General features: G+C 43.1%; 1 long non-coding RNA gene across 2 annotated transcripts; it reads right to left on the bottom strand.

The window, feature by feature from the left end:
* Positions 1–36645: 36645 nt before the first annotated feature.
* LOC116866654 lies at positions 36646–49668 on the bottom strand. 2 transcript variants are annotated; one of them, XR_004382445.1, is made up of 3 exons: positions 49516–49668; positions 41479–41638; positions 36646–36688 (listed from the first exon to the last, which is right to left on the bottom strand). It is a non-coding gene; the product is annotated as an uncharacterized LOC116866654 (long non-coding RNA). The 2 variants fall into 2 exon arrangements; XR_004382444.1 differs by lacking the exon at positions 49516–49668 and adding an exon at positions 42375–42648.
* Positions 49669–72089: the final 22421 nt, after the last annotated feature.

Below are 72089 nucleotides of genomic sequence, written 5' to 3'. Positions count from 1 at the left end.
TCCATGTGTTTGTAAATTTTCCAGTTTTCCTCTTGTTAGTGATTTCTAGTTTCATGTCATTGTGGTCAGAGAAAATACTTGGTATAATCTCAATCTTGAATTTGCTAAGAGTTGTTTTATGGTCTACCATATGATCTATCCTACAGAATGTTCTATGTGTGTTAAGAGGAATGTGTACTATGCTATTTTGGATAGAATGTTCTGGATATGTCTTTTAGGTTTATTTGGTCTATAGCATTGTTCAAATTCACTGTATCCTTATTGATTCTCTGCCTGAATGATTTATCTATTGTTGAGAGTAGGATATTAACTATTATCGTATTACTGTTCTTTCTCCTTTAAGCTCAGTTTTTGCTTTATATATTTAGGTGCTCCAATGTTGGGTGCATATATAGTTATAATTATTATACCTTCTTGATGTATTGAACCCTTTATTAATATATAATGAATTTATTTGTCTCTTGTTACTACTTAGGTTTAAAGTCTATTTTGTCTGCTATACGTATAATAACTCCTGGTTTTGCTGCTGTTGTTGTTACTGTTACCATTTGCTTGAAATATTTTTTTTCATCCCTTCATTCTCAGTCTATGTGTATCTTTAAAGTGAAAGTGCATCTCTTGCATGCAGCATATTTTTGGATCTTATTTTCTTGTTGTTGTTGTTTTTTTTAAATCCATTCAGTCACTCTCTATGTCTTTTAATTGGATAATTTAATCCATTTACATTTAAAGTAATTACTCATAGGTAAGGACTTACTGTTTGCCATTTTGCTCACAGTTTTCTGGTTGCTTTGTAGAGCCATTGTTCTTTTTTTCTTATTCAGCTGTCTTTTTGTTTTGTTTTGTTTTGATGTTTCTTGGTATCATATCCTTTGACTTCTTTACTGTGTTCTTTTGCATAATTACTATAGGATTTTCCATCGTAGTTATCATGAGACTTATTGCCATTTTATTGAATTTATTGTATACTTTATAAAGTATACAAGTTCTAAGAAGTTAAATTGGGATCAATTTAAAATAGTGTTGTAAGTTTAAGATATTAAGTCTCATGTTAAAGTCTCATGATAAGGTATACTTTTGTATACTTTATACTTTATACTTTTATTTCCCCTCTTCCTCGCATTTTAGGTTATCACTGATACAACTTATGTTTTTTATCATATGAAAATAGTAACAGATTATGGTAGTTATGGTTATTTATTACTTTTTTTTAAACTTTTAAACTATTATTGTAAATGAATTACATACTACTATTACCATATTGCAAAATATAACTATGGCTATGTGTTTATCAGTACTGGTGAGATTTACAGTACCTTTTTATATTTTTATGATTTTAATTAGCATTGTTTTACTCCTACTTTCTGTCCCTTTCTTTTACTCTTCTCCTTCAGGAAGTCCCATAATGCAAATATTGTTTCTTTTCTTTGTGTCCTGTAATTCTCAGAGGTTCCTTAACTCTTTTATAAAAATTTTTATTTAGCTTTTCCTCTTATAGGTAATTCCAATGTCTTATCCTCCAGGTTATTGATTCTAGGATTTCTATTTGTTTGTTTGTATGCTGAATTCAGCATATTCAGACTTCAGCCTGTTCTACCAGGAAATATAACCAGAGCATATGGAAGCTGCATAACCCATTCAACACCCCTACATACAGTGACACTTAAACAGAAAGCACAGCCAATGGGGTCCCCCATCTGCAGAGCAAAACTGGTGGCCTCACCTGACCAGGGAATTCAATGCACACTGTGGCCTGATTTAGGCCCCCAAACAATGAGCTGTATAGCTCTGGGTACTGTTCTGCTGCTCTGCCAGGGAAAGGAAGCTAATTCATAGTCCCAGCTATTACTGAATATAGTACCCAGTCCTAGCTAGTAAACCTGACTGGGATCCACATTCTGATTTTGATAGGGAACCAAGTTTCCTGGTCGAATGTGCCCATGACATGGTTAGTTCTGCAGATGAGCAAAACTACTGGTTGGGATTACTACTTGGGCACTGCAGGTGAACTCTGCCTGCCAAGATCTATGTGCTGGTTGTTACAAGACCCTTCTCTCTCTCTGTCAGAGTTAGATTTCCAGTGGTTGGGCCCTGCAGATTCCCCTGCAATTACTGTAGTGTGAGAGCAGAGGAAAAGCTCCTGCAAAGCCATACATAATACTAGGGGTGGCTGATTATTCCCCCTGCGTTCTCTTTTCCCACTGGATGAACTGAAGCCTTCTCTGAAGGTTCAGGGAAGACCTCTCCATGTGGTGTTGCACTGGTCTAGGGGACAGGCAGTTTGGTCAATTGACCCTTTTAATGCAGTGTGTCTTGGTCTCTGTGGTACAGGGAGGTGCTTCAGCCTTTCCCCCATGTTCTAGGGTTCTCTCAGTGCTGTCTTGTTCTTAAAGAGTTATTAGTTCTGCTTGTGAAAGGGAATGAAGTTAAGAACAAAATATGTTGCCATCTTGTGGCATGATTCCCTAAATTCTAAACTTTGATTGGAGATGATAAGGAACACACACACACACACACACACACACACACACACACATAAAATAATGGAATCTAAGAAATATATTGATTAGTCAGTGACTAAAATATTAATCACAAGCTTCTTTTTTTTAAGATTTTTATCTATTTACTTGACAGATTGACAGAGAGAGCACACAGGTAAGGCAGAGCAGCAAGCAGAGGGAGAGGGGGAAGCGGACCCCCCTAGTGAGCAAGTGAGCAGGGATCCTGACTCAGGTCAATCCCAGGACCCTGGGATCATGACCTGAACTGAAGGCAGATGCTTAACCAACTGAGCCACCCAGGTGCCTCTTCGTCTTCTTCTTTTTTTTTTTTTTTCTAAGTTTGTTTAAGTAATCACTATATCCAATGTGGGGCTCAAACTCACTCACAGCCCCAAGATCAAGAGTCATATGCTCTTGCAACTGAGCCAAACAGGCCCCCAGTCACAAGCTTTTTAATAAAACATCTAGAAAAAAAAGTTATAAAACCTTAATCCAGATGTTTGACTGATGGATTCTAAAGATCTGTATACCTTGTTTTAGTCAGACTTTATGTTTTTCAATAAATCTTTCAATTTTTAGTCTAACTTTTTCTTGTGATACTTCATCATTATATTTTGCTTCTTTTGATTTAAGACCTAAACTTTTTTGAAATATTGTAGTGGAAGATAATTATCAGTGGTAAGACATGGACTGTTGGTTATTCACCAAACCAGATTCTCTTCTTACTGAGCTCACACATGGTTTCCAAGGCCCTTTTGCTATTAGACATGGCCCTAAGCTTGTGTCCTGAGCCAATGGAATGTATGCAGAAGTTATGCGAAGCTTCTGGTCTTCTTCCCCTGAGAGATTCTGATGAGTAGTTCTCTATGTTCTTTCTTTCCTCTTCGGCCATATTAAGTGCAAATAAGTGCAAGGCCCTTGGAAATCATATACTGAAATGAATCAATACTGAAAATGGCAGAGTCAAGAAGGAAGGAACTTGGGTACCAAAAATTACTGCTTGAAAGAACATTTCCCAAAGGACAAGAATACCCATTATGTGATCAAGGAGTAAAACTTTTTGTGCCTTAAAAGATTTTTGGCTAGGGTGCCTGGGTGGCTCAGTGGTTAAAGCTTCTGCCTTCGGCTCGGGTCATGATCCCAGGATCCTGAAATCGAGCCCCGCATCGGGCTCTCCCCTCGGCAGGGATCCTGCTTCCTCCTCTCTCTCTGCCTACTTGTGATCTCTGTCAAATAAATAAATAAAATCTTGAAAAAAAAAAAAGATTTTTTACAAAACACAGAAAGTTCTCCAGCACTTAAAAGCCTTCTTATTTGGGACAAATATGTAGTGACAGGTCTTCACATACTACCACAAGAGCTGAAGTTAGATAGATATTCCTTGTCTCTTCTTTCTGTCAGGAAGAACATGGTATGTGGCCTTCACCTTATCAATTAGATGCTCCTGTCAAGGCTTTGGCACAGAATGATATTCTTAATTATTATTTCTTTGTTTTGAACAAGGACATGTGACACTGTCTTCACAGAATTGATTTTCCTTGTAGGTTTCATATGGATAGTTAAATTCTTTTATGGCTCTTACTTCAACTAATCAACAAGTAAACATCTCTAGGTCAAGTTTCAGAGAAATTCTGAGATGTTAGAGGTATTTCTGCAAAAGATATTTTGATATTTCTGTCAAAATTAGGAGATTTATGTTTTAGTATGTACTTAAATGAACTTCTTAATCTCTCCCTATTTTTGCTGTCTGGCAATTGGTAAACCTTATATGTTTTGTATTTATTTGTTAATACCCTATGGCTTGGGCCAGTTGTTTTTGGCATGTCCACCATGAAGAATTCCCTTTCTAATGTTTGCCCTTTTCAGAATCTATGTAGATTGAAGGATTTTAAATCACTAAAGACTTTTATTAAGTGATAATAAATATGCCTTTTTATATTTTTTTAAAGATTTTATTTATTTATTTAACAGAGATAGACACAGCAAGAGAGGAACATACAGGGGGCCTGATGCGGGACTAGATCCCAGGACCCTGGGATCATGACCAGAGCGGAAGGTAGACACTTAACCACTGAGCCACTCAGGTGCCCCACCTTTTTGTATTTTGTTACTTTTCTCCTACTTCTCATTCTGAAATAAATTATAGGTGGGGCCTTTCTAAGGAGTGGGAATGGCTTTAACTTGGGCTAGTAGAAGTTTTTAATTTTGGCAGACATCAGAAATTAGAATTTTTTAAAGATTTTATTTATTTTTTTGACAGAGAGATGCAGCGAGAGAGGGAACAGGCAGGGGGGAGTGGGAGAGGGAGAAGCAGGCTTCCCACTAAGCAGAGAGCCCAATCTAGGGCTTGATCCCAGGACTCTGGGATCATGACTTGAGCTGAAGGCAGACGCTTAATGAATGAGCCACCCAGGCACTCCAGAAATTAGAATTTTGATGGACATTTAAAATTACCAATCATATCCCAATTAGTTCACTTTAATAACATTTATTTTTCCAGGTATTATGTGAGTGTTAAGGACACAGAAATGAGTAATTTATGCTCTCTGTTCAAGAAATCATAACCTTGAAGAGGAGACATATACACAAAAAGAAATATCCAAAACAGTGTGGCGGCCTTGTATGTAGGTGAATATAAAAGGAAGAGGGTTCTTTATTAGTCTCCTAGGACTGCTGTAGCAAATTACCACAAACTGAGTGGCTTAAAAAACAGAAATTTATTCCCTCACAGTTTTGGAGACTAGAAGTCTAAAATCAAGGTATTGGCAGGGCCATATTCCCTTTGAAGTCTCTCAGATAGAATCCTTCCTTGATTCTTCCAGCTTCCGGTAGCTCCTGCTAGTACTTGTCACCCAGTGTCTTATAGATGAGTTGCTGCAGTCTCTGGTCCCTTCTTCACGTGGCCTTCTCCTCGGTGTCTGGGTCAAATTCCCTTCTGCTTGTAATGATACCAGTCATATTGGGTTCAAAGCCCACCCTAATTCAGCATGATCTCATCTTAATTTGATTATGTCTGAAAGAGCTTATTTTCAAATAAGGTCCCTTTCACAGATTCCAGGTGGGCATGAATTTTTGAGGGGACACTGTTTAATCCAGTACAAGCTTCCCATGCAAGTCAGAAAGATGATCAAAGGGTGTTTCCTAGAGGAAGAAGGAGATGAGAGCTGAGCTGCACCTCAAGGGGTAAATGGAAGTGAAAGTAGAAATAAGATGGTTTATCACCTAAACATGTGTGTTACCACATAAAGCAGATTTTTTAGAATGCCTTCTACACAGAAAATTTCATTGTGGTCCTTATTTTAATTAAGATGAGGTTCAGTCTCAAACACTTACTTTGTCTTTCTTTATAGTAATGTCTCCTTCACTGCTTTAATCCAAGCAATCCTACTTTATTCTCAGCTGTGAAATATTTAGAATCCATGTGCTAAATACATACCACATTAACACTTCCTAAGTGCAAGAATCTCTCTGTAATCCCAGCCTCCTGGCCTCATTCCAACTGTAAACACGAAACACCTGTAGGCCTCTCATTTTCCTCTGATTTGGAGTCTGAAACTATTCTCACTCATAAGGAAGTAGAAAAGATGCCTGCATTAGGATCAGACCTGAGTTCGTTCATTCATTCATTCAATCAATCATTCACTCCACAGATTTTTTTTGAGTACTGTGTGCAAACCACTGTGCTAGGTATGGAAAAGATTAAAAAGATAAATATGATATATGTCCTGTCTTCCAAAAGTCTACAGTCTAATAGGGAGAAAGAAAACATAAGTAATATACATCATTTGTGGCTCACAATAATTACTCAAGAGGTATTTGATGTAGTGAATAAAAAGATTTAAACATTGTGGGGCAGAAGGAATTATTCCTGACCTTAAACTTCTTGAGAGCTGGATTCTGGGAACTTGCCTGCTTAGATTTTTTTTTTTTTTTTAAGATTTTCTTTACTTGGGGCACCTGGTGGCTCAGTGGATTAAGCCTCTGCCTTCGGCTCAGGTCTGCCTTCGGCTTCATCTCAGGGTCCTGGGATGGAGCCCCGCATCAGGCTCTCTGCTCAGCGGGGAGCCTGCTTCCCCCTCTCTCTTTCTGCCTGCCTCTCTGTCTACTTGTGATCTCTGTCTGTCAAATAAATAAATAAAATCTTAAAAAACAAACAAACAAGATTTTCTTTATTTGACAGAAAGAGAGAGAGGGAGAACAAGCAGGGGGAGTGGAAGAGGGAGAGAAACAGGCTCCCCACCAAGCAGGGATGTTGACACAGGGTCTGATCCCAGGTCCTCAGGATCATGACCTGAGCCAAAGGCAGATGCTTAACCGACTGAGCCACCCAGGTGCCCCTGGCTTGGATCATTTAAGTGTACTTAATTCCTTAAGCCATTAAGTCATTGCCAGCTTTCAAATTTAGTACTTAACCCTACTGGGTCCCTACCACCTTGTTTTATTTCCATTCCACCTCCACCTATTTTAGGCTTAAATAGGTGTGCAACTTTCTAGAAACAACCATTTCTCAGATGTGTCTCTTAGACTGCTAATAGCTTGAGAGTCACTGCTGGGCAAACACACTGTTGACTACTTGGTGGGACAGATGATGAAGCCTTTTTCTTTCAAACTTGCTATGACTACTTCCCACCTAGTTTTTCACCACATGAAACTTGTGAGAAATCTGAAGTTATCACCTTAACTTCAAACTTCATGTTCTGAGGGGTCCTATAGGACAGATGGGATGGGAATTTGAAGAATATTTCTTCATATGCTTGGGTATTGCTGGATCGTATGATTGTTCTATTTTTAATTTCTTGAAGAGCCTCCATACTGTTTTCCATAGTGGCTACACAAATTTACATTCCTGCCAAAAGTGTATTTCCTTACCAACCCTTGTTACAATTTCTTGATAATAGTCCTTCTAGCAGGGGGGGATAATATCTTGTGGTTTAGATTTACAGTTCCCTGATAATTAAAAAGATGTTGAACACCTTTTCATGTACTTCTTGGCCATGTGTACATCTTCTTCGGAAAAACTTCTGTTCGGATTCCCTGTCCATTTTTTAATCAAATCATTTATTTTCTTGCTGTTGAGTCATATGAGTTCTTTATACATTTTGGATATTAATTGCTTATCAAACATATACATTTGCAAATATTTTCTCCCATTCAGTTGGTAGCCCTTTCATTTTGTTCATGGTTCCCTTTGTTGCGAAGAAGCTTTTAGTTTGATGTAGTCCCATCTGTTTATTTTTGCTTTTTTTGCCCTCTCCTTTGGTGTCAAGTCTTAAAAAATCATCACCAAGACCAATGTCAAGGAGTTTACTGCCGATGTGTTTTTCTAGCAGTTTTGTGGTTTCAGGTCTCACATTCATGTCTTTAATCCACTTTGAGATAATTTTTAGATATGGTTTTAGATAGTGGTCTAGTTTCATTCTTTTACATGTAGCTGTCCAGTTTTCCCAACACCTTTTATTGAAGAGACAGTCCTTTCCCCGTTGTATATTCTTGCCTCCTTTGTTATAAATTAATTGACCATAAGTGTGTGGATATATTTCTGGGCTCTCTTCTGTTCGGTTGATCTGTGTGTCTGTTTTCATGCCAATACCATACTATTTTTGTTACTATAGCTTTGTAATATAGTTTCAAATCAGAAAGTGTGATCACCTCTGGCTTTGTTCTTCTTAAGATTGCTTTGTCTGTTTGAGGTCTTTTGAGGTTCCATACAAATTTTAAGATTGTTTTTTCTATTTCTGTGAAAAGTGCCATCAAATTTTATTTTATTTTTCATTTTTTAAATTGTGTTACCATGAATGGATGTTGAATTTTGTCAAATGTTCTTTCTGCATCAATTGAGATGATCATATGCTTTTTATCCTTTGTTTTGTTAATGTAGTTGATCACATTGATTGATTTGCAAATGTTGAATCATCCTTGCATCCCTGGAATAAATTCCACTTTATTATGGTATATGATCTTTCTGATGTATTGACGAATTCAGTTTGCTAATATTATGTTGAGGATCAGTGGAGGATCTAATGGAGACACTCCTAGGTCCATTAATTTTTATATATTATTAGCTACAAAAGTCATACATGATTTTTTTATTTTGATTCAGACAATACAGAAGTAAAAAGTAATGGCTCCCTGTTCATGAACCAAAGGATACTACTATTTATTTTCTTCTTTATGATTACCCTGTAGCCCATATAAAGATACGTTAGGAAGTCCATGAGCTCAAAGCCATTTTCACTATAGTAAGACATTATTTGCCTTTTTCACAAGGCTGATTTGCACTGATGGTGCAAAATCGATGATATGTAAAAACTGCTCATGTCTTAGCATGAAACAAGACCATGGCTTCTAACTGTACCAGAGTCACTGTATTCTTCAATGCCATGCACTCACAGGAACAACCACAAAAAAGGCCTCTTTTAATCAAGAATGTTCTTGCAGGGTATCTGGGTGGCTCAGTTGATCAAGTGTCTGCCTTTGGCTCAGGTCATGATTCCAGGGTTCTGGGATTGAGTCCCACGTTGGGCTCTCTGCTCAGCAGGGAGCCTTCTTCTACCTCTCTCTCTGCTGCTCCCCCTGCCTGTATCCTCTCTCTCTCAAATAAATACATAAACCCTTAAAAAAAAAAAAGGAAAGTTCTTGAAAAATCAGTAAAAATGATTACTTTTATTAAACCTCAACACTGAGTATATGTGTTTTTAATATCCTGTGAGACAAAATGGGGCACACAGATAAAGCACTTATGCTGATACCAAAGTATGAAGTTTGTCTGGAGGAAAAGCACTTGTGATGTGGGTGTTGTGAGCCGAACTAGCTTCCCTTTTCATTAAAATGTCATTTGTACTTGAAAGAACGACTGTCGGACTATGGTTATTCAGACTGAGTTTTGGCTGATGTTTATTTTTATTTTTATATTTATTCATTTTTAAATTTTTAAATTTTTATTGTGTTATGTTAGTCACCATAAAATACATCATTAGTTTTTGATGCAGTGTTCCAAGATTCATTGTTATTGGACTGGAGGAGATTATGCTGAGCAATATTTAGTTTTAAATAAAAAGTGAGCCAGTCACTGAAAGAAATGTTGCCAATGATAAAATTTAAGCTTTAAAGTAAAACTTGAGGGGCGCCTGGGTGGTTCAGTGGGTTAAGCGTCTGCCTTCAGCTCAGGTCGTGATCTCAGGGTCCTGGGATCGAGCCCCACATTGGGCTCTCTGCTCAGCAAGGAGCCTGCTTCTCCCTCTCTCTCTGCCTGCCTCTCTGCCTACTTATGATCACTCTCTCTGTCAAATAAATAAATAAAATTTTTAAAAAATAAAAGTGCAGGGTGGGATGCTTGGGTGGCTCAGTCAGTTAAGTATCTGCCTTCAGTTCAGGTCATGATCCCAGGGTCGTGGGATTGAGCCCTATGTCGGGCTCCCTGCTCATCAGGGAATCTACTTCTCCTTCTCTCTCTGCCCTTCCCCCCACTTGTGGTATCTCTCAAATAAATAAAATAAAATAAATTAGTGCAGGGTGGACCAATGGATTTTAATGAAACAGAAACACAGCTCGTTGATATGGTTTCAGATATCACATTGTAAATAATCTTCAAAAAATTACCACTTGTCTAGTTGTGGTATAGCATCAAGGAACAGCTACAGTTATCTGAAAAGGCTATTTAAATACTCCTCCCTTTTCCAACTTCATATTTGTTTGAAGATGGATTTCTTCATATATTTCAACCAAAATAACATATAATGGTTTGATTGCAGAAGAAGATATGAGAATCCAGCTGTCTTCTATTAAATCAGACATTAAGGAAATTTGGGAATGTGTTAAAATAACACTTCTTTATTTTTTTTGAAAATATAGTTATTTTTCATATAGAATATTGTTAGCACGAAGTAAATAATATATTTTTAATTGCTCCATTTTAATTTCTAATATTGTTAATATCAGTAGATACAGCTAGCTTGAACAAAACCTCTTTGGGGAACTCAGTAATTTCTTTTTTTCTTTTTTTAAGATTTTATTTATTTATTTGACAGACAGATCACAAGTAGGCAGAGAGGCAGGCAGAGAGAGAGAGGCAGAAGCAGGCTCCCTCCTGAGCAGAGCACCCAATGCGGGACTTGATCCCAGGACCCTGGGATCACAACCTGAGTTGAAGACAGAGGCTTTAACCCACTGAGCCACCCAGGCACCCCGGAACTCAGTAATTTCTAAGACTGCAAAGGGTCCAGAACTAGACACTGATTAAGAAGAATACTTAATGAAACATGAAAATAGTGGCAATTCAATGTAAAGAGTAAAAAACAGAATATAGAAATGTCACCTTTAGGGTGACAGCTAGGTAAAAAATATATGTACACAGAAAAGAAAGAGGATGACACACAACAAAAAGAATAATAATTTAGGTAATTCAAATTTCTTTTATTTTCATGAACTGTCCAAGTTTTCCACAACAAGAAAATTTTCAAATCAGGAAGAATAAAATTTCAATTCCAACCACAAATCATTTATTTGCATTATAATAGTGACAGCTACCAAAAGAACATTATGTGTTCCTTTTATTAGTTATGTATAAGGATTTAATACATCTGACTATAGAACACTGAGGTTTTTAAAATAAAGAAACTTCACAGAATTAAAAGAGTGTATTTCTTCTTCATATTTCCCCTAGAAGGCTACTTGCTTATTCAAATGATGTTTTTTGGAAGCCTTATTGAATTATTATCTGTAAAGAGAGTCAGCCACAGAAGAAATTAATCTTACATCCTCATCAAGATATGGCATTCTCTCTCCCGCCCTCCTCTGCCGACTTAAGCTGACAGTGTGAGCGGTGGTTGATGTGGAACTACAGAGGTGATGAGAGCAACGAGGCAGGGCTGCAAGGCCACAGGCAGAGAAGCAGCACGGGAAACTCCCTCAGTCTCCAAATAAAAGCAAGTCTATCTGTGTAATGCAAGATCCTATAGCGGCTAGCATAGATTTACTTGGCTGTACTCTATAAAGGTGAATTAAAGGAAAGTGAGGAATTGATGGCATTTTTCCCTTTTTTATCCCTACCCTGTACAGAGTACAATATTAAGCACAAAACAAAGGCTCAATTAGTGGATATTAACTGGGGCATCTGTGACATTCTACATGGTTCTGGCTGGGGTCTAGATTGTTAATATCAACTTGGTATTGAACTTATTTAGACTAATGGGTAATTGAGGTGTTCTGAGTAGGCTATAACTTGCTACTTACCTACCAGGGTGACTAGTAGGGTGACAGCTACTATGTTTGCCTAGGATTTTTCTAGTTTTAGTACTAAAACCCATTCATCCCAGGAACCCCCTCAGACCCAGGCAACACAGGACCATTGATTCCTCTATTCTCCAGTGACCCAACGTTATAACTATGCAACTTCTCTTTATTTGAATTTGACCTGGCTTCTCCAGCCAAGTATAGATACCCAAGGTCAACCAAAGCTGGATGGAAGCATCTGTAGGCCTGGCCTTCTGACCTGGAGCTGTAGGGCTTTGTCCTGCAGATGAACAAGCTGGAACAAAGGGGTTAATGGCACAGAGATGGGCACCCAACTTCCAGCATGGTTATGATTTTCCCGGGAAAGCCTTAGGTCCTGGGTTACCCATCCACTCTTTTGAAAGAATGACCGCTTTTCAGGTTATCACTTCTATTTTGCCCTACCACTTACGGAAAGACAAACGAAAGAGGCTGAAGTGAACCTCCTAGGAACGAGGTTTAATGCCAGGATTTGACATGCCAGAGAACATGCATGAGAACTTGCATGTCTGAAAAAGAAACTTAGCCTTAATGCAGCAGAAATGAAGACTTATTTTTATTTTTATTTATTTTTGCATACTGAGAGGAATGGTGATGTCATCCACACGCGAGACACATGTCAATCTGTGGATTTTTTCTTACTTACCTCTCCTCATCGGATGAAAGAACGCTGCTTCTGATTTATGGATTGCCAGGGGTGCCAGGCATCATTTTAAATGTGCACAGCTGCTCTGCAGTAGTTTAACTTGGCAGATAGTATTAAACCATTGAATTGTGTCATTTGTTTGTATGTGCATACAATAGCCTCCTTGTGCAAGTTCTTCAAAAATCCTTTTGCAGGCATGGTTTGGACTGGGCATTTAAGGAGTCATGGAATGATTTATTCCCTTGGAAGGTTTTCAAAGTTTCCAGAATGAAGCATGAGATATCGTTTTATGCCATTGATAAGTTCCCGAGGGAATCACAGAGACAGCCTAAAGTGGAGAGGTTGCAGAGTGAGAGGTCTCAAGCTTACATTTGGAAACTCCAATTTCAGTGGTCATCCAGGCAATGTTGGACATGTTACTGCTGACAACAGTCCCGCTTTCATTATGACATGTCACAGGGAAGCAGCTAAAAGAGGGGGCTGATCTAATACAAGGCATCTCAGCATAAATAACTTGAAAAGCTCTGTTGACAATAGAAAATCTGACATTCATGGTAGTTAACAATGCTATCTTCAAATTCAAAGGGCCCTGAGATTTGTCACTGTTGTCCTTTGTAGTCAAGGATGACACTGTTGACACTGGGGTTATCCCTGTATGCAAGTGTGGCTGAAAATACTCGAGTGTGACAGGTGATAAGGCCTTTCTGCAGAGTGTATATGGAGAACCCTATTTTTTTTTTTTTTTTGTTTTGTGTCGGCCTCCCAAGCACATAGCTTGCCTTGTCACAGAGTCACCGTGTCTCTGCAGCAAACCAAGCTGCTCTGGTTACAGCCTCTTGATTCCGGCCTTCTGCAAATGTCTCCTTTGCTTGAACGTCTTTCCCTGGGGGTCTTGTAGTGATTATACTCCTGCCCCATTTGCTTACCAGCTCCCATGCCAAAGCTAGCCAGGCAGGCTCGTGCCAGACCTCCTTCCTAGTCTGCGGCTTGTGAGAAAATCACTTTGAGGTGGGCTGTGTTCCTCATTAGCTTTTATTGGTGATTTTATTTTGCCACTTGAAAATTGAATGTGTTCAACTGGAAAGATCACAGAGGCTGAAATAACTTGTTTCCCCTTTCTCAGTGTTGCCTGTCTTAGGCCAGAAAAAGTAGAGGAAATGCTTTTGGGGAAGCTATGCCTCTCCCATAGGTAGACTAAGTGAGCACTTATGCAGTTTGTTGCCTCAAAAAATGGTTCCACACCAGCCTATGATCCAAATATTTTTTTAAGGCTACAGATTCCGAAAAGGTCATCCCTGAAGCCGAATGACAGGTGTCCACAAGCCACTGAAAATATCTAAAACGCTACTCCTTGCTGACTGCTCATGTGACTTGGCCTTGGGCAGTGGTGGTGATTAGATGGGGTCAGGGTACAGCACAGGTGATCTCACGCTGATAGCAAGCAAGTTGACTGCTCATTCCTTTACCTCTTTGGCAAATAAAAATCTGACATGTGGGTTCAGGATAGGGGTGAGGAAGAAGAGAGAAAGGTTTTCTTTATGGCATTTGAGCCTTAAAATCTCCTATAGGAGGTATTTCAAATTGTCTTGCGGCGGGTGGGGGGGGGAATCCCAAAACTCAAAAAACTTAGTTATTTAACCTCATAGTGAATTGTCTTATCAGATCTTCTTTGAGAAGAATCTTACTTGAGAGTAGCTTTATGCATAAGAAATTTGTCATGAAGATGGTTGTTAAAAGTTATGAAAGCGGAGACCCAGCCTGGGTCATTGGGCTTCCCCAAAAGGGAAAGACTTGACCCAGAATACACATGAACAGCAAAGGGATACTGGGTGTCCAGGAAAAAACATCTCATCAGGACAGAGAAAAGGCCTGAAATTCAGAGTGGGGGAGGAACTGAAATCATACTTTGCCTACTTCACAAATTGATCTCTCTTTGGTTTGAGGTCATCCAATATAGTGCCATCATTTTTTTTTTTGAAGTTGTTTCTCCAAGAAAAGTCTCTGACAGCTTTAACTTCAGTCTTTTATGGACACCAGAAATGAGGCACAGACTCCCCAATACTCCAGTGCATGCAGTCACAGTCTCTGATCTTCCAGTTATCCTATTTTTTTCAGAGTAACTAAGAGAATGGGATTGAGAATAAGCAAGCATCTAGTACAAAGAAAGTTTTATTATTCACTTAATAGATGAAGAAACTGAAGTTCAGTTACTGGACCAGAACCATATAAGAACTAAGCCCCAGAACTGAAATTTAAGCTGAGACCTATTTACCAGAGGTGAGCAGATCCAGAAGTGAGCTCAGTTCCCAGATCTCCCCAAATTTTACTTCTCCAATTCTGTCTTATAACTGTAGGGTTCTTCACTAAAATTTTGACCAAGAATTTCATTAAGAAGACAGCAAGTTCAGGGCTCCTGGGTGGCTCAGTCGGTCATGGACTCAAGGTCCTGGGATTGAGTCCCACATTGGGTTCCTTGCTCAGCAGGGAATCTGCTTCTCCCTCTACCTCTGTCCTTTCCCACTGCTCATGCTCTCTTGCTCTGCTCTCTCTCTTCAAATAAATAAATAAAATCTTAAAAAAAATAAAGACAACAAGTTCTCATGATGTTAGAGAAACCACTAATTGAAGAATGAACTTCAACTATATACCTGATGGCCTGTTAAAATAGTAAATAGTAGCATTGCTACGATGGTGAACATTTAAAATGCCACCATCTGTCCCTTGATCACTTTGAAAGTACTGTGCAAAACCTGCTGTTCTAAGATCAATATCTAAGTTATTTTATTAACAACCTTACTTGGTTTGGTGAGTTAAAGTAATGTCCTTCACCTCCACTATGCATTTTGGACAAGAGGTCAGAAGGAAATATAATTTGAGCCTTAAACAACATGGGTTTGAATTGTGCAGGTCTGCTTACATGCAAATTTTTTTTCCAATAAATATACTGGAAAAAAAATTTTGGAAATCTGTGACAATTTGGAAAAACAGACAAATTACATAGTCTATGAATACCAAAATAATTAAGAAAAAAGTGAGACATTAATGAATAAAATATATGTAGATGCCAGTTTGTTTTATCAATTACTACCATAAAATATTTACAAATCGATTACAAAAGTTAGAATGTATCTGAATGTATGCCACAAACATAGACCTTACCTGTGCCATTTTCAGTCTAGAGAAATAAAGATGCAGTATCAAATCATTACTGCATAAAATTAACTGCTGTGCATATCGCATGTACTATCATAATAATTTTGTAGCCACCTGCTATTGTCATTGTGGTGAGCTCAAGAGTTGCAAGTATCCACTTAAAACACTGTGAGATGCTAATCATCTTCATGTGAGCAGTGCCTTTCTCCAGTAAATTGCATATTGCGGTACAAAGTGATCCCATGAGATTTTTTAGTGTTTTTCATCCTGTTTAGTGCAATACTGTAAACCTTGACTAAAACCATGAGACTCTTACAAAGTCCCACCAGCGATGCTGGGAGCACTCCCAAGAAACAGAGAAAAGTCATGACACCACAAGGAAAAGTTGAATTGCTCGCTATGTATCACAGACTGAGGTCTGCAGCTGTGGGCACCCGCCGTTGCAAGATAAATGAATCTAGTGTTAAGGACCATGGTAAAAAACGAAAAGGAAATTCATGAAGCCATCACCACAGCTATGCCAGCAGGTGTGGAAACCCTTGCACTTTTTGCAAAGTGCCTTTTTATCTCCTGTAGACAACTTTTATGTGGGTGCAGCATTGCCATAAATAAGGCGTACCTCTAGACTGGAATATGACTTAAGAAAAGTCAAGTCATTATATGACAACTTAAAGCCAAGGGAAGGTGAAAGATCTAAACCTGAAGAATTTAATGCCAGCAAAGCGTGGTTTGATAATTGTAGAAAGAAGCTTGGCTTGGGGCGACTGGGTGGCTCAGTGGGTTGAGCCTCCGCTTTCAGCTCAGGTCATGGTCTCAGGGTCCTGGGATCGAGCCCCATCAGGATCTCTGCTCAGCGGGGAGCCTGCTTCCCCATGTCTCTGCCTGCCTCTCTGCCTACTTGTGATCTCTGCCAAATAAATAAATAAAATCTTAAAAAGAAAGAAAGAAAGAAAGAAAGAAAGAAAGAAAGAAAGAAAGAAGCAAGCTTGGCTTAAAAATTGTCAAGATAACCAGAGAAGCTGCTTCTGCTGACCAAGAGGTAACAGACAAGTTCTCAGACGCTATTAAGAAAATCACTGAGGAGAAAGGATGTCTGCCTCAACATGTTAACACAAAGTGTCCTATTCTAGAAAAGAAAAATGTATCTTAGGACATTTATTAATGAGGAAGAGAAGTGAGCACCAGGATTTAAGGCAGGAAGAGATAGGCTAATTCTGTTTTATGCCAATGTTCGGTTTATAATGAGGACTGCCCTTGTCTATAAAACAGCTAACCCAGAGTCTTGGAGAGAAAGACTTTTGGTTGGTCAGCAAGAAAGCCTAGACAACAGGAACCTTTTTTCTGGATTGGTTCTATCAACACTTTGTCACTAAAGTCAGGACGTACCTTGCCAGTAATGGACTGCCTTTTAAAGGTCATTTGGTACTGGAAATGCTCCTGGCCACTCAGAGCCTCTTGAATTCAACACCAAAGGTACTGAAGTGGTCTAATTGCCCCCAAGCCCAATGTCTTTAATCCAGCCTCTAGAACAGGGAGTTATAAGGGCCTTTAAGTTTCATTATGCATGACATTCCGTGTAAAGGATTGCCAAAGCAGAGGAAGAGAACCCTGACGGAGAGAACATCATCAAAGTCTGGGAGGACTACTCCATTGAACATGCCATCATTGTTTCAGGAAAAGTCATGAAAGCCTTCAAGTCTGAAACAATAAATTCCTGCCAAAGGAAAATGTGTCTACATGTTGTGCATGGTTTCATGGGATTTATGACCAAGTCCGTCCAAAAAATCATGAAAAAGATTGTGGATATATCAGAAAAGGTGAGGCATAAAGGAATTTAAGATACGGCTCCTGGAGAAATTCAAGAGGGAATAGACACCACGCTGGAGTGATGACCAGAAGACGACCTGATGGAGATGAGTGTTTCTGAACCAATGCTGGATGAGGGGAAAGAAAACGGAGAAGCAGCAGAGCCAGAAAACAAAGTGACTTAGACAATCTGTCCAAAGGGTTCCAATTATTCAAAATGCTTCTGACATCTTTTATAATATGGACCTTTCTATGATATGGGCACTGAAACTAACACAGATAGTAGAAGAAGGATTAGTACCGTGTGCAAATAATTTTGGAGGGATGAAAAAGCAAAACAGATAGAAGTTGTGATGTATTTCGGTAAAATTACACTGACTATACCTGCCTCTCCTGCCTCCCCTTCCACCTCGTCCACTTTCCTGCTTCTGCCGTCCCTGGGCTGGCAAGACAAGTCCCTCCCACTCCTCCTCCTCCTCAGCCTACTCAGTGTGAAGACAATGAAGGTGAATACCTTTATGATGATCCCTTCCCACTTAATGACTAGTAAATAATCATCCCGCTGTAGAGTTAATTAACTCATCTGTGGTGCAGGTGGATGAGGGAATTTGTGTGAAAATCTAGTAACTATTTGGCAAGAACTGCATGAGACATTTTTCCTCATCAACATCACCTAAGTTTTCATCATGCCGAACATTGTATGAAAGACTTGTACGGAAGTGGAGAGCCTCTCCTTTCATAACCATCAGGTGGGTGATAGTTAATATAAAATTAGTAATGTGTTAGTTTTCTTAGTTTTTTAGCTGTTCTTTTAAAGAATTACATGACCATCTGGTACGCTCCTCTCTCTCATAAGTAGAGAAACTGCTTATCAGCTTATCATCACAGGTAAGTGTTTTTTTTTCCCAAAAAATGTAACAAAATTTCCCCAACCATATGACAAATATGACTATAATGCTGTGTGCCATAAAAAAATTGTATAATGATTCACTCACTAGCATATAAGGGAGGTTACAGAGAATCAATCATATCGATTACACTAAGCTATCATAAAGCAATTATGTTGCTGTTCCTTCATTATCAGTGCATGAGTTGTTATACCTGTAAATAAATGTGCATTTGTTTTTCACATTTTCTTTTCATTTTTGATGTCTGTGTTCGTAATGTGTATAACATCTACAGTGTTTTGTATCATAGAGACATTTTCATGTAGCTCCTGATTGATTCACCTTATAAACAAATAATGTCAACTTAAAGTATCAATAAATGCAGTACAGTACTGTAAATGTATTTCTTCTTCCTGATTTTCTTTTCTTTTTTTTAAAGATTTTTTTTTTAATTTATTCATTTGATAGACAGAGATCACAAGTAAGCAGAGAGGCAGGCAGAGAGAGAGAGGGAAGCAGAATCTCTGCTGAGCAGAGAACCTGATGCGGGGCTCGATCCCAGGACCCCAGGATCATGATCTGAGCCAAAGGCAGAGGCTTTAACCCACTGAGCCACCCAGGTGTCCCTTCTTCCTGATTTTCTTAATATTTTCTTTGTTCTAGCTTATTTTATTATAAGAATACAATGCATATATGTAACATACAAAATATGTGTTATCCGCCTGTTTGTGTTATTGGTAAGGCTTCTGGTCAACGATAAGCTACTAGAGTAGTTAAGTTTTGGAGAAATCAAAAGTTATATGTGGATTTTTGACTGTGCGTGGGGTCAGTGCCCCTAACCCCCACTTTGTTCAAGGGGCAGATGTAGTTACTCTGAGCTAACTCTTGCAAGATCCTAATAGGTTTGGACTGATAGACATGCAAGAAGTTACTGATTATAAGGACTGATTACCCCTCTAAAATTCATGTTTGTCCAGTCAGATTATCCCATATGGTTTCCTTCCTTCCAGTGGATTTCCAAATGTTGGGGTTTCCTATCTTCATGAGCTAAGGCATACTGAGTTTACAAAGCTTCTAGTTTACAAAACTCTCTTTCTCATAAATTGTTTCAGGAAACCTCAGGGAAACCCAAGGAAACAAGCAAACCCTAATTATCATTCCTTTTCTATCAGGTGAGGACACTGAGACCAAAACACCCATACACCCCTGAAGGTATCAGAACGAATAAAGGAGAGAGCTGGAACTAGAGCTTAGAACTCTATCTAGCGTCCTCAGTATTGCTCCACCATGCTCCCTTCTCCACCTTACACAGTGTGGATGAAGGATCACACACTCCATAAAGCAGACTGATGAACAGCAACGGTCATTGGAAGCTGAGGTCTCCAACTGCAAAGAGGATAGGGCGAGACCAACTCTTGCTTTAGCATAGCTTGAGTTTGGCCCTAAGGACTTAAATCATGGCCAAACATCTGACTGGGGTACGGAAGGAAGGATCCTGGGGATGGAAGCTAGACCCAGCCCGACTCTGGGCAGCGCTGGTGGCATTCAGGGTTATGAAGCATTTTCAAAGTAACGCTGACATATTTTTTAAAGTGATGAAATCTCCTCTCTCCTTCTGCTTAGATCTCATTGGCAAGAACCCAGTGATATGGTCACCTCTGGCTTGAAGGCAGGCTGAAAACTGTGGTATTTTAGTTAGCCATAATATTTCTCAGCTGAAAAAAATTGGATTATTTTTACAAGGGAAAGAGGGATGGGTGATATTTTGAGGTAATTAAGAGTCTCTGCTACAGCTGGATTCTTGAACTTATTCCCCTCATCATCTTCTCTACGCATCACGCTCTCCTTCCCCACCCTCTTTTGCACACATGCATTTAAGAAAAGACCCTACTGCTAGAAAACCAGGGGCCTTACAGAGCAGAAAAGATGAGTATTGTTGAATCTGAGTCAAACTAGGGATTTTGGTGCTATGGTTATTTTACCTTATTATCAATATCGTTTATGACTTCATCAATAAAACTTACTGGATACTTAGAATGTATAGGGGAGGGGTGCCTGGGTGGCTCAGTGGGTTAAGCCTCTGCCTTTGGCTTGGTCATGATCTCAGGGTCCTGGGATCGAGCACCACATCGGGCTCTCTGCTCAGCAAGGGGAGCCTGCTTCCCCCGCCCCCGCCTGCCTCTCTGCCTACTTGTGATCTCTCTCTCTCTTTCTCTCTCTCTGTGTCAAATAAATAACCAAATCTTTAAAAAAAAAAAAAAGAATGTGTAGGGGAAAATACTAGAGGCATTAGGAAATATAATATAGGTTTACACTTTCTAATCTTGATTTTCTCATTTAGGGGAGATAAAGTCTCCATAGACAGAGTTTCCATAGAAAGATGCTATGTCAAGAACTGTGAAGTGTCTGAGATTTTCCTCTACTTGTAAGCTAAAAAGCCACACTCCCATGGTGTCATGGGTGCTGGCATAAGACTCCCGGGTCAGAGATAAAGGGCTTTATTATAGCAATAATCAGAGCATCAACCTTTACTTATGCAAGCTCCCCAGGCCCCAGTTTCCATCGGATGACACAAACGGCCGCATAGCAAGTGAACATGCTGTGGGTTTCATTGCAGGAGAGGAACCCTGAGCTTAAGGAATCAGAGTCTTTTATAATGGGCAGGAAGCCTGCCTGCTCTTTTCTCCAGAGGGAAGCACTCCCTCTATATTTCAAAGCTATTTGCTATAAAAACATCCTATAAATACAATCCATCCAGAACAAAGGTGGTGAGTGTGCTTGCAAGATGTTTAGAAATGTGAGAGACCCATGGGGAGTCGTCTCTCCCCAGATATAAGTCAAGGCATGCCAAGTGTCACCCAACTACCAGAAACACTAAATAGTTCTGGTGTGCCCCTTATGAGTGAGAAGCAAGCACCAGGGCCTATGAAATCTGGGACAGCAGCTAGACTTTGAAAGGAAGGGAGAACCTGGACCAAGAGAGGAGAGAGAACTTCTACTTATGCATTCAGGCGTGGAAACAGGAATGTGACGACGTGTTTGCACACCCACAAAAGAGCAGCTTGGTTGAAGGGAAAGTTCATTTAGGAAACCTGTGGGAGGTTGGAACTGGTCTCTGGAGGGCCTGAAATGCCCAAGAAACTTTTCCACAGTAATGAGGAGGGACAGTAACGCTGCTCACTGGATACATGACCTGGGATGGGCCAGAGTGGAGGTGATTAGAGACAAGGCAAAGAGTCTATTAGGAAATTAGTGCAATGGCCTAGGCCTGAAATACTGAATACTCGAAGGTTTGCCACCTGGCAGGGGAACACACCCATATATTTATTCAATTTCGTTTCCTTTTCTGTAGAGCATCAAAGCAAATTTTCTAGGTCGCTTTGTATGTGTAAGGATTGATTTATAACTTCATTCACATCTCGATTACCTTAAGGGGCACTTTCATAGACTTTCTCATTCAAGAGAGTGTCATCTGAGTGTGTTGGTGCCGGATTCTCTTGTGCATTTTGGGATCAGGCCATTCCCTGGGGTTAGGGGTCAGGTCCACAGGAGTTTGGGGGATCCTTCCTGGACAGCATCAGGGAGGGAGGGCTCTGGTGTGGGGACAGATGGATAGGAATGACATCTGTTGTACAGGGGTGACCAGTTACAATATCAGCCCTGTCCTCCCAAATTGGAGAGCACTAAACAAGCAAATGTGTTAAACAGCAGGGCCCCGGTAGTGAAATAAATGCTAAACACCCAAATCTTTAATCGGCTTGGAGAGTGCAATTCTGTGTGTCCTGTACTGGTTTCTTATTATTCTTATGTAATAGTCTTGGCTCCTTGAACACGTTGCAAGCGACATGAGCAGGTCTCACACCTGCCTCTCCAGAGATGAATGAAGTGCCACCTTAAATGTTCCCTGGGCTCACATCATCCTCTGGGGCCTCCCACAATCCTGGGTCCTAGCAGCTCCATAGTGAGGCCGCTAGAACATCAGTGAAGGCTTTGGCAGACCACCCTGTAAGCCAACTTCTAAATAATGTTAACAGAGCCCTGGCTGACAGGAGTCAAACTTTATATATTAAGAATGTATTAAAAACACAGCATTTCCAATAATTTATTATGCACATGCTTATAAACACATTACACTTGTCACAGAACATATACTTGTTGTAGACCTTCCGGAGGGGAATGAATAACACTTACCTAATGAGAAGGCAGATGTCAAGTGCACCAAGGTTCCATAATTGAAGCAATATCATGATTGACAATCTTTTCATAGGAAATCCCCTGACCATTGGCCACCTGGGGTGTGCGGGCCACTGTTTGGGAACCACTGAACTCGGCAAAGGAGCAGTGATCCCTATGGCCTTACTCAGACCCATCATTAAATTGTTCCCTGAAAGTGAGACTGGAAGTTTTCACAACTAGTGACCAATGTAAGACTTCAAAACGAACTGGAGTGCATGTTGAGGGCTCATGTCAAGAAAAGCAGTCTGTCGGGGCGCCTGGGTGGCTCAGGGGTTAAATCCTCTGCCTTCGGCTCAGGTCATGATCCCAGGATCCTGGGATCGAGTCCCGCATCGGGCTCTGCTCAGCAGGGACCCTGCTTCCCCCCCACCCTGCCTGCCTCTCTGTCTACTTGTGATCTCTGTCTGTCAAATAAATAAATAAAATCTTTACAAAAAAACAGAAACAAAGAAAAGCAGTTTATCCTAAGTGAAAAAAGCCATCAAAGTGCCAAATTTTTGACAGAAAATTACTAAACCCAAAGCATTCTGTCTGACTGTAGATACCACACTTGGGGAGGAATATAAGCCCCAAATGTGATAAATCACAGGAGATACATTCAACCAGGCTGGTGAGGGGACACGAAACCATCCCACATTCGGAATAAACAAAGAAAGAGGATCCATGTGGATAGAAGACTCGAGAGGACATGCTAACACAGATACTCAAATATTCCTCAAATACTCTGAAGGTTGTCAAGAAGGTTCTCCCAGGGGCACGGGAGGTAGACACCAGTGATTAAGGGGAAAGGCCATGCAAACAGATTTAAGCTTAAAAAAATGGGAGATAAAAGGGGTGTACTTTCTGATAAAGATCTTCAAAAATGGACTGGATAGTTTGGGAGATACTAAGTCCTCTACCATTTGAGACATTAACTTATTGAGCTATGTAGACGTCCTGGCCATGTTAAAGTAATAAAATAGAAAAATTGGGCTGCTTGGGTGGCTCAGTCGTTAAAGGTCTGCCTTCTGCTCAGGTCATGATCTCAGGGTCCTGGGATCGAGCCCCACATCAGGCTTTCTGCTCAGCGGGGTGACTGCTTCCCCCTCTCTGTCTCCCTGCCTCTCTGCCTGCTTGTGATCTCTTTCTCTCTATCAAATAAATAAATAAAATCTTTATTTAAAAAAAGGGTTTTCTCATAGTTCAAAAGACTCAGGGGAGTGAGCCAATTCCTTATGTTTCTTTGTGATTATAGGAAGAAATATTACTTTTGAGTTGAGTTTGTCTCTGGTTTTCACGGAGAGACAAAATGTTGTGTAACCATCCTTATGCATTAAAAACATAACGAGGATACCTGGGTGGCTCAGTTGTTAAGCATCTGCCTTTGGCTCAGGTCATGATCCTGGAGTCCTGGGATGGAGTCTCGCATTAGGCTCCCTTCCCAGCGGGGAGTCTGCTTCTCCCTCTGCCTCTCTCTCTCTCTCTCTCTCTCTCACACACACACACACACACACACACCTCTCTGGAAAATAAATAAATAAAATCTTAAAAAAAAAGGCATAATGATCCTTGGGTCCTGACCTATAGACAGTCTCCCCCTCTCTTCCCAGTTGAAGTGTCTGTCCTCCCAGTGGGGGCCAGCAAGCCTTGACACCTGTTACTCAATATTCTTTCAGTACTCCACCTTTAACCCAGGATTTATCCATGAGACCTTGCCATTCGCAGCATCATGGGCATATATGCATGCTCAAAGTAATCCTCATCTTGTAATAGTTAAGGAGTGTTTGATTCACAGGTTCTGCTCATCCTGTTTTGCATCCACAGAGGAATGGCCGAGCAAAATGTATGCACATACATTGGGACATTATTCAGTCTTAAAAAGGAGCAGAATTCAGATACATGCTACAACACGGGCAAGCCTTGAAAACATGCTGAATGAAATATGCCAGAGACAAAAGACAAATACTGTACAATACCATTTAGATGACGTACCGAAATAGTGGAATTCGTAGAGACAGAAAGTTACCAGGGGCTGGAGAGAGGAGAGAATGGGCAGTTCTTGTTTAATGGGTAAAGAGCTTCAGTTTGGGAAGAAGAAAACATTCTGGAGAGGGATGGTGGTGGCGGTTGCACAGCAATGGGGACGTTCTTCATATCACTGAACTGCACACTCAAGGACATGGAAATAGTGAATGTTATGCAATGTATGTTTTACATAGTTTATATACGTGGGGAGTGTGTGTATGTGTGTGTGTATGTGTATGTGTATACACAATGCACACAATGTCCTGACTTACTTTTTTGTGCGTGGGACAAATGGTCTGTCTTCCCATGTGGGAAAGGAGTGTCTTTCCCCAGGTCCCCCATCCCACCCCCAGCCCTGCAGACTCCTTTTGAACAGGGAGGAAAGTTAGCAATAGGGGAAGCTTGTCACTAGCTTAGAGCCAGGCCCATTTCCCCTTTGTTTAAACAACATTTAAGGATGAAATGGCCAATCTGAAGTTAAGGAAAAAAAAAAAAACAAAACCAAAAACCAGGGTGGGAGAAACAGGCTAAAAAAAGAAGAGGAAGGAAAAGGAGGAGAAGAATCTTTTGACACTTCAGGCTGCTTATACTTGTGGTCGAATGGCACAAGTTTCTTTTTCCTTTGGTACGTAAACTTGTCTTAAGCAATGTACTCAAAGGGAAAAAATTCCCAAGCAGCAGTGCTGGGTTTGGAGTCATTTGTCAAGTTAATCATGATATATTTTCTTGCTTTGAATAGCGTCAGCAGGAATCTGCTCCATTCCATCCTCGTACAGGAATCCAAGTGAGCAATTCCCAGTCTACAGTGAGTGAAAACCTCATTAGTGTTGACCACATTTTTTCCACAATCTTCCAGGTGGGGAGACACAGTCAAATGGGAAAATGAGGACTGGAACCTTATAGAGAGTTTTGGAACCAACACAGTGTTGGGGTTAGAAGAGACGAAGATTCCAATCAGAAGGCAGTGCTGGGTTTGGTACAAGATAGTCACTTAGAAAGAATGGAAAAACTAGTAATTCAGGCCTGATAAATATTTGACACAAATTTAAAGAGTCCAAATGCTTAATTCAGTTTCTTTTTCAAGTACTTGAAACTAGTGGATGGTCTAATATTGACGTTTTAGCATTCAGCCATGTAATATTTGACGAAACAATGGAGTTAATATGCCAACTGCAAAAAATGTAGTTGATTATTCAGCTGAAATTAATTTGAAGACTCCAACTTATTTAAAATGTAAAACTCAATAATTCTGAGATGTTATTTTCATTTACTTCACTTGAATAAAAATATGCCAATATTCCATTTGACTCAGAAAACTTGATACAGCCACCTTACCCGAGAATCTCCACAGGAATAAAAAGCTTGGCTGGAAACTAGTTTCCCTAGTTTCTGAATGTTCAGCTATGAGTTCTTCTCTCTGTCCTCCAAATTTAGGCCTAACATTACTACAACAGGAGATGTGGTAACTAGAAATGAAAAGTAGGAAGCTGGGGATTCTCCAAATCATTTTGATTAAAAAAACATTTCTCATGGAATATACGATGAATTAAAGCAATATTTTGAAAGAAAATGTAATTTTGGGGGCACCTAGGTGGCTCAGTCAGTTAACCTTCTGCCTTTGGCTCAGGTCATGATCCCAGCACTGTGGGATCATGCCCCACATCCCTCTCCTGCTGAGCAGGAAGCCTGTTTCTCCCCCTCCCAGCCGCTTGTTCTCTCTCTCTCCCTCAAATAAATAGATAAAATCCTTAAAAAAAAAAAAAAAAGAAAATGTATTTTTTTAAGTACAATTTACCAAGTTAATTTCCTCTATTCTCCCTTATTTGAATGTTAGTAAATACTAATGAAAGCTATTTTCCTATGGTACTAAAAAAAAATTTTTTTTAATCTAGGTTTTGGGAGCACCTGGGTGGCTCAATTGTTAAGCGTCTGCCTTCAGCTCAGGTCATGATCCCAGGGTCCCAGGATCCAGTCCTGCACAGGTTCCTTGCTCAGCGGGGAACGTGCTTCTCCCTCTGCCCGCCGCTCCCCCTGCTTGTGCTCTCTTTCTGACAAATAAAATCTTAAAAAAATAATAAAAATAAAAACCTAGGTTGTTTTTGGCATTGGTCTAGAATCTAGACATCTTCTATATTATGTAAACAGAATCACGAGAATTTAACCTAAGAGACAACTTGACGCTCTAGATTAAAGTGAATGAACCCGCCCACCCAAGAGACAAGCAAGCAAATAAGTAGAGCTGTCAACTCTTGACATATTGTTGCCATTTGAGTTCATGTGAATGTGGGGAGAGTGGAAAAGAGTGCATTTGTTGACAAAAATTGCTGGTCACCCAAGGCCAGATTTTTTTGCCTTGGATTGTTTTGGAAGAACTTTGCCAACAATTTGGGAAAGATGATAAGTTGGACATTTGTCTGTGACTCGTATAGCCTCCCAGCTGGGACTATCAACATTAAAACACTCATGCTAAAAATGGTCCTCTGAGGTTTAGTATCTCCAGGATAACTTAATCTGCTCCCAATTCCAGTTCACCTGAATCCTAAAAGCTACATGTGTTCTTATATTCCACGGATATTGAGTCGTTACTGGGTCAGCCAAACCAGCAAGCTTTGGGAGTTGGAGGAGGAAAACATTTTGAAAGAGTCTTAACAGAACATGCTTTTTAATTATAAAAGGGTGGGGAGTGAGGAGATTTTTCCCCGAAGTAATTGAACCCAAATGGAAACAAGGCTTTGCAAGAATGGAATTATTGAAAAATATCAGTTACAGTGATGTCTAGGTATTAAGTCAAACATTGGCTTCTTACATATTTTAGTTCACCTAGGTCCACAAAATCCACCCATTTATCCATCCACTGGTGAAAACTTTTACTGTCTGTTTACTGTGTGTGCAGGGCCATCGCTGAGTCTTAGACAACACATGATGTGTTTAGGGATATGAGCAAAAAGCGCCTCCTGGTTCTGCAAGGAGCGCCATTCTCAGGGATGACCGACTTATGGCATCTAGTCTCTCTACCACAGACATTTTCTCCCAATGCAGAAGGAGAAGATGGCAATTCAGACGGTCTTTCAAGGCATTTCATTAATCTCCCCTTTTGTAATTGACCAGCATCAGGATGGAGAGGCAAATCCATTAATGACACAAAGAATGGCTTGTAAGTGAACTCATCCACGTTTTGAAACCCAGTGAGAAAAAGAAATGTTTTGTCTTTACAGACACAGGGCACAATGACATCACAGTTCAAGAACCTATTCCAACAAAGACCATCCGTTCAGGACATGAGCCTGATTCACTTTTGTATTTTCAGTACTGTTTTGTTCAAGAAGGGGCTCAAAAAATCTTGTTCTATCTAAAGTGAAGGTAGTAGAAGTCTTCTGTCCGACAGCATGCATAGTAGAGGCCCGAAAGTGTCCCCTGAGCAGTGATCCATATAACTTAATTTTGCCACCGTGTATAAACAAAGACTGCCCTGAGGTATTTTCATTTCATTTATTTTGGAAGTCACTCAAGACAGAGTTCAGAATTAAGAAATTGGATATTATCTTGGATACTGATGATGGGCCATGAAAAATAAATTAGGTCCTTTAAATAGTAAGTATAACAAAACTCAGGAATTAGCCAGAAGAAAAAAAAAGCGAGAAAGCAAGTTTTTAAAGAAATTTTTTTCTGTAACCAATTGAATCTTTTTAGAATTCAGACAATATAATGGACTCAGAACTTTGCCATAAAAATAAAATTGCCAAAATAATGATATAAAATAATGTAGAACACTTCGTTTTTATGAATTTGTTTTTCAAAAGAAAACAGAGACTCTGCCAATTTATCCCTCAAAACCTTCCAACTGTGTAAAGCATTAAAATAATATATGCTATTTAAAAAATTTTAGGGGTCCATTAAATTGGCAAGATCTCAGATTTCATGTATTGAGGGTTTTGCTTTGGTGGGAAGCAAATGCTATATATAAACTCCCTATTTGAATGAGATATTTTTGGATGTGAGTAGCAGTTTTCTTCTCACTGGAGGGGAAAATGCTGTATAAATAAGAGTGAATAGTCCGTTTTCAACTGCCAAATTCTCCCAGCATCAGACAACAATGAAAGAACCTGCAAGAAGGAAGAAGAAACCATCCACCCATCATGGATTCTTTCAGAGGATTTAGATACGCCAAGGGGAAGAACTGTTCTCCAGTGACTTCTAAGTTGATGGCTGCCTCCAGGGAGCCTTGTTCCTGCTGGCTTTAGTGCCTACATGAGGCCACTGATTCTACTGGAGGCATCGCGCATCTCGTAGCGCTGTTCTGTAACTACCCAAGCTCTGCGCATGCGCACATATCTCTCCAGCCAAGGAATGAATAATAGCCTTTCTGGGGTCTTACCTTCCATTGGGAAGCTGAGCATCTGACCCAGCCCAGGTGGGGAACTCAGAGTCAGGAACAAGGATATAATTCATATCAGTGATCTACTCCTTCCATATCCCTCCCCCCCACACCCTTTTCTCTCTCTCTCTCTCTTTTTCACTTATCATTGGTAAGCACCACAATAGATGTCTACCGGGTGGTATAAACTATTACAGAAACAGAAGGTAGTAAGACTTTTCATTGATGTGGAAACCTATATTGGGCATCTCATAAGCATTCACCACGAACGTCATAAAGGATAGGCAAGATGAACATGGCATAATCCCTCCCTCTTGGAGTTTACAATTTAAATGACTGACATCAGCTCCCAGGTGACTTGGTGTTTCCCTCATACTGGTTTGTCCAATAGTCTCTGGTTGCTCAGAAGTGGTCACAATCAACAGGGGGAAAAATTCACCCTTCCACTGAAGCAAACTGGAATCCTTGCCGTTTTCTGATTTAAAGGCACTTCATATGAACATTTGCCTACTTAGATGAGCTTTTGTTTTATATACTATTAAAGAAGCCATATGACTTTTTTCTTTATTTCGTTTTATTTTTTTCCTCTTTATTTCTTTTTAAAACAGTTCAATGAAGTTATCTGCATTCGATGCCTTGATTTGTTGTTTTTTTGCATTGTGAGAACTTTCAGAAACAGTCATCCTAACTAAAAGCAGTGAAATATAAGTTTTATTTAATAGTTTTTAAAAGTTAGATATGTTCATAGTTTAGTACCCAAAGGTGAATGAAATGAACAAATCTTATGAAATAACAGTGGGATCTAGGAAATAAGACATTAAAAAAGACACAAAACTTTTGTGAGCAATAGTCTTTAAATACATTTTCCCCAAAGGTAAAAGAGTAAGAATTAAGAAGAAATAAGGAAAGTCTTATCATTTTTAACCTTTGAAGGTTAAGTATTTATGAAGAAATAAAAACTGAAGTTGTTATATAATTTTTGAACATTAGAAGAAGCATAGTGGGGCGCCTGGGTGGCTCAGTGGGTTAAAGCCTCTGCCTTCAGCTCAGGTCATGATCCCAGGGTCCTGGAATCGAACCCCGCATCAGGCTCTCTCGTCGGTGGGGAGCTTGCTTCCCTCTCTCTCTCTGCCTGCCTGTCTGCCTACTTGTGACCTCTCTCTGTGTCAAATAAATAAATAAATAATAGTTTAAAAAAAAAAAGAAGGATAGCAACTGGGTTATGTGATGAAATAATATTGGCTATGCACAAAGAGTTTTTAAAGTCCATTAACCCTGGATACTGAGCTTAGAAATGCAGTACAGAGTTAGAAAAATGAAATCGCTTGATAGATTGATGAGAATAAATGTCAAGTCTATTTGAAGGCAAAGAATTGAAGTCACCCTGTATAATGGCAAACACAAAGTAGGTTCCTGATAAATACTGAGTGCATTTGGGAGAAAACAGTGCATTTTTGGCTTGGAGGGTTAAGAAAGTCTTCCAGACTCTTTGTACGTTCTTCATTGTGGTTAGCTTCCAAAGGGCTTCACACATGAACTGCACTCTGGGTGAGAAACCCCCATCCCTGGGGCAGCTCAGTATAGAAATTGGAATAGTCCCCTTCTCAGGGGTTTACCAACACTTTGCTCAAAACACACACACACACACTTTTAAACTCAAATGCATATTTAATTCAATTTTAAAAAATTAAAATTTTGAAACAACCATTTCCAAGTAAAAATCAAACCAACAAACTGGGCCAACCAGTTGTTGGAGTGGATTGCCTCATCAAAACCATGAAATGATCACTCTGGTAGCCTTTTGTAGCCCCCAATCATGAAAGAGCACTAACTACTGAAGAAGGAGGGAGGGGAGGGCAATGAGTTCTGAGAGTAAGCATCACACTGACCTCTTACCACCTCTGCTTCTTCCTTTTCTTACCCTGTTGCTCCCTTGATTGTGGCACAAAGTTTTCTGCTGTCATTTTTACCATGGAAGCCTTTATTTCTCATGGGATAAACTTTCTTTTAAAAAAAGAAAACAAAGAAAAATAAAATTCAATGTCTAACACATGGCCATGGAGTAACTAATAATATGCAAGATGTGTTCACATATATTTTACCTTTATCGCATACTATTTCCTTCACTGGTTGCATCTCCGGTACATTAACTTTAGAAGTATTATTTTTTATGGGAACCTTTATGATACTTCATGGCTGAACTTGACAAAATTAGATTTCCTTTTGCACTTTCATTTATAGAAATAGGTATCTCATATACATAGAAAGAGATTTAGTATAATGAACTGGCTTACATGATTATGGAGGCTGAGAATTCACAAGATCTGCCATCAGCTAGCTGAAAACCGGGATAACTGATGGTGTAGTCCCAGTTGGAATCGGAAGAGCTGAGAACCAGGAACTTCGATAGTATATAGTTCTAGACTGAATACCGCAGGCTTGAGACCCATGAAGAGCCAATGTTTCCATCTGAGTCCAAAGGAAGGAGAAAACTGGTGTCCCAGCTTGAAGGCATCAGACAAGAAGAGTTCCCTCTCACTCGTGGGATCAGCCTTTCTGTTCTATTGCTCATCAGTTGATTAGATGAAGCCACACACATGAAGGGGGCAATTTGCTTTACTCAGTCTGCTCAATTAAAATGTGACTGTCACCCATAACCCCCCTCATAGACACACCCAGAATAACGTTTGACCAAATGTCTGGGCTCCTTGTGGCCCAGTCAAGTTGACACAGAAAATTAACTACCATACCAAGTGAGATTCAATTATCTTACTAAAGATGGCTGATAAATTTACATGTATAAAATTATGCTTTATTTGTAAGTTCAAGTATTTGACTACAGAACATTTGAAGAACTTGAGGGTGCCTGGGAGGCTCAGTTAGCTGAGTATCTGCCTTTGGCTTGGGCCATGATCTCAGAGTCCTAGGATCGAATCCTGGGTCAGGCTTCCTACTTCTCCTCCTCCCCTCCCACCCATTCGTGCTTTCTCTCTCAAATAAATAATAAAGATAAAATCTTTGGAAAAAAAAAAAAAGAACATTGGAAGACATGAGTAGACATTTTAAGGAGAAATTAGCCTTTACAGGATTATCTGCAAAGCTATTGTCTGAACAAAAACTCTTCTAAAACTATTAGGCACTATTTAGTTTGTTCATTTATTCATCTGTCAATCATGTATGTGTTGGACAAACTTCCTTCGAGTATCTACTACATGCCCCACATGGTGCCGGGCACGGCATTCAGATGCCAAAGGAGAGAAACTTGCTTCCTGTCAGCCAGGAACGAAATAAATTAGGAAATAAAGTAGATTATTTATTTGTTTTCTAAATTGAGATATAACTGACCTATAGCTTTCGGTTTCAGATAGAAAACATAATGATTCGATACACATATGTATGAAATGAAGTGTTAATGGTGGGATAACCACACATTCTATCAGCCCAGAGCAGTCCCCCTTTACATCTGCTGTTGTGAAATACTACTTAAGAGCTCCCTGTTATTTACAGAAGTGTCCTAACTTGGGCGATAAATTATGCGGCCACCCAGCTATCAGAGAAGTGATAGAAGTTTCCACGAAATGGGTGATGCCCATGAGGGACAGGCTGAGCTACCTGGTGGAGTGCAGGGAAGAAAAGTTCTCAGCAGATCCTGGGATTGATCCTGATAAATGAGGATGGGTGTTTATTGGACAGGGAGAGGAAGGGAAAGAAAGCTCTGGGCGGAATGGGCAAGAGGCAGGAATCAGTCGCCAGTGTAGGACCATTGTAAATATTTTGACAGATCTGGGGCAGTAGGAGCCGGGGATTGGGAGGAGGTAGCAAGGCTGCAGGAGTCCACAGTAGCTCAACCTTGAAGTCCCCTCCGGGTTGTGCTGAGGGGTCTGAACACATTCTCTTGCTGAGGAGGACGCACTGGCAGGGTCACGACAGATAATGGTTTAGGCACGTTTGTGATTTTGAAAAATAAACATGTCTGTTACAAGTTGACTTTCTGGAAAAAAAAGTTGACTGAGTATTTACCACATTGAACCAACTTTTGAAAACTGACGTATTGGAATTAATGGCATCCTTGTCTTCACCATCACAATTTAGAACTTTTTCTCAGGTGATTATCAAGTTCTAGGCATTTGCTAAACGGGTGACATACACTGCCTCCACTAATCCCCACATCCTCACCTTTTGAGGTGAATGTTAGATACCATTCCCCTTACCTGTGAATCCTCTCCAGGGGGAGTCGTGAAGAAATGCTCACCCTTTCAGAATATATAAGCAGTCATTTCAGGTTTACACGTTTGATAATGTTTCTAGAAACATTTTTACTTTCTCATTGATCATTCAGAACCACTAGAAGGATCCAGAAGAACGAGAGCGAGACTTCTTAGTTTCACGTCAGACCCTTCTCAGACAGCTGTCCCCTGTGTGTGGTTACCAAGGTTATGATATTCTGAATGTGCTCCATGAATTCCCATGCTGCTTGAGGGATCATTTATTTTTAAATTTTATATGAAACCATGAGGAGGAAATGTCATTTAGTAAATCAAGATCCCAGAGGAAAAAGAAGATGGGAAGGAAACTTTCCTGTTTCTGGTGCAGTGACTATTTTTCTGACTATTTTTTCCGAGAAAGCTCTAAGTCACACCTCTGTATAAAGAGCTCGACCTCCGACCACACCTGTGTTTCGGACAGTGATTTACTCAGCAGCTCACCACAGCTGGGTCTCCTCACCCTGGAAGCTGCAAGCGGTATGGACATAAGATAAGAGAGTAACAGGCATTAGATTGCAATCATCATTGCTCTTGCTGAAGGGACCTCGGCCGGAAGAGCCAAAGTTGGCAGGGCCCCAAGCTTGCAACTTGTACCTCCTGTTCTTTTCAGTAAACTCACTTACCTGTGGTGATGCCCTCTTCCACTTCAAATTCTGACAGATGGGACAGCCGATTTCTTCCCTCTGGTCCAGGTAAAATAAAGAATCGAGAGACAAGGCATCACCCAAAGATGCGAACTGAAGTCGCTGATGATGGAAATTCTCACACAAGTGAATACGTAGTGTGGAAGTGGAATGTTATTGGGAAGGCCCCAAGTGACCCCAAGTGGGTAGCCTTTAGAGGGCTGGAAGGAATGTGAGGATGGCTTTTCCTGTCAGGCTGGAGATTCAGTGTACAAGAAATGTAACTTCATGATGCGGCTACAATTCTATTTCAAGCCAATGTTTGGTCAACTCAGGAGCTGTCTTTGTCCCTAGTGTCACCTATGAATTCTGAGATGGTTAACAGAGCCAAGGCATTTGAGAAGCTCATCAAGTTACTGGGTCATATGGTAATTCTGTTTAATTTTTGAGGAACTGCCATGTTGTTTCCACAGTGGCTGCATCATTTCACCTTTCCACCAGCCATACACAAGGGCTCCCGTTTCTCAGTATTCTTGTCCACTGGTGAGTTTTATAACGGGTGCACCTGGTACTTGGGGTCAGATCTTCCTCCTTATGCAGGATTGCCCCACTCCTTGCAGAATGGTTGGCATCCCTGGCCCCATCCACTGTTCGCACATAATCAATAATGTTTCCCAGTTGTGACAAACACTTACACCATCCCTCACTATACTTTCAAATGTCCCCTAAGGGATCTAAGGGGTGGGAGGAAGATGCCACCCCTTGAAGCCCCTGGTCTATGCCTTGAATGTTTTTTTCTTCTTTTTTTTTCATTTAAATTCAATTCTCCAACTTACAGTAGTACATCATTATTTTCAGATGTAGTGTTCAATAAATTGTCAGTTGCATATAACACCCAGTGCTCATCACATCATATGACTTGAATGTTTTCTGGCGCCTTAAGGCCTTGTCTTTGGAAACTCAAAGCCCTTTTTTTCTTTGTCTTGCTGTCACATTACTTCCTTGATTCAATAATCAAAGAAAGGCCTAGTTTAATTAAATGGAGGGGGCAGTAAGGGGGGGAGGGATGAAGAAGAGAGAGAGAGAGAAATGTTAATATTTCAAAATATGAACTCACCACAGAAGGATTTCTCATCTTTTTCACTTTCTTCTCTTGAGTAACTCTGAGTTACTCTGTCATTTTTATTTTCTTGTCAGACAAATTTAGATTTTCTAAAAAGGCCTAGATTTGTGTACAACACATCCTTTAAAAAAGCATATGAACTATATTAACAAAGTGAATGCGGTGAAGAATATCACTCCTATCCCTGAAGTAGAAACACCCCTGTGTGTCTCTCTCTGACTCTCACACTACTCAGCCGCCTCACTGCTGACCCCACACACTTCAAGCAATGCTATGATTCTAGCCAGGCGTCTTGCAAGTGACCTCAATTCTGACACTCTCTACCCAGAGACAGCATCAGGTTCCACAGGTTAAGGACTCAGTCCCACAACACTGCTCCTTGCCTCACCACTTCAGAGGCCACCAAAAGTCCAGGTTGTCGCCTGTGTTCCTGAACAATTGGCTATAAATTGGTGGTGCCCATGACCATCCCCTCCTTGGGTTTGATTAATCTGCTAGAGTGGCTCACAGAACTCAGAGAAAAGTTTCTTTACCAGACCACCAGGTCATACATAACTCAGGGACTGCTAGATGGAAGACATGCACATGGCAAGGTGTGGGGAAAGTTTGCGGAGCTTCCTTGCCTTCTCAGAGCCAACCACTCTTCCTACACCCCCCATGCCTCCAACTCAAAAATTCTCAAAACTCCTTCATTTTGGTTTTCATGGAGGCTCCACTATGTACACATGATTCAATCATTGATGGGCCACTTGGCCACTAGTAATTGATTCAACTTCCAGCCCTTCTCCCTTCCCTGGAGGTTGAGGGTTGGGACTGAAAGTTTCCCTGGGCACCAGTCAACATCATGAGGCAGATAGAGCTGAAGGGATTGAATTGCGACCAGGAACAACCAGGCTGATGGGCAACTCAGTGTCCCTTAATGGATGGATAACATGGAGAACTTGTTTTTGTTTTTCTGTAAAGGAATGATGCTAAACCCTAGTGACTGGATTTGGCTCCCCCAAACACTTGGATTTTAGTATCTGAAAATTGAAGCTAATTAGAATAATAGAATTCCTACTTATTATAACTTTCATCTGCTGCTATCCATTTAATATGATTATTCCCAGTGTTAATTTCAAGTTCTTAATATGGTTTCATGTCAGAGGTGGCTCACATAGCATCTCATCTCTCCCTTTTACTAATTCTACTGCAGATAAGTATTCCCTGGGCTACTCAGGCAAATCCTTATAATCCTGGGCATGTGGTCCTTAAGTAATTAACCTCTCACTGGAGAAAATACTACTCCTGGTCTTCATCACATTTCTATACTCTACCAAGTCTAGGTTTGGGCAATTTCCAGTTTTCTTGTGTCTGGAGACTTCAGCTGCCTGTAAGACTTCTGATTTTTCTTGTTTTCCTCCCATGTCTGCTGGGGAGGTTCTCACAGTTTTAAGTCTCTCTCTGGCTTGCTCTTGCACTCTCTTTCCCCTCTCACCCTGGGAATCGAAGGTATGTGCTTCCCAGTCTCAGGAACGTTGGCTTTTAGTGAGACCACAGTATGAAATAATAAATGAGATTTGAAACAATGTTTGAAGTGGGTGCGAGCCATGTTGTACGTTTCAAGACTGATATTCTTGCAGAAGCCATTGTGGAAGATGACGAAAGGCAAATGACTCACAGATGAGGGTGAAACAAAACCAATGAAACAAGGAAAATGAACAGACACAGATTTTAGAAATTTTTTTTTTTTTAATTCCTCATTAGGCTTGATACCACCATATTTGGTTACTGGTATGTTTTCACTCCCGTCTTCTGACCTTCTTAAGATAGGAAACAAAGAAGTTACTCCAAGGGACCAATATTTCAATTTCGATGTGAGGCACAGTTAGTTCATGGTAAGAGTCTAGTAGCCATCATACCTTCAGTCAATGCTCAGCTTCTTGGTACAGTGGGTGCTGCTGGGATCTCATTGCCTTACTCATGGCAACGTGACATTCACTTCCATAACACTACATAGTTCCATTTCTAACCTGGCATGTAATGATCGTAAAATAAAATGAGTGAATAGGAGAATGACAATACATAGCCCTGGTAACCCACTAATGCCCAATTTACTAGCCCAGATGTGCATAACTATTGTAAACCAAAATGGTACCCAAGATGACAAAGATATGAACAGAGAATTTCATAATTTTAGGTTGAAAATACCCAACTAAGTGAAAACTCTGAAAAACTGGGTAAAATTCTTTATAAAAACTAAAAGCACAATGAGTTTTGTTTTAAAAAACAGCACTGGGTGTGGTGCATAAGCAATGAATCTTAGAACACTGAAAAAAAATAAAATTAAATTAAAACAAACAAACAACAACAAGAACAACCTAACTTTAGGGAACTAAAGTTTTCATGGAACCAAACTACCACCTCACAGGTACACTTGCTAACTTACAAAGTGAAAAATGCATCTTCCTAGTGAGAAGAGCTGTGTTTGCCATCACATTAACTCAATGATCAAAGTTGATGTCCCCAACAGTGGGGCAACTAGGCTTAATGTACTGCTGATGTCATGCACTATGAAGCAGGCACTCTCACTTATGGAATATTCTTCAAAATGTATAACCTGAATCTCACTGAGACTTCAGATCTAAGGGATAGGCAGAAGATAGAAGAGCAAAAGAATCGAAAGTCCAGAACTGGGGTATTCGATAAGACAACTGACCTTCAAAAAGTCAACATTGGGGGCACCTGGGTGGCTCAGTGGGTTAAGCCTCTGCCTTTAGCTCAGGTCATGATCTTGGGGTCCTGGGATCTAGGGGGGCCCCGCATCCGGCTCTATCCTCAGCAGGGAGCCTGCTTCCTGCCCACCCCTGCCGCCACCTGCCTCTCTGCCTACTTGTGATCTCTGTCTGTCAAATAAATAAAATCTTTAAAAAAAAAAAGTCAACAAAAGTCTGTGAAAAGGTATGTGTGTACTATTCCAGTTAAAAAGACCAAAGACATAATAATTGTTGTATGTCCAATTTAAATATGGACCAGGTATTACATGATCCTAGGGAATTAATATTAATTTATTAAGTCAGATATATTAGAATTTGGTTATGTAAAAAGATGTGTTTGGGGTGTTTAAAATATTCCAACAACAACAGCAGAACATACAAAGCAAAGATGGCGAAATGATTATAACTACTGATTAAAGGTATTGGGTCGTGAGTATGCATTGTACTATTTTTTTCTATTTCTCTGCATATTTGAACATTTTTATGATAGAAAGAAAAAACTTACTTTTATTAGTCTGAAAGTTGGACATTTATACTAGTTTCTGCCCATCTATGTGAACCAGATAAACTTGCCAATTTCACTAAAACAATTAAAGTAAATGAATATATAGATACTAATCATTTTTCAAAAATGTATTGCGTGGAGCACTAGGTGTGGTGCATAAACAATGAATCTTGGAACACTGAAAAAATAAAATTAAATTAAAAAAATAAAAAATAGATGAAAATTCAAAAAAAAAATAATAAAAAAAATTAGTAATACCCGCAGCCCTCACATGAAAAGTCATATACTGGCAACAACAAACAAAAAGACAATTACTTATTTTATTTATTTGCCAGAGAGAAAGATCACAAGTAGACAGAGAGGCAGGCAGAGAGATGGAAGCAGGCTCCCCGCCGAGCAGAGAGCCCGATGCGGGGCTCAATCCCAGGATCCTGAGACCATGACCTGAGCCGAAGGCAGAGGCTTAACCCACTGAGCAACCCAGGCACCCCACAAAAGGCAATAATTTAAACTAAACCACATCACTTTTCCTTTAGTTAACTTTATCTTATGAGGAAAAAAACCAAAAACTTGAAATGGCAACAGTGTCTGGTTTTTATGTAAGTTAAAATCAGTGGAATTGATGATTTGTTGTTCTTGTTAATGAATGACTTATAAGTAGATGGTTTAAAAGTGAAAACAAGCTGAGGGTTTTGGAGGGGAGCGGGGGTGGGGGTTTGGCTGAGCCTGGTGGTGGGTAGTAAGGAGGGCATGTATTGCATGGAGCACTGGGTGTGATGCATAAACGATGAATTTTGGAACACTGAAAAAGAATTAAATTAAATTAAATTTTTAAAAAAGTGAAAACAAGCTTGCTCATCACAAAGCATCCATTGCAATCAACTTTCAGTAAGAGTTAGTTGAAGCATAGAGAGTACCTGTCAGTAAAAAGAGAGCCAGACTTCAGGAAATGCCCATAATTTAGAAATAACTGGAAACTGTGCCCGTTTGCATATTAACTAAATAATTTAGTCCTCATATATATTTTAACCGGCCTACTTTTCTATCTGAATGTATGTACAGAATATGCAAATTAAATAATACATTCATATTTCCCTGCATACATTTGACTTACATTATCCTGATTGCGTAGTCAAATGGCCATTTATAACATTGCTGAAATCCATTCCCTGTAATAATAAGGTGATCAGAGACTGGCATAATGAAAACGGCACAGGATTAGTATTACAACACATACGTAGTAGCACACTTACGGGTGTGTATACTAATACTACAGAAATAACAGTTGGACTCCGGGCAAGTACTTTTGGGCTTTAATTTCCTTATTTAAATATGCAATGGTTAGAATAGATTAAAGGCCCTTAACTTGGGTTGGAAGGATCCATGGATCCCCTGAAATTAAAATATTTATGTATAGAAGCATTTTTGTGAGGAGACATAGGATGGGATAGATTGGGTATATGAATTGCAGTACCTCTCGCCTAAAGGTATTTCCTATTTCCCTGACCATTGATCTGAAGTGGCCTTGTGACTTGCTCTGACCCATTAGAATGAGACAAAAGTGATGTTATATGGCTTCCAGCCTTGATCTTGCAGCTTCTGCTGTGTTGGGGGAGGGGGGTTTCTCAGAATGCTGCCCTCACTATGTAAATTAGCATCCCGCTTCCTAGGGAGACACGTGGCTCAGCTGACAGCCAGCAACAGCCAACAAACATGTGACTAAGGCCATCCTGGGCCATCTAGCCCAAGTTAAGCTATACATGACTGAAGCCACCTGAGTGATCCCAGACAAAACCAGCAGGAGAACCACCCAGAGGGATACATGAAAACAGCTGAATTGTGAATGAGTTAATAGTAGTTATTTGGAGCCACTAAGTTTTGGAATAGTTTGTTATACTATAATACCCAACTATTTCAAAAGTGTATTTAACTATTATCTAACTCTGAAGGGTTGCAAACTTCTGAATTCAAATTATTTAAAATTTTACCATGCCTTGTGTCTAGTCTTTTCAGGAACTATGTCATAGGTAGGATTTTTTAAAATTTAAATTCAATTAGCCAACATATAGTACATCATTAGTTTTTGAGGTAGTGTTCAACGATTCATTAGTTGCATATAACGCCCAGTGCTCATCGCATCATGTGCCCTCCTTAATGCCCGTCACCCAGCTGCCCCACCCCTCCACCCATGTCTCCTTCTGCAATCCTCAGTTTATTTCCCAGAGTCAAGAGTCTGTCATGGTTTGTCTCCCTCTCTGATTTCTTCCCATTCAGTTTTATGGGTAGGATTTAACTTGGCAAGTCTTACATTCAAGCTGCATGTAAAAGTAAATTCTAGAATTTTTGAACTAAAGAATCAACAGGACTTTGCATCTATAATCCAAATAATTTTTCTATTTTCCTCTTGAAAAAATGAGTGGTTCAGTGGTTTAAGCCTCTGCCTTCGGCTCCGAAAATGATCCCAGGGTACTGGGATGAAGCCCCACATGGGGCTCCTTGCTCCATGGGGAGCCTGCTTCTCCCCCTCCCGTTCCCCCTGCTTATGCACGCGCTCTCTTTCTCTCTCTTTCTCTCTGTCAAATAAATAAATAAAACCTTTTTTAAAAATGTGGGACAGCGTTCAGGTACTTCTTTCACTTTCCATATGTTTTTTCCTTTTCTTTTTTTTCATTCCCCATATTTTTTAAAGATGAAAACCTTTTCATTTGAAAATTCTGATAACATTCTGGTCTGTTATTTCCAGTGTTTGAATTTATTTAGGACAGCTAGCATTTGCTCCTAAGTGATCTTATTTCTGAATTCCTGCTTCCCAAACTTCGTCCTGCCCTTCCTCATCTAAAGAGTAAAATGGAGTCTGAGGGTGTAGCCACCTTGTCTTTTCACCGTTGACATAACCTCCGCCTAACACCATCACAGCCCTGTATGGATTCTACACTTGCTTGCTTTTTTTCAAACAGCCCTCTTCATCATCTAGAATGTTATCCTCCTTCTGGATTTAATCTTTCTGACTTTTTCACATATTCCTGACAGAGTTTTTGCATCCATGCTTGTTTTTCTAGCTCATCTTTCACATTTTACATATACCATTTAAAAATATATCTGCTCTCAGCAGACGGCTTCCTGCATGAAGACACTAAATCTTTTTGGCTACCTCCTTCCTTTTTCTCTTCTTCCCCCCACCCCCCCGCCCCCTGTCTAGGACCGTTTACAATAGCAGCATCCAAATTTTATTTTGAGGACTCTCCCCTGCTTCTTTTTGGAATCTCAGATGGGGCAGTCAAAGTCAAGCTTTTATAATTTCCTGAGATATTTTAAAACTGCAACTAACCAAGTGTGTGTCTGGCAGTGACCACATCCCTCTGGAATTTTCTGATGGCCAGGTGGCTCTCTTCCAGGATTCCTGTCACTTCTGATTTTCCATGCAAGGCCTCCGAGTTGGCCAGAATTAGAAGCAGGGTGTTAATCCTCTTCATCACTTCCTCTCCCTTCTGAAAGATGAAATTATCATGTGGGTTATGATTCTCAACCTGGCTGCAAATTCAAATCACTTGGAGGCACTTAAAAAAGAAGTCTGGGGGCCTACCTTGAGAGATTCTGCTTTAATTAGAAGGGTGGGGCCTGCTTATCTATCCATCTATCTATCTACCTATTTTTTTTAAATTCTGGGATTATTCTAATGTGCAGCAAGGACTGAGAACCCTAAGTGAGGCAAATTGTGGATTTATCAGATGTTCTGAGTTTAGAAATTGAGACATCTGGCAAATGCCTGGAGAGTGGAAGCTCCCATCATTAAGATTCTGGATGCTTTTCTTCTCTAGTCCATTAAATTTTAACACAGGCAATCTAGTTCTAGCGTGTCTAAACAGGATAATGACAACCAGAACCATGATATTACTTTCTAATTGTTGATATTAATCTCAACACAGCTCTAACATCTTTAAACAAGATGAAGTTCCACAGCAAAAGGTCCTTTGAAAAGTTCAGAAGACAGTTTGGGCCATTAGCTTTTCTGAAATCGCAAATGAAGATGAACTAACTACGTTGCCCTTGATGGTTTCCCTAATTAATTAAGGGAGTCACTTGACAAAGAAAGTATACTTAAAATGACAAAATGAAACACAATTTCTTTTCTCCTTTGGTCAGTTTTCAAGATGCCAATTCTCGGTTAGTCAAAAGACAATTGAGATGTCAAATACATTAGGTTTTTGAAAAATCTCCCCTTACCACACATCACACACAGTGCGCATTTGGGCTTTTTCACATTTTCAATTCTAATTGTTAATTAGGATCCCCGAGTGTGCAAGTGCAATTTTCCATGAAGCGGACTATTCTTTCACCATGGAAATAGCTTTGTTTCTCGTTAATGGCAGAGCTGATTTTAGTGTCATTCTCAGAGGTAGGCTAAATGTCAGCCAAACTGGGACTTTAAGAGTGAGCAACAAATCAGCCCCGAGGCTGCGTGACTTGAGCGAGCATCTCCTCAGAGGTCCTACCGATGGCACAGCTGCATCCTGGCAATGACCGCACACGTGGGGAGTGGACAAGCCTGATTGTGCAACTTGGTAGACTGTGCCTGGCACTCTGGACATGCGCGGGAATTCAGCGTTCCCGGAATTAGAGGTGACCATGGGAGAACATGAGGATGCGATTTTCCTTAATGCTTGCTCAAGAAATAAAAGCCATAGGGTGTCCTAAAACTCTAGCTCTAATCTGTTCTGAGTTAGCTGTGTAGAAACGGCTATCTGGGGACAGTGAAGGTCCAGAGGTATGTTCTATAGCAATCTAAAGACAGATAGACAACAGAAAGGATAAGCCACATTCTCATGCTGAAACACCGCAACTGCTTTCAATTAAGCAGGCCCCTTTGAAATCACATGCATTTCGTCAATAATTCAGTTTTGCAAATGTTTGGCAATATAGTTTCATCTGACAAATTCTCAATAACGTATTTTTCCACTTTCTAAAGAAAGGCACATGTAGAAAAGATGTCGAGTAACGTTAACGAGCGCGTTTCGGGACCGTGGACGCTAAGAAAACTAGTGTTCGTTCCCTCTCCAATTCTAACTCATGACATCTCTAGCCAGGATTATAGAAATCTAAAAACAATTCATGAGAAGATGGTGGAATGAAACAGAATGCCTGCCAAAAGGAGACAGAGCTAACAGCGGAGTGAACGCAACTGACGCAGGATATCCTGAAATTGGTGGGTTTAACTCCAAGAGTTACTTTCAAGTCTCTTCCATTTTACTGAGATAGATGACACCTAACACGCACACACACATATTTCATCACCCATGCTCCAATATCGACGCTGGAAACAATGTATACCCCACAAATTGCATATTCATGCACCAGTGTTTACAGAAGTTTAGAAAACAATCCAGTTACATTTCTGCTCCTACCAAAATTGTGCAATCTCTCTAAACAACTCTGTTGACTTTCCTGGAGGAAAGAGAAGAGTCCCACTGCTTCAAATTAAGGTTCACATATTAGCAGAGGAATTACTGGTTATGACTGATGGAAAACAGATTGGGTATTCTTTCAATTAGAAGTAAGTACATTCATTTTACAAATGGTTTGCCTCAGGAAAGCAGACACGTTCAGACCTCAGGTGTACATCGTCGTTTACTCCTTCCACTCCTTCCATAGAAATGCAGTAAAAACCACACCTAGTACTTCGAATGTTTTGGTTTTGCAAGCAACACTATCTCCGGATTTCATCCTAAACTAATTGGCTGCTTTGGTACAGTTCAACGAGAACTGCACAAAGGACCAGGATCAAAAGAAGACAGTCTACCTCTTCATTTGAACGGAGTCAGTGTGAATTAATTTAAGATGTCAGACTTGATTTCTTTAAAACAGGCTTGAAAAACAATACTGTTTGGTTAAGAAAGAGGTTAATGAGGAAAATGTAATCCCCACTTGAATGTCATTGGAATGCAAAGCCACATTTATTTGCATGTGTGGTATCTGTAAAAGGTCCAAGGAATTTTGTTTTTGGTGTTTTGAATTGTTTATAATGTATTCTTTTTTTATTCCATCTACTAACAATTCCCAGAAATGATGGAAATCAAAAGTTGGAAAAATATAAATGCATTTGGCTTCTAAGAAAATTACCAGTTGCAACAGCAGCTCCAGCCACAGTTCATAAAGCAGGTGATTATGGGGACAATAAAGAAAAATGTTATTAAATCAGTTAAAAAAAGAAAATCCTCGAATCTTGCCAATTCTGTGATAGCGCCTTAAAGTCTGACACTCCAAAACAGTCCATGCCAAAATTTGCAACAAAATTTCACTAATAGTGATGCCCATTTGCAAGGATATAGTTTAGACATTTCAGGCTGCAGGGCACAAAACACACCGGCTAATTTCTTTGACCTTGTTGTGTTTTATTACAGCATTTACCAAAGTGTCAAATAAAACAAATCTATTATTTTAAAATCAACATTGGAAAGGTCACTGAATTTTCAATAGACCAGTTTTTCATCACACTTTCAGATGATTTTCTTGCAATTTCAGGGTCGGGATCTGCTTCATTAAGAACACTGTATTTCAAAACAAGTCGTTTTCCCTCAGGCCCAGCAGCCAGAGCAGAGCACTGTGCTGGGAGCCACAGGCCATCAATTAACAATGAGCCAGGCCCTTGGAGCAAGGGATGTCTTGACAGAAAGTCGGCCTTACTAACCTTCAAGCCTTGGTTCTCATTTACCATGGAGTTGCTTTCCTATCGCAGCTATGTGCTAATAAATCACCTCTATTTAATGTAACCGTTAGGATTACCATTATCTGAACTTCTTTCAATGCCTTGATCTGTCACTTGGATGTCCCCCCCACCCCGGCTTTCAAATATGCAAGAATAAAAATGAGATAAAAATTAACATCTTTATGGCTCTCCTGGTATTTCTATTTCTGGCAAATTCTTTTAGATACGTGGAGTGATAAAATTCTACAGTAACAAAATCCCTTCAGAAACCTCTAGTTCCCTTGCCTAAAGTTTTCCTTTGGAGCATCCCCTCCAGTCCCTGTGAGGGAGGAAGGGCGATTTGATTGGTGCCCTGGCCTTTGGGACCAAACTCTGGCCAGGACAAGATGTGTGATCTATTAGGCTTCTAGAATGTCTTCAATTTACTTCACAGAAGTAAATTAACAAGTCCAGAATTCATATAAAAACACAAGTTTTAGCAACATGTCCACTCTGGATTCTGACAGCCCTGCTCCACTTTCTTTGCTCAGGGGCCTCAGGCTGAAATCACCTGTATGTATCAGCGTCATTGCTGACATGCGGACCAAAGACAGTCATTTCCACTCAGACATCATTGGTCATGGCCAATCTCACGTGACCACCGCTGCAAGCCAGAGTGGGGATGTGCGTGCCTCCTGCAGGGGGCAGTACCATGCGTTTGTGAACAAGGACACAGTGACCAGAGCAATCAGTTCCTTCTGGACAAAAATTAATTAAGTGACATATGTTTGGTGTCATCCCTGCTCCGGAAGAATTGATGAGTCAATGAATCAGCTCCTGCAGGTGCAAGGCCCTAAGCTAGGGTTTAGGCAACAAGGTAGGCAGAGGGGACAGCCCTACTCCCTGGGCTGTAGCAGAAATTTGCAACATCCACTCAAGTCCTAGATCACACTGAGTGAAGCTGACTTGCCAAAGTAACTCATCATTCATTCTCAGGCTGGAAATAGAAAAGTCACTATCTTCCGTTAAACCGGTGATAACCTCATCATGGAGTGAGCGCCCAGATATGAGCCCATAGCACAGGACAGTGAAAATCAAATATCAAAATGGGCAGAGCAAATAGTCATTGAGCCTTAGTAAAAATGTTTGCCTGGATGCTCCAAAAATTGCTGTTTTTCCTGCTTTGCTGTGAAAATCAGAAGGGGGTGCCAGCAGAAGTGAGGCTTTCCTGCGAGAGGCAGAACAAGATGACAGTGATTCAGCATGCTCATCTCTTAGCCCTCCCGATTTCTGGATGGCAGGCAGGCTCGCTGGGATCTGGCTCGGCGCACCCAAGTTGCCACCAGCTGAGGACAGTCATCTCACCACCTGCAGGGTCTCTACTACCCTCTCTGCCCACACTAATCCCGACCTCGGGTACAAAGCTCCCAAACAACCTCATTCCCTGGATCAGTCAGGGTTTAATACAGGAAACAGCAGACAATCTAGATCTTCCGAGCTCAGAGGGATTTAATGCAAGTTATCGAGTGGAAGGGTTGGAGGAATAGAGTCGGGGGAAGCCGTCAGAGCCCCCATAACCACAAGGCTGGTGACTAGACAGTGGACCATGGAATGCAGCCACTGACCACACTCATGCCTTCCAGAGTCTTCTTGTGCACCCACAAGCTAAAGGAAGAGAGCGTGCTTGTCTTTTTGGCCTTTTAATCCTATGTGATTGCATTTCATTTTCATAACCTTGAATTCTAGCTGCAAAGGTGACTAGAAATTGGATTTTACACTCCTAGGCCCCGTATTACAAGGAGGTAGAGAAACTTCGGAGAGGCAATTGCGTAGGCAGTAACTAGCAGTCCTACAGGGACTCTACACTGAATCACTTTACTTCGTGGTCTGTCCAAGAATAAGGTTCCTTGAACCCGTACTCTCCTGAGTCCTCCTCAAGGTGTAGCATCCCCAAACTAACTACTGAGAGTTGGCATTGTTGCTGGCATCAGCCTCCTCTGGATCGGATCCCCTGGCAGCCTTGGGTGTTGGGGGATTGGCTTGTGGTACGGTGTGGGGTTCATGGAATTAAGATGCCATTAGGGTCCAAAACTCAGGAGTGTTTTCATCTTGCCCTGCTGGTCACCTTTCTACTCCACACCCTTCTCAGAATTTCATGGAGCAGTGGTTCTCAGGGTCTGGTCCTGGGGCAGCAGCAGCATCACTTGTGAACTTGCTAGAAAGGCAAATTCTCAAGCCCCACCCTAGACCTGGTAAAGAAAACTAGGTGTGGCACCCAGCCATGGGTGGTTTAACAAGCCTCCCAGGTGACTCCGATGCATGCTAAGGTTTGAGAACAACTGCTAAGGTACATTCAGACATTTCTGAAACAACAACAATTGGAAAACAATGGCTGCTTGATTACTAGAGGCAAAAATGGCATATGTCTCAGCACAGAGCTCTAGTCAAGCTGCATGGAGCCTGTGGTAGATCCATCTACTCTGAAGTCCAAACCAACATCTCCTTTCCCTCTGGCTGACCATGGATGATGGAACCAAAAGCCATGATAAGCAGGTTTCCAGGTGAATAGAGAATAGGAAGGCCACACCCAAGCTGGATCTTGGCTCAGCTAACTAGCCCTGGTATTTGGAGTGAGAAAGGGATGTCAACCCTTAAAGGTCATCCCTTAGGGCAGGCTGAACCTAGTAGGTCCACTTACCAGGAGCTAGGAGAAAGAGCCAAAGAGAGCCATTGCCTTTAAACACAACATGACCTGGCTTCTAGTCAATATGGTTCAATCTGCGCCCTAAACCAGGGACAGTAAGTAGTACCTGCTCCTCTTCAACACTGAGACTGGGAAGAAATCGAAGGACACTTACCCCTCCCCACCAAGATTAATCATTGAGCTCCTAACTCGATTCTCATGGTTCAAGATTATTCTACCTGCTCCTGTTAAGATAATGTGTCCCCTTACCTAAGTATGTGACTCCAGTCACCCCTCCGGTAGGAGAGATGGACCATCCTCCCACACCCGGTTAGAATAAGGAGGCTAATGCTTTGTTTGGTCTTTGCTCCAGGGTTCCTGTAATAATCTTCCTTTCTGAGGCCGGGGCCCCCTGTCTTTCTTTCTTGCTGGTCTTTTCCCTGGGGCCCTAAGCCTGAGATCTCTTTTATCCAGTGTAACCTTCAAAATCAGAAAAGAACCCACCATGATGAGATTTTAAAACTGAATACCCATGGGGTGGGGGGTTTGCGGCGAGGTGATGGCTCAGTCAAGTACAGCGTGTGACTCTTGATTGCCCAGTTGTGAGTTCAGCTCCACATTGGGTTTAGAGATTATTTTAAAAATAAAATAAAATAAATTTTTAATTAAAAACCACAGCTTTCAAACTCCTTTTCTTTTCTTTTCTTTTTTTTTTTAAATTTTATTTATTTATTTGACAAGGAGAGAGAGAGAGAGTACAAGTAGGCAGAGAGGCAGGCAAAGAGAGAGGGGGAAGTAGGCCCTCCCTCCGCCTCCACGCTGAACAGAAAGCCTGATGAGGGGCTGGATCCCAGGATCCTGAGATCATGAACTCAGCCAAAGGCTAAGGCTTAACTCACTGAGTCACCCAGGTGCCCTTCAGACTCCTTTTCAAATGTAAACCATGATAAGAAAGACGTTTTACCCTATGATCCAGTACAGATGCATACAAAAATGGGGAGGGGAAAAAAAAAAAAAAGACTTGTGAAAGAGCATTTATTCTTACATCCTTCTGATATTTTTCATTATTTTCTATTTCATTAAAAAAAAAAAAATACTGCTCCAATCCCAGAGGGTCGATTTCATGGGTTACTAATGGTTGGCAACCTGCAGTTTAAGAAACACTACCACGGAGCAATAAACACACCACCAGCACCATATAAAAAGCAGCATTAATAGCACACTGTCATCATTACTGATGTTGCTGAGTGCTCTATGTGTTTGTATGGATGTTACTGTCACTTCAATTAAAATCTTAAAATTGCTATAGGCCATAATACCAACTCTACTCTCAGTGCTCCAGGGAATTAAACAACAACAACAACAACAAAACCCCTTACTTTTACTGAATTCATCTTCAAATTCAATGATGATTTGCAACAGCAGCACATGCTATGGCTAAATTTTCAGTTACCAGATTAATAGTTATTTTGTAAGTTTAAACAAACATCTTTTATTCAGTGACGTTTGGTTTAGATCAAGTAAATCGATATGCTCATATAATGGAGTTTCTCCCTTCTTCCTGTTAAATAACAGTAGTTCAAAGGCTGGAAACATTTCAAGGATAAAAAATGGGGTTTGAAAATTGAAACGTGTGCCTTCCATAATAGATTCAGACCCTCAGCTGTCACAGGAGGGAACCTCGAAGCCCTCTGTTCACAGCTGGGAGGATTTCTACCTTCTTTCTTTCTTTCTTTCTTTCTTTCTTTCTTTCTTTCTTTCTTTCTTTCTTCTTCTTCTTTTTTTTTTAATAAACACGCACCTACTCTGTTATAGGAGTAGGTAGGCCATCACACACGACCCCCCGAGACCTGCTCCTGCACCCACGGCTCTGCGCACACCCAGGCGCGAGAGCCCTCCCGGCCCCACGCGTCATCTGCCGCACAGACAGATACAGGATGCTGGCAGATTGGAACCGGCCTTAACCTCTCCTCGCTCTCCTTCCCCAAATCAAAACCCACCGTAAACACCGTGAGGAGCCAGGAAACCTCTTGGCTTTAATTATTTCCGTTCCCCAAGCTCCATGTGGCACACAGGACACCTCGTTTCCCTTTGGGCTTGCCGTCATCCTGCGAGGCGCACGGAGAAGAGAAAAGCACATGTTCCTTTCTGCAGAGCGGAGGGCGCAGAGCGAAAGCGCCCGTCTGGGGCCGGGCTCTTCCTCCATCTCTCCTCCCCACTCGGCGCGGGCCGGAGGATCCGCCGGCTCTCGCAGGGGTTGAGAGTTGGCGCCATCTGGCTTTTTAAAGAAGAATGGAATCGGCAGGCGGCGGAGGTCGAAGAAGACCCGCCGCGCTCCTCTGCACCGCGGGCCCGGGCCGTGTTTAGCAAGCCCTGGGGCGCTCTGCACTTCAAAGCCCCCGGGGCAGCCGGGCAGCTGGCAACTGCGCGCTGCGGAAGGAGAGGCAATTACCCTGCCGGGAACTGATGGGAGAATCGCGGATTCCACACTTAAGGCCGGTCCAATGTACAGAAATATCTGTGGCAACTCAAAGCATTAGACATAAGCACGGCTCAGTTTACACCTTGGTCAGCTCTGGCTCGTTTGCAGCAATCACTTATTCTGTGCAAACTTCCTATGCCGACCCGGGGAAAAATAAAGAAGACAGGAGAAAGGGCATCTGAGGGTTCTGATCTCCACCCGGTTGCGACACTGGGAAGAGGGCAGGTTGTTAAAGGAATCTTCCGTGTCTCCGTTTGTTCACATGCAAGACGAGGAAATCAACGCCATCCATCACTGCTCCAAGTGACCCATGTAAAAATAAAATGAAAAGCTGGCGGGAAAGTGTTTCAATGTTACCGTTGGAGTAGGAAGGTACAATAATAGCCGTAGTAAAAATAGTAATGGGCTGTAATTACCCGTTCAGTGCTCTATAAATTTGCACTGTTTGTGTATGTGTGTTTGGATATAATGATTCCACAGAATGACTGCTAATTGGAGGACACTGCTACAAACTGCTTTATCCAGAACCTGGACTAGTTATCACAAGTATTTATCCACCTATTGAGCAAGTCTTTTAAAGGGTAGAATCTAGAGAAAGGTATGTTTGGAAATTGTTTGTAAAGGTTCTGCAAAACTGTATGTTTTTCCATGTAACCATGCAGGTAAACAAACACAGACATATGGATGCATACAATAGGTGCACATTAAGTGCACGAATGAAAACATATACATGCATCGGAAATGTGGGTCTGTACTTATAACAACGACTGAGGTACAGCACTACACAGTTTACAGAAGACTTGCATTCACTTTTCATTTAATCCTCACGATATTAGGGGATATTCTTAGTCCCCATCTGAGGCTGAGGCTCAGAAAAATAACTTGCCCCAATTTTGATGATATGAAGCTACAGAACCAGTGATTTATTTTAATTCTGGGTCATTCTCATATTCAGCAAACATGTGATAAACACCTACTGTGGGCCAGGCATGAAAGCCTTGTGGCCACAAAGATTAAAGATTTATTCCACTGCCCTCAAGGAATTCACACCTAGTGGAGAAGAGAAAGCAATTATAATCCTATAAAACTCTGCAAGACTCAGGAGAAAAACTCTGTAATCAGCCTGAGGCTTGGTGAAGGCTTCAAAGAAGAGAACACACAGGGTGAATCTTGAAGGGCAAGCAGCAGGAGTCTGATGAAGGAGGGAGCTGGGTACCAGGCAAAACACAACATGTGCAAAGCATGAAGGCAAAACAAAACAAAACAAAAAAAAAACAAAACAAAAAAACCCACAAAGAAACTCAGTGTAGTTCAATAGACCCAGGGCTTCGCAGGTGTGAAGGGAAAGTGGTGAGAAAGGAGGCTATAACGAGCATTATACACTCAGCATTTGGGTTTTCCTGCTGTCTATGGGGAATGCATAAAAGATTTAAAGTAGAGCAATGACATGACCAAATTGCATTGCATAAAGATCACTCCCGCTGCTGTGAGGACAGACTGGAGAGTATAATGTAGGGGAAATGATGGAATGATAACAGGCAAAACTTGCTGTTTGTCATTACTAGGCAGGAGGTCCTGTGTGGATTTGAGCTATTCAGGAGCACCTGGTGACAGTTCCCAGGTCGCTGGCCTGAGCTTCTGACTGGTAGTGGTGTGGTCACGGAGACTAGGAGAACAGACTCTGAGTGCGCAGCAGGAACTAGAAATCCAATCTGTTTTGAGCATAGTGGGTCTTACAAATCGAAGTCCATCTACATGTAAATGACCTCCAGTACAGGCTTGGATATTCAGGTCTAGCAAGCCCAGAGAAGGTCTGAATTGTAGACAAATATGTCCTTACCACCAAATGAAATCATAGAATGGTTAATAATAATTGCTAAAATGCACTGATACTTGCTATATATCTGGCACCAGGGAAAGCACTTTTAGTAGATTTTCTCATTTAATCTCCATCATGACCTCAGGAAGTCAGTATTATGATTATTGCTCAGGGAGAGGTTTTCATATAAGCAAAGGCCCAAAGCAGGATCCTGAGGATGATGTTAAGAGGATCTCTTCCTATAATACTGCACAGCTATAGCCACAAAGAACAATTTACATTACCAGCCAGATTTATTAATTAAATATTTTATTCATTTATTTTTTTATTTTTCATAGAGAGGGCACAAGCAGGGAGTGCAGCAGGCAGAAGGAGAAGCCGAGCAAGGAGTCCAATGTGAGACTCAATCCCAGAACCCTGGAATCACACCCCCAGCTGAAGGCAGAGGCTTAACCATCTGAGCTACCCAGGTGTCCCTATCAGCCAGGTTTAAACACAAGAGGCAACATGCCAACTTCCAGTTGGCTGAATTTTCAGCTCTATCCTTTCTCTGCATGCCTAGGACAACATCCTAGAGTGACTGTCTGGGCTGGGCAGACCAATTCCACACGCCCAAGTCCCTGCTCAGGGAGATTCCCTCAAACCTGGTGCTATGTGGGGTTCTTTTAGCCCCCAAGGCATCAAGGTCCTAAGCAGGAAGGTGATAGAGAAAAAGTCAGTTTCAGTGCAGAGAAGCTTCCTGTCTCACTCCATACCCAGGGAAAACACATCACAACTGCTCCTTGAAACACGCTGGATTCCAACCAGGCAGCATCAGGCTAGTCAAGGTCAACCAGGGCCAGGCGGACAGGAGGGAGAAAGTGCCCTAGACTTGATTTTTCAATGTGGCAGACAGTCCCCAAGTCATTTTATCATCAAGAAGGTGCTCTCCCCAAACAAGCAAGAACACTTTCATTGTCTTATTCTTAATGTTGGATAATTTGTTAGCTCCTCCTGCAACTCACCCCAGACATTGATAATTTGGGAGTTTGTTCTGTGAGGGGAAAGGATCAGTTGAATATAAATATAAACATTGGCCTTATTCTATTATTTTGCTTATTAAATTTGACTAGGGTTATGTTGGATCTGAGACTCTAAAAACAAGTTAAGACCAGCTCCTATACTCCTCATTAGAGTAACCCTAACCTTTGTCCCAACGGGCCTTGAGAGCTCAAAGTCTCCTGCAACAGAGCTGATCAACTTAAAGAACCACTGCCCAAGTAAAATGGTACTGACTTCCAGTTCTGCTTTAAATTCACTGTCCTGAACCCAAAACTATTACGTTCTAGCTAAGTTATTCCTGGTTTGAATGAGAAAGTGGGGGCAAGGAATGTGGATAAATGCCTCGTAGAAGGAAGCATCCTAAAGAATTGACCCACGCTAGAAGGTGGCCAGCAGCAGAGCTGGATGGCTCAGTCAGCAGAGCATGCTGAGAGCAAGCAACTCTTGATCTCAGGGTTGTGAGTGTGAGCCCCACTTTGGGAGCAGAGATTGCTTAAAAATAAGAAATTTTTAAAAATCTTAAAAAAAAATTTTAAAGAACCTAATTGATCCATGCTCATTTAAACCTGTCATGGAGACTGGTGGACAACCCCCCCCCCCCATTTGCAGTAACTTTCTTCAGGAAGTAGGAACTCTCTTCCTGAGCAGGAAGCTAACTTGAGCTCTCCAGCTGTACAATATCAGCATGGGGAAATCGGCTCTCAGCTCCAGAATGAAGGGGCAGAAGCATCTCTAAAGCACTTTGCCAGTTTAATATTCACTCAGTACTAATACAAGAATAAGAAGGGTTCTAGTGTTGACTCTTGTTTTTCCATCTGGAATGGGTAAGTTGTTCACTGTATGTTGATACATCAGAGATACAAGAATTGGATTTATGAACAGATCACCTAGATTAAAATTAATATATATGTGTATATATTATTGACACATAATACACACATACACGTGTGAGTGTGTGTGTGTGTGTATATATACATATGCATACACATACATGACAGAGAGAGAAAAACAGATCCAGCAAAATTGATTGACTGGTCAAGATATGCAGCAGGTTGATGGTAAAGCCAAATCTAAAGTCCAGATTTTTGAACTACTTGTCAGGTAATTTGCCCACTGCTCTCTCTGTATAAGTCGTATAAGGCATCAGAACACTGGAAGATACGATAAGATTCATGTTTAATCAGCTCCATGTGCGATGTATTTCCTTCCCCCACCATCATTAATATTGCATTAGAAAAAGCTGAACTTCTGGCAACAGCATGCTTCTTCTTTTAAATGGGAGCCCCAAGAATTTACCCCTGCTTTTAATACTTACCCTACATGTAAATTTGCAGAAGGAGAATATCATTTTTCAGAGGTGATGATAGGAATCCATTTAATAGGAGAAACTAAAAGAGAAGAAATTATCCAGCTTGTCCTTCCCTGAGGGTAATGTGAGGTAGTGAGTCCTGCAGGCACTAGGCAAGGAAAGAGGGCTCTTTCCCAGCTCCCTCCCAGCTGTGTGCCCTGAACAAGTAACTACCTTTCTGGGTCTCAGTTCATCTTCAGAGATATTCAGAAGTTGAACTAGATCAGACGAATGACCCTGACATTCTGAGATTTCTTCTCGAGAAATTCCTGAAGCAAACTGCCTAATCTTTCAGCCAGCTGTTTCCTGCCTCTCTCTGCTAAATAAATAAGAAAAAACCTGGGATAGTGGTCTACATAGTAGACATAGTAGCAGCAGCAGCAGTAGTAGTAGTAGTAATAGCAGCAAGTTAAAGAAGAGGAACTTTGCAACTAACTCTTGCTTAGACTGAAGTTAAAAAAAAAAAGTAGTTTGCAGGCTATTGCCTTCACTTAGTACATTTAACATTCGTTCAATAAATATTTAAGTGCCCCCTATTTGAGCACTGTACTAAGGCCTGGGGATGCAGCCAGTGTAACTTGACCTCATTAAGGAAGCACTAACAAGAAAACGTGCTTTTTCAGATATAATGCCAAAAGCGACCTACAGCCTCTGAATCTGATAAGGTCTCACTCTGCACTGCCGGCTCTGGGTCCTGGGCGAGTCAAGGCCTCCCCAGCCTGCTCCTGCAGCCGGCCGGCCCATCTTCAAGGTTCCCGTCCTGGGCTACATTCAGTTCCTGAAAGGCTTCATTGATCGCCGCGGCAGAGCCGCCAACTGCCTCCTGCAAACGCTACACGTCCTAGGTACCCCGCCCCCGCGGCCCCCCCCCTTTGGGGGAGAAAAAAAAAAAAAAAAAAAAAAGATGGGGGTGGTGGGATCGAAAAAGGAAAGGAGAAAAAATACTGAGAAACATGTTTTGGCAGGCAAGGCCTTCGGAGACTACCATATGTGCTCCATATTGAGCAGCCCCTGGTCTTTGATGTTTTTTCTGAAAGTAAAGACATTATTCTTTCTCAAACTGTGCCTAAGTACTACAGACATTAAAACAATGAGGCCAGAACGGGCAGACCGGGCCCTAAGTATTTAATTCGTCCTTCACCCAAGTGCTCGCCACCGATTCGCTCCCCAGCGTGCACTCCGGCAGCTGGCAGGGCTGCCACCCCGACCTGGCCTCGTCCCCCGTTCAGGCCCGCGTTTGTCTGGATCCTAGAACACCTTCGCGCCAAGCTCGGAAGTAAGTAGTTTCCCAAACGCCCGGCGCAAACCCCCAGATGTTTCCTGCGTCACGGAAACGAGCCCAGGTTGGATCTGAAGCATTCTTACGACGGCGGGTCACGGGGCCCGCCCGGCGCCCGCGAGCCCGGCTCCCCCGAGAGCAGCGGGGCGCGCCCGGGGGGCCTCCCGCCCTCCCCGCGTTCGCGCCCACCGCGGCTCGCTGGGGCGAGGCCAACAAAGCGGGACGCTGCAGGGGTGGGCCTTTTAGGACTTGCAGAATTGTGAATCACAACGGAAGGTGCCCGGTAAATTTACACTCTGATCTTTCGGGAGCTTACGAGTCACTCAGGCGCCGATTGTAAATTCCTCCTCCTCTGCGCCTCCCTCCTCCCGCGGCCGGACACAACGGCGACCTTAAACGAGGGACCTAAGCACACCCGGGGATCCTCCGGGAACCGGGAGGCCCCGGGCGCGCCCACAGTGAGACACCCAGAGGCGGGAAATTCCCCACCGCGTGGCAGGAGGGTGACGCGAACCCGGGACCCGCCGTCGCGCGACGCGAGGCTTCGCAAGCTGGGGTCCCTCAAAGGTGGGCGGGACGAGGAGGGCTCCCACGCGGGCAGAGCAGCGCCCGAGCTCCCGCTGCTTCCGGGTCTCGGGAAGCGCTTCCGGGGTGCGCGCCACGCGCCCGCTTTCTGCGCTTACGGATAATTACCAAAGGCAACGGGCAATTTAACGCAGGGAGGGAACAGCAACGTCCGTGGCCGATGATGACGCCGGGCTGGATGACATCAGGACCCCTCAGAAGAGTCGTAGTCAAGCCCTAGTGCTCGAGCACGTCCACATCAGCTCTCCGCCGACCAGAGAAGGGGATTCCTAGGGGCTCGGAATGACCCAGGCTTGCGTGAAGCGGGGAACCAGAGCGCCCGCCTCGGCATTTGCAGTCCCACCCGTGGTCGCAGGGACTCGGACACGGCCCAGGGCCCCACTTTACCCAGAGTAAATTTACTGGATGCACGAGGAATGGCCTTTCTGTGCTCTGACCTCCAGAAAGGTCTCTGCTCCTGGTCATCTGGATTGAGTCTGACTCAGTCATGTGGGCTCAGCTCACCTTGACCCTCGAGGGTGAGGAAAGGAGCAGGCAGAGGTCACAGAGATGCGTGTCTGCAAATGGGACCGCTGGAGAGGGCTCTCTCGATGGCAAGATTAGAGGTATCCAGGGGAAAACGGCTTGTGTTGGGGCCCTGGGTTGAGATGTAAGAGCAGATCCTCGAGGTAATCTTGTATGTGAGCCTGAAATTAATGGAATGGGCACAGGCGCGCTTTTACTTAGACTTGCTCTTAAATAATTGCCGCCTTCCAAGCATCCGTTTTGTCAACCAGGATCTCTTGTCTGAGCTCCTACTGTGTGCTCAATACCTTTACCAGACCCTATGGGAGAACAAGGCCACAGAAGGCTAGGTTCTTGTTCATGAACCTGACTCAGAACTGGGAATTAGCGAAAGGAAGGGAGTTTGCCCATTAAAATTACTTCTTGTGCTGTACTTTTTTTTTTTTTTTTCCTGAAATGATTCAAAGGCACCCGGAGGAGAATATAATAATGTATGCTTGGACTTCAGGCTCAGCTTCCTTTTTCTGACCCTTTCTCAACCCGGCTTTCCCTCCTCAAAAGATTTGGAATTCCCCTTAAGGAGGGTGGGTGGGGAAACTGCCAGCCCAGGTAAGTATGGGAGCCACATGGCCTCTGAATGCAAAAAAAAAAAAAAAAAAGGAAATCATCTCCAAATGCATCCAGGCTGGTGGGGGTAGATCGAATCTGAAAGGGAATGGGAAATCTGAATAACCCTCAAGGCAGCAGACTCAGTACCCAATAGTGAGGTGTGAGAAACCGTCAACATTTGGAGCAGTGGAGTCAGGAGGGTTTTGGCAGCTGTTAGATAACTTCCTGATCTACAATAAAGTTCATGCGACCGACTGAGAGGATGTTTTCCGCAATTCCGTTGCCTGGCTACCTTCCTCCAAGTCTGCAAATTTAAGGGATTTTTCTGGGTCCCAGTTGAATGGTGGTGCTGGCTGAATGCACGCCCTGGAGGGGGGTCCTGGCAGACAGCATCTGCTCAGGTTGGACAGGTGCCGTCCAGGTGTCATTGATTTGTTGCCTCCCCAGCTCTCACCTGCAAGGGGACAGAGGCCCCTGTTTTGGAATGGGGAATCCAGGTAACCCCGCCTCCAGCCCTGTTTCCAGCCCTGGGATCTATTTGTTCCAGTCCCTACCCAGATTCTGCAAACTAAAGATTTGTTTTTGTTTCCTATGTAAAGTCGCAAGTGCCTTACTCCACCCCAGGGTCCTCAGGCCACAACAGCCAAGTTTCTGCAAGTTCATCTTCTATAATTATTAGTGCCTGACCACTGTGGAAATAGACCCAAGACATTTACTTTCTTAAGTAAAAAGAAATGTGAAGGGAGCCCATGAGCTCTTCAAGACTCCATGGGAAGCATTGTGCATTGGGAAGGACCCAGACACATGGATCTTGAACCCTCCTCTGCCTGGGCAAAGGCTGGGAGAAGGGGTAGTGGAATGGAGGCCCACGATACTTCCCACAGCCAAAATTCTCAGGTTCATCCTAGCAAAGGATCCTGTACCACCAGTGGGGGTGTTGCCCCTGGGTCCCTGTGGCCAGCTAGTCCTCACATCCTTCCCATTCCTAGAACACCTAGTCATACACATGTGGATTGGCCCACCCCACCCCCAGGCAGGAGGGCAGGGGGCAGTGCTCTTCTAGCATCAAAGGTCTGAATTTTTGCAGGGGGTTCTGGCCTGCTTTGAGGGACCATCTTTTGGGTCTGTTGAATATGGGCTTTCCGGAAGTGTAGCTGGAGGTTATTAGAACTAACTGAAGAGTGATAACAAGAATGCAAAAAATCAAACCTTGCCACCAGAGTCAGAGAATGTAAACAGGGGCAAGATCTAGAATGCACTGGTGAGTTGCAGAGGGAAGGATTTGAAAATTTCCGAGTTGCTGGTAGCTGGTGGTGGGTGGGGAAAGGGAGCCTAGCAAGCCATACCTCTTGTGGGAAAGGGAACTAAGTTTTGTTACATTTCTGGAGTTTCTATAAAGAAAATACATCTTCTCTCCCCCCCCCTTGCCCACCCAGGATGAATAAACCTATGCACGACCTTGAGGACTGCCAGGGCTAGGAATGGCACTTTCAAACCCCTTATTGGGCAAATGTCCTGGTTTTGCAAACGCAGAAACAAACTCTGTGAGACCAAGATGCTAGCTGGAGATCACAAAATCAGTAAGTCCAGAAGCCAGGACCCAACCCAGCTGTACCTGGCCACAAAGCACAAAGAACTTGCCTCTGACAGGGAGGTCAAGAGGGATCTTAGATACTTAATTCTCCAGGAGTCCATGATCTGTCCAAACTCCTGATGGATGTTGGGGGTGGGGCTGGTCATCCTTAACGAAGGAGAAACTTACCTTAAACATACTGCTGAGGAGGAATTAGAGGTAGTAAGTCTTAAGTATGCCAGGAGGGCACCCCATTTTCTGCCAGCCATAAGCAGGCATAGTCTAGTTGTTTCCTATAACTGCCTTCCACCCCCATACAACTACAAAGCCTGGAGCTCAGAGCCCACCTGCATGTACCTCGTCGCCTGGCAGGGAGTGGATGCTGAAGAAGCAGCTAGGGACTTGGTCAGTGGTGCAATCCCCGGCTCACGGCCATCATACCGAATCCAAGCTGCCCTGCTTTCTTCATTTGGATCCATTTCTTTTTGGTCTTGGCTTAAAAAATCAGTCTGGTCATTAATAACTGTAATAAGAGCGCTCTGGCGCAAGTCACCTGGAGTGACCTGGAGCCCAGAGGCTCCCCAGGGGTGCTGGGTGGCAGCTGCTAGTGCCCTTCTGTAGGGATGGGGAGGGCCTCCCCCTGACATACCCCACTTCACAGGGCTTTTCTCACCTCACTCCCTGCTGCGACCTCCCGCTGTCCCTACCCACCACCGGTGGGTAGAGCCCTGCTGGACACCAAACCTACTTGAATGTGCCCTTCCCAGGCAAAAGCCCCCAGAAATACTGAGCAAGGGAACTGGGTTTGAGAAGCCAGTGGAGACACCCAAAGGAGACAAACAAGTTTTAGTTTCCGTCATTGGAAATTCAGGCAGAATTCCAAACACCCTCCCAATTTTGTGTACGAGTATTTTCCTTTTCCATTCCCTCTCTTCCTACAGTTCCCTGTTCTTTTAATATTGCTCTCGAGTTTATTGATTCTTTTCTTTTTTTAAGAGTTTCCAGACTGCCAGTGTCTCTGAGAGGAGAGAGAGAGTCATGCCATTCTGGTCAAAGGAGGGAAAACCAAGTTCAGTTCAAACTGGCAACCTAGTCCTAGTCTCAAGGTCAGGCTCTTCCAGTTGGTGTTCCTAAAGTCCAGTGAGGTGCCACTAGCCATAAGCAGCAGCAGAAACTATGGCAGTGTGTGCTAGAGGAGAAATATGTGTATGTGGTATAGCTTTCTTTTTTTTTTTTTTAGATTTGTTTAAAATTTATTTGACAGATAGAGATCACAAGTAGCCAGAGAGACAGGCAGAGAAGAGGAAACAGGCTCCCCGCTGAGCAGAGAGCCCCATGTGGGGTCATGACCTGAGTGAAGGCAGAGGCTTTAACCCACTGAGCCACCCGGGTGCCCCAGCAGTATAGCTTTCTTAACTTGATTTGTACTAGTTTGCCATCTGCCTTGTTTGTCACCACTGAGCTAGATAATCAATAGTTGTAAAATAAAACCATGGGGAGGAGGCAAAGAGACTTAACTAGTTGGCACTTAGGAGGTCACCATTGTTTCTCCCTCTCCCACCACAACCACTCACAATAAAGTGAGTTAATATTCCCTGGTAGGGTTTTTTTTTTTTTTTTTAAATCCTATTCAATGACCACCCATTTAGCTGCCTCCAGGTTTGCAAGAGTGCTCCAGGGGCAATTAGGGTCCAGAGGTCTTAGATTAACCAGAAATTCAGGAAATGCCCCTGATCCCCAGAAATTACCTTCCATGCTCAGTGGGAACAGAGGGCTCAACAGAATGGATATAGCTTTAGGGACTCTTCACAACAATTTGTCCTCAATACCTACCTGGAATCTGTGTCCCATGCAGCATCTAACCAAAAGAGAAAAATATGGGTGTCTTACTCTCTAATCCTCCTCGGCCAGGCCCAACATCAGGAGACTAAAGAAGAAGGAAATTGGGAAAGTACGTAGACAATGGAGAGGATCTAGACTAGGACTGTATCTGTGTAGGAGAAGAAACAGAAAAAGTTTCCCTAAGCAACTCCCAAAGCACAATCGCCTTCCCGCCCACCCCCAGGACTGTGCACTCTCCTTCCTTGCTTTCCACCTTTGCCTATTCTGTCTCATCCCTCCTACCTTCCGTGAATGCCTCAGATCCAAAGCCTAAGGTGTTTTCTCGAGTGTGAGCAAACAGTCATCAGAAACCTCTCTGCAGATGGAAAGTCCGTGACACCAAGAAGCAAATACTGAACCAGTGCTGATAGGTGGGTGCACCAATAAAAATATCTGGGTGGTGGAGCTCCTAGGGTTTCACTGCCAAAAGTTGAACCATGGGTGTCCAGAGCCCACACTCAGTCCTCCCCAGCTCAGGGGTAGGTGGTCTCTTTTGTTCCCTGGACAAACTCTGGTCCTGACACGTGGAGAAAGGTCTACGGTGTCACTTGGAAGTTAGGAACCAAGGTAATTCCTTTGTTGGTCTCCCCAGGCTTCAAAGCCCCAGGCTGAAGGGGAGTGCTTTGGGACCAGTTTAATTGTTATTGGCAAGAACAGAAAATCAGATCCAGTGAATGTGAGTTTAAGTCTTCTCAACCCTGGTGTGATGGAGCAAGAAAAGTAACAGTGAGGGACATGTGTATGACAGACTCTGGACTCCTCTGGTTGTGTAAGAGATTCCTGCTAACTTAGACTTTGTCATGAACATTTTGGAGGAATAGGTATAAAGGTCTTACAGCTTAGAATGGTGTTCAAAGCTTCAACTACTTAAATCTGGATTTTCCATCACTTAAATCACTCCCTAGGAATGTATATTAGAAGCTCACGGGAGGCAGCTCATCTCCCTCTTCAAGGGCAACAAGAGACCTGACCCAGGCTGCAGGACGCCTCATGGTGTCATCAACTCTCAAGACATTGCTAGAAGCAAGAGCCTGGTAGTAAGAAAGCCTGGAGTTTGTTTGGATGCACAGATCTACGGCGTGGCCAGGTCCTCCCTCTCTGCACCTCAGTTTCCTGGCAGGCACACAAGATGTGGAAATACTCCTCTTGTGGTTTGTGAAGATTAAACATTATACAAAATGCTTGACACTTAATAGGCTCTCATTAAAAGTAGTTCTTTCTCCCATGTTCTAGAGGTAGGAGCAGGCAGATTTTATTACTTCTCTTTATTAAAAAAATTTTTTTTGAAGATTTTGTTTATTTATTTGACAGAGAGAGAGAGAGATCACAAGTGGGGTAGGGGGAGGGAGGAGCAGGGTCCCCGCTGAGCAGAGAGCCCAATGCAGGCTCAACCCCAAAACCCTGAGATCATGACCCGGGCTGAAAGCAAAGGCCCAACCCACTGAGCCACCCAGGCACCTCCCACCAAAATTAATACCTACCTGGAATCTGTGTAAGCTCTATACCCAAGGTGGGGCTTGAACTCACTACCCCAAGATCAAGAGTCACCGACTGTATGGACTGAGCCAGCTAGCCACCCCTACCCCTCTTTTTCTTGATGATAGAACTGAGGAGAGGTCCTGGAAGAATAGCAGAGAACCACCGTTAACTTCCCTGACTTTTCAGATTAAGCCTCACTCCTGCTGTGGTGGCAGATTCTCAGTCCCTCCCCGCAGGCGCCTGCTAGGAGCCCAGAACCAAGCCTAGGCAAGCCCCCAGCACTGCGGTCCCTAGTGCACCAAATGGAGCACAGTCTGCGGTAACTGGTCTCTGAAAGCGGCGGGTGGAGGTCCCGGCGCGAGTCACTCCAATTCATTTGACAGCCAAAGGGCAAGCAACTCTTGGTGTAAAGAGTGGTGGCTTCCCCTGGCGAACCTTGCTGCTTTGTGCTCTCCTCCAGAATGTTCCTTACACCGACAGGCCGCAGGGGTCTAATTTAATTTCCCCCACCCCACCCCCACCCCGGGCTCAGGTTTATGGAGCTACCCCAGATTCTCAGAGCTGCTGCAAGGCTGCCAGAGGGCGTGGGGGTGGGGGAGAGCATTGCGATTTGCTGTCTCAGAATCCCTTAATGTCCAAATGCTACCGTTGGGCCTGGAGCTCCAGAACCCAAGGCGAGGAGGTGGTGCTTATTATGCGGGACAGGACTTTCTCCTAGCTTAAGGCTAACAGGCAGGACTTGGTCTTTAAAAAATCGCCAATCTAGGCTCACACAAGTACCAAAAGCCAAAAGAATCCTCAAATCTCCAACTCCTCCCTCCGAAACGCCCCTGCCACACCTGAGGGCTTCCAAACAGGGGCCATCACCGGCACCACCTTACCAGGGTTTGGAGGTAGATCCCAGAGAGCCAAGAAGAGGCCGACTATTCCCCGCAAGATGAGAGAGCGATATTCGTTCCCATCACCGGGGGAAGGTGGATGATCTCGACCGGTCGCGTGAGGTCTGGCTTGGTGCAGGGAAGTATTTAGTAGGTCCAGTGCTATTAACTGCCTAACAGGGTGTGAAAAGTAATATGAATGTGAAATAGTGTGGGAAAATGGAGAGGTTCCAAAGCAGGAGGCGAGACCCCTCCGCCGTCTGGCCTGGAAGGCTCGGGGTCCCTGCTCCCTCATGCGTGGCGCCAGGAGGCGCTGCTACCGGACAGGGACCACGGAGGGAACTTGTGCGGGAGGCATTAAGGACCGAACGAGGGGGCGGAGCGCACAAAGACTACTACGGAAGGGGTGGGGGTGTTGGGGGCCAAGCTGGCAGCATAGAGGAAGAACCCCAGTAAGTAAGGCCTTGAGGGCTCTCCGTTCGCGGCCGCCGAGGTTGACACTAGGCATCGTCTTCGGACTTCACCACGTCTCTACTATTTACGCACCTATAAAGACCGACTTTTTACTTATTTTTTACTCATTTTATGAAACAACCAATGAATCGACTAAGTGAAGCCTCCAAGAGGTATGTGAGAGCTTTCCGCAGGAGGTGGGAGCGGAGGTGAAGTGGCAAGGTCCTAGTTGATGGAAATTTCTCCAATCGATTCCAGCTCAAGAACGCACAAACCCATCAAGTATCCCCACACATACCTTGTCCTGAAGACAAAGACTCCTCTTCGTGGTCTGACAATAATCCCCCCACCCTGGCACACGGAGGGGTTCAGACTTTTTTTCTCCGTCCCAGGCCTCAGCAATCCCTAATTGCAGGACGCCCAAACCTCAGACCGGCGACAGGGGGAGACAGACCACAGGCCGAGGCCCCGCGTTAGGTTGGTGCCCAAGCGCTTCGTCCTGGGGCGATGGCTGCGCCCTCCAGGAAGGCACTAGAGAAGAGAAGGCCTGGGGCCAGGGTCTCCCCAGTACAGCGTCGAACTACCTCTCAACCCCCACTCCAACCCCCACACCCGGGAGCCGGGCTCTGGGCGGTCTCCAGGTGTCCAGGCGCGAACCCTCTCTGCTACCATTAAGCAATGACTTTCGCAGGGCCCGTCTGGCTGGAGTAGCACTCGCGGCCCGGGAGGCCGAGGGGCAAATGCTTCTCTTTGGGATAGGTGCCACTGCATTTGCTGGGCGCACTGTCAATTTGGAAACGTGTGTGGCTGCATTCAGGGCCTGGTGCAGGAGATAGCCGGCCTACCTGTTGTGGACGTTTCCCCAGACCAGACTGTATGGAGCAGTTCGGTGACAGTGTAGTTGGCTACATATGGTACTAGATTTGGAACAGACACCCGGAATATCCTAATTCACTAGTACTAAGGCGCATTCAAGACTTGGTGGCCGGGGTCACCCGGGTTTTCTCATGCAAATCCCAGTCGACGTTCTAATTGTAAATCGGAGTTCCAGGACCTGGTTTTGAGAGGGGCGCTAATGAAAGAGAAGAGTAGGTAGGTGTGTGTGTGTGTGTGTGTGTGTGTGTGTGAGAGAGAGAGAGAGAGAGAGAGAGAGCAAGCGCAGGGACAGATGGAAGCAAACGCTCACACGGCGGGAGGGTGGGGAGACACCGGGATGGGGTCCTCGTCCATTCGCATAAAGCCCTCGCAAGTCTCCAGCCTCAGGTTTCTATCCTTGTCCCAAGTCGGGCCCCGCGTAGCCTCGTTCCCGGGAGCGGGAAGGACAGAATGTGCGGCTCCAGGTGGAGTCTTTGCCCGCGGCCCCAGCATTTGGAAAAGCCAGCCTCTGCCCCGGGCCTCCTCGGAGGGCGCCGGTGGTGGGATCTGATCCCGCAGCTCCTCCCCCGGGCTCCGCGCGCCCCAGCCCTGCGCCTCCGGCCTCACGGCGGCCAGCCGAATCGCCTTTCTTTCCTGCCTTCCCCAGTGAGCTCACTTCCTCCCAGTGCGGCTCCCTTGCGTCAGCCGGAACCGGCTCCTGGGCCCGCCGCAACCGCGGGGCGCGCGGACTCGGGGCGCACGGGACTCGGGCCGCCGCGCCTTCTACGCGCCCCTGGACTTTTCTTGGGGCGACGTCTGTGAGAGCGGAGAGAAGTCCTACTAGAAGGAAAGGAGAGGTTGAAACCTCTGCGAAGACAGGAAGTGGTTTGATTCGTGGCCAAACTTAGAGCGCGGGCAGGAACGCAGTGAGAGCGAGGCCGGGCGGGGAGATCCAGCGTGATAACCCCTTGACTCGGGCCCAGCAGCCTGCGTCTCTCTGCTTTCCTTTTTTCTCCCCTTCTCCCTGTCCCCTTGTTTCTCTTTTAGTTTTCACATGTGTTAAAAAATTCATATGCCGGCACGTTTAAAAAGCAATTTCGCATTTTAAAGTCGGCAGGAGCAGAGGGAGAATTACAAATAGGATTGGATTTAATTAGCTGGTAATTCTCCTCTCATGCCCCCATAATTAAACAGAGATTCTAGAGCTGCTTCAGGGCTCACAAGTGATTATTACAAGCATATTTTACATTTACATTAAAGTGCTGTCCCCGGGGTGTAATCCAAGATCTGGCTCCATTTATTCGGTTTTCGAACCTGAGCGCTGAAGCCAGAACGTTGCTCTCCAGCTATGTTGTGGGATGGCTTGTGGGGGCTGTTGTTTAGTTTCCTTGGCTGATTTTTAATTTTGTTCAGTTGTTTCCGGGGCGTAAAGAAAGATAGCTGAAGGCTGGGGGAGCCCTCAACCTCAGATCCCACGGAGAACTCACGCCAAAAGAATTAAAAAAAAAAAAAAACTTTTAAAAGCGTGAAATTGTGCAAAGCTCAGAGCCACCTTGGTGGTTCCCCACCACGCACAGAGAGGGCACACCCAACCCAAGTATGCGCGATCTTCAGCCCCAACAGCGGACCCGATCTGGTCACCCTATGTGGGTGGACTCTGTTTCCCTATAGAGATCCGGAAGCCCCGTTTCGTGACTATTCAATGTCTCTACTCCCGCGATCTCTTCTCCCCCATTTCATCTTTTTCTGTCGGGGACATGTACCAACCTTCCTTCCTCAGCGATTCCCTGTGAATCGTCGTTAGTTTCCTAACCGAGCCACACAGCCTCTGTCCAGGGATACAGCCTTCACCGAAACTCCAAAAAGGCACTGGAGAAGGCCTGGGACCCCAGTCTCCCTAATACGGCGTAGAACTACCATCCCCCCCCCCCCCCCCCCGCCACCGCCAAACCCCAATGCAGCCCTCGCGCGCTCACCTTGGGACTCCGCGGTGCTAGCTGTCCCCCACCCCGCCTCCACCGCCTGACAGTTTCCAGGCTCCAAGAGAAGCGCGTGTCCGTGTTGTCACCAGATCCACGAAGGCTTTTGATGAGAACTGCTTCCCTTTTGAAAACACCATTCCCTTTCCCCAAGAGAGAAGAATCTATTCTCCTGGACTGGTTTAAACACACACATGTGAAAAGTATCTCTGTTGTGAAAACATCAGCCTTTAATAATTTCTTGGAGTCGAGTAAAGACTTTCAGGAAATGATGGAGATAGGCCTGCTCAAGTAACCCATCCCCCAGATTGTCATATCTCTGGCTACCTCTTCTCTTGCCTGGCCCACTACATCACTTTTTCTTTTCTGAAAAACTGCTCTTAAGCGACCTCCTTCTTATTTATGCCTTTATTTTAAAAAAGAGATCCCTAGAAATAACAACCTAACCAGAGGAGAGGAACTCACCACTCCCAGTGTCACTAATTAGTGGCACATGCTGGCTAGGTACAAGGAGCATCTTTGAGCCCGAATCTTCTCATCTGGAAAAAAAAAATGGCTAGAACAGATAAATTCTAAAGGTCTATTTCCAGTCTTAAACTCAATACTTTCAAGACAAAAACTTTTCTCCTTACTTCTGAACTGTGTGTGTGTGTGTGTGTGTGTGTGTGTGCGCGCCTGTATGTATATTTCCAGTAAGTGGTCTGTCCAAGATGCAGATGAAGAGGACATTTTAAACTTCTAATGTGCCCTCTTTGGCTGGTTCCTCCCAACCCAGCCTTTCTCGCTGAGCATGGAAAGAGAACAGGAGGGATAGATCTCCAGAACAGTCCACTTATGGTCACATGATTCATTAAGAACCTTAATCCTCATCTGACCTGGCCAATTCAAGCATCGCAGTGAAACCTCATAAACCCAGCCAAGAGGCTGGCCAACATATGCATGCTCTAATTAGAGTTATTGTGGGCCTTTGGCTTGCAGTCTGATGAACAGCTCCAGGGCTTCAGGGGGCAGAGGGTTGGAGGTCCTTTCCACCAACCAATGCCCTTTGGTCCTACCAGGGCATCAGTTGAACTCAGTGGGTGATCTGAAAGCTAGCCCCCTGAAAGCTAACCACAGCCACTACGACTGAAAGCTGGCAGCGGGCCCCTAAGAGAGACAGGCAAGAATCTGTCCAAAGGAGGTAAAAAGGGTATCAGCAGTGAGCTTTTCTTATTATTAGTGCATCTAGTTTTACTATGAGAGAGAGGGAGGAGAAGCCCAAAGCGAAAGAAGAGAAATTTTTAACATTTATACACTTAGCAACCCTCTCCCTGAAAACACACACACTCAGAGTAATGACTACAATTTATTTAAAAAAAAAAGAAGTTAAAGATGCTTTCCAACCCGATTTACAAGGATAAGGGAAGGCGTGGTGAGGAGGCGCATGTGGGCTTGAGCCAATTTAGCAACCACAGTTCTGGCCAGGTACCAGGAAGTCACAGAGCACCCTAGATAGCAGAACTGGCTCCATCCCTGACGGGGGACTCTGTGCATGGTACTTTTTCTACAAAAGGTGTCACGGAGGATGGTCAAGGTCAGTCACTGCCAGCCATCAAGACCTTTGAGCCTCTCTCAGAACCGCTCTGATGTAACTGAAGGTGTTTTGTATAGGGAGCAATCAACTCTGGCTTTATCTTCATCTCTCCTTGAACTGTAAAGGGCAAAATACCCAAGGTCTCTCAAGTCTACATATGCTTACTTATTACATTGCCAAACTTATCTGTTGTTTTGTAATACCTGTGCATATCCCAAACCCTTTCCCCATTATTTATAACCCATTCAAGATATCTGCAGGCTAGAACATCACAAAACCTCCCTTACAGTAGGAGAGAATTTGTTACTTATTTGATGCATAACAATGTAGTACTTTCCATTGTGTCCCAATGTGTTTGCTTCAAAAGATGAAGAACCATACAAAAAGAGAGAGAGAGAAGCCACATCCCTACAACTCTAGAATGTTACAACCTCACTCTTTCTGCTTGTTTTCCTTCCTTCCCTTCTTCCGTGTTTCTTTATTCTTTGAACGCAGTCACAGAGAAAAAAAAACAACCCAGTTTGGAACTTTAGAAATCGTGTGTTCTGCATGTGCCCCATCTTCTCTTTCCCAGATACTTTTAATTACAATCAGGAGGCATCTTACACCCTGGCCAGATTGTATTTGATGAGAGCTTCTTTTAAAATTCTTCAAAGCTTCCAGGGATCTTCCCCCCCTCACTGCCAAATCCTCTGGACCAGCAAAATGGATACAAAAGGAGTAATTTGCATCATTCTAGATTCATAGAAATTATGTTCCTATTTGCTTTTCCATGCTTAGGAAGCTTGGGAAGGATGTTCAAGAAATGAACAGTGGGAGAAGCACCTGGACAGATAATGAAAGAGAGACTATTCACACGTACATTTTGTAGATTTTGAACCATGAGAATTACTGCCTATTCATTAGAATTAATTTGATCAGGATATATATGAAAGATGTTAGATGCTAACTGTATTTAGAGATAATATCACCCATTAGGGAGGAGGATCTAAAAGATCTAGAAAAAAACATGAAATAATCTTTGTTTGCTTAATTGGTCATAAGCTAGAACTATGATTAGAAAATAATATTTTATGCAGATATATGCACAAGTATAAAACTTTAGGTGAGGCAAAATGCACACTACTCCTCTCTTCCAATATCTCTCTCCTATTCCCTGATGTGAATATATGTCAGTTTAAAGCTATTTGCTACTCAAGTTAAGTCAGGTTTTACTGGGAACACAGACTGGCTGAGCCCTCAGTCCTAAGTAGAAAGGTTAAGCTAGAACACACTGTAAAGGACTGACGTTTCCTAATAGACACTTGAAAATGGACAATTTTCCTCTTTGTATGAGGAGGACAAGATCCTTTCCTAGAAATGGCTGCCCCTCCACACATATCCTTTCATTCCTCTAAGGGTGGGCTAAACACCTTGCCCTAGGACGTCTGCCCCTTTCCCTAAACTTTAACCAGGTGTAAAAGTTTTTATTTGGCAAATTCTACTCAGGAAACAATATTTTAAGCCTAAATTTTGAAAAGGGGGGTATAAATTCCTTTAGTGATGTTAACAAAATCAACCCAATTCCCCAGCACCCCCAGGTCATTAGATACCCTTGAATGCCAAAAAGACTTGGAAGTTCAAACTGCTGTGCCCTTTAAAAAGTAAGCAAACAACTCCACCCTACCAGGGGACGCAGCTCTTCAGCTAACACTAGTGTTTACATCTCCTGCAGTTTTTCCTGTTGCATAGTCCCTGCTAGTAAACAACCTAAACCGATCTCGTGGCAAAGGTCAAACTGCAAAATTATAGGGACTTTCATATTTAAAGGTATGCTATATAGAAAACCACATGGGGAATAATCTCAGTTCTACCCACTTGTGTTAATAAACAAATCCTCCCCAAACACAATATCAGATCCCCTTTTTCTGAAAACAGGTGGTTAACTACGTGATTTCCAAAGAGGTACTCTATATTGGAAATTAGGAGAGATTTCAGAAGACGGACCGGAAAAGAGAACTGGTCAATGTTTGTGAAACCCCAAAAGGTGGCATTTGGGGAGAAGGGGAGGGCAGGAAGGAAAAGGAAGGGAGTTGAAAGAGCCCTTGGTTTCCCCAGCTGCTTGCAGAAGTTGGAACATATGGAGCCAGGGTTTTCCAAAGATGACAAGGGATAGAAGAAAAAAAATATTTTTTTCCCCAAGGCATGCCTTTCCCCCAAATAAAGATACATCTTCAGGCTGGAGACATTTTTTTCCTTCCAGAGGGAATGAGCAGAGGTCACTTAGAACGAATTGTCATAATTTAGTGAAAATAACAGTGATTATGGAAGCAACAGAAGGAGTCAAGTTGTTCGTGCTAAAAAACTTCAAGATCAGGCCTGGCCCAGAGTGGGGATATCCAAACAGGTTCTTCATATTTCACGTTTTATAGACAGAATTTTCCCTAAAGGATATACTTTCATTAGGTCATAAATGCACCAACAGAGAAGGGGGGAGAGAGAAAGGGGGAGAAAGGGTAGGAGGGGTGTGTGTATGTACATGCACGCGTGCGTGCGACTGGCAAGGGGGCGCCGGCGTTCGAGTACCTCCAGGGTGAGAGGTAGGGTCTAGGGACAGAGGTGTGTGCCACCCTGGGGGCAGAGTTCTGGGACCGTGACTTGAGATCAACCTCGTTGAGGCTTCCTAGGGCTTCTGCTTTGCCTTTTTAGTTCTTACATTTCCTTTGGGTTTCACCGAAGCGCCTAATTGCCCCACGTCCAAGTACTTACTTGCCTAAAGGCCACAAGAAGGGGGTTGGGGGAGAGAAACGTGTTTTTTTCAAAAGTTTGTTAACAGTTTAACTTGGGGAAAACTTTTAGTTGGGGCCCTAGTACCTGAGCCTAGATGGCAATGAAAGGGGTTGTCTGAAGACTTTCGGGACCCCATTCCTGGAATGGAGAAGTTTACCTCTCTCAACACCCAAGGGAGGCTACTTAGTGCTCTCAAAGGAGAATGCTCACCGTGTCTGGGCTCCCTGTTGGTGCCAGGAGAGAAGGCTGCAGACCCGGAATCGCCCTGCCCCAGCTAGATAAGCCACGTTTGGCTTCTTTCAGCCCATTTCTTAAAAGTGAGTTGGAGTTGTGCAACCAGTATAGTTAGCCTCTACTGAGTCATGGAGAATATTTAAATCCACGGCGCTGAATTTCACACCTAGAAGTCGGTAGCAGTTTCGAAATTACTGTAAAACACCGCGGGGATGATATATTGTCTGTCTAGGCCAGGTTAGCAAGACACTGGCGCATACTCGACGTTTAGATCACACGCTGAAAATGCGGAGATGTTTCTATGGGGATTTACACGTGACACAGAAAAACTGAACAATTCACTATTTCTCATTTTTGATTACCTGTTTCTAAAGAAAGCATTGGCATCAAAGACGAGTTAGGTAATGTGAACTAAAAAGCACGCAGGTCGCCCAATCACAGTTCGTTGTAGTTCAAGGAAAACTGCTTTTAATTGACACCGTGTATATTCCTCTGCTCCTCTCGAGCTGCCCCCAAGAGTATTTATTCCTAGGGCTGGAAACAAAACAAGTAACTCGGTCTGCCGCATAAGAGAGCGCTCCAAGATGGACTGCCGGAGAAAGGCATTTTGACCCCGATGGAAATTAGTCATATTGACAGACGCCCAGGGAAGGTAAATTACCCAACGCGCTGACGTTATGCAGAAGCGCGCCCTGTTGCGACTCTGCTGCAGCGCCCAGGGGCCAGAGGCTCCCTGTTGATTTCCCCAGATTCCGACAAAGCCCATCTTTGCTTCTCTGGGCCTAGGATTTCAGCGTGAAGGCACGGAGAGAGCTGTAAAAAGGTGCTAGAGAGGAACAGGGCCAGAGAAAACCAGAAAAAGTAGTGGGAAAGAGAAGAGCTGCGCCATAGCGCAGGCGAGCTGCGGAACTCGGAAGAAAACGAGCAAAATACGCAGGGGAGGGAGTGAGGGAGGAGGCGGGGGGGGGGGGGCGGGGGGGGGGGGAGAGGGGGGGGGGTGCTGAGAGGACCGCGCGGCTCTGGGCTCCCAGGTCCGCCACTTGGGAGGTCTCGGCCCCAACGCAGGCCCGGCCATACGTCCCCCCGGGAGGCTCGCCGCTCGGGCGGGGTCACAATTACACCTCGGCTCCAGGCGAAGACTTAAAAACCGAGTGGTGGGGGCTGCAGTCTGGAAGCAAGGCCCTGCAGTCATCAGAGGGGGGCCGGGCCAGCGTGCAGGAACTTTTTACAAGG

Source organism: Lontra canadensis, unplaced genomic scaffold, assembly GCF_010015895.1.
Source record: "Lontra canadensis isolate GAN:19392208 unplaced genomic scaffold, GSC_riverotter_1.0 scaffold10, whole genome shotgun sequence".
In the NCBI taxonomy this organism is placed as follows: Eukaryota; Metazoa; Chordata; class Mammalia; order Carnivora; family Mustelidae; genus Lontra; species Lontra canadensis.
The sequence above is the reverse complement of the archived record's forward strand: the minus strand, read 5'-3'. Positions and strand labels throughout refer to the sequence as shown.